Raw genomic sequence first — 72089 nt, 5'->3', positions numbered from 1 at the left:
CAACTATTGCTTTTCCCTTTCTAGCCCTTTCCTCGGCCTCCCTAATCATACCATCCCTTTCTGGAGTTGTCATATTAAAGACGTATATTTTCTAGAAATTCCAAAGCAAAAAGCTTTATATCAGAGAGAAAAATGTGATGCCCACTTCCCTAGTACTTGTTCAAGGCGTTCCAAAGACCCCAAGTCAATAATGTGACTATTGCTTATCATCAGGACCTGAACCCGATGTCTGATCTTCTTCTTTGAATTTGGCAAGGTTAAGATGATTGGAAAGAAGAAGGGGGTGAAAAGACTTTGAAAAGAGAGGGGGGGCTTTAAACTTTAGAGAGGGGTATAAATACTCTGATGAGGTGGGTGGCTTTTTCCAAAGGTTTCTTAACCTTTGGATGACATGGCTTTCACAAAGATTAGAACTCTGTGTGTTTGTGCAGCATGCAGGTCGACGATTGCGTGACGATTTACTACGCAATGATTTGCGCTACCATTTGCAAGCTCCAAGCAATTTCAGCTTTCTCTGCTTTAAATTCCTACTAGTCTTGCAGCTCCTGCTCTCATGATGATGGCCGCATGATAGCCACGGCTCCTTCACGGCGACAGCGATCACGCAACTCCTGGGTACTCCAATTGTTTCGATTTTTGCTTGTTGATGCTTGCAGCAGCGACATTGCTCTACTTCCTTGCAGTCCTGCCAACTGCTTCACCCAGCTCTTTTCTCAAGTCGTCGAGGTATTCACTTAAGATTGACAAGAAGTTGTAGACTTTCTTCTCCAATGACACGCAATATATTACCACGGCTTCAGAGGTTCCTGATTGGGAATCCAAGAATGAATTGTTCTTGGTAATAGTCACGTAGGAAACTTTGTTGAAACCGTTTTGGATGGTAACACAGCACTGTCCAGAGAGAGAGAGAGAGAGAGAGAGAGAGAGAGAGAGAGCGCTCCTGCCTGGCATCTTTGTGAACCTTGTATATAAGGGCAGATTGAACCTATCCTCAAACATCCGGTCGGCCTTTTGTTGGTATGTAGAGCAGGTTCTATGTGGCTATGCGGATTGGGACCTCTACACCTGGTGCATACCTTGTGACATGTGGCATGTTCTGTGGGTGCCAAACATTGGTGAGAGAGCAAGGAATGGCTTGCGGCCTGTTCGGACTACACATGACAACTATCAACGGCAACAGATTGCTCACATGTGTAGGATGTGGTGCCCACGTGTGCATTGATTTGTGATGATTATTCTAAAGGTGACTACTATTGTGGATACAATAAAGATCACACATGCGAGGGGCTAAACTGCTATCGCTCAAACGTTCAGAGCAGACTACTACAAGAATTTTGTTGAAATATGAAGGTGGCTGGTGCAAGACTTGATGGTATGCACATATGACATGTTGGGCTTAACTAAACCTTGGATATAAGAGCAGATTGAACCCCTCCTGAAACATCTCACTACCATTTTGTTGGGATGTAAACAAGGTTCTATGCGGCTATGAGGCAGAGATTGATACCTCGCACCTGGTGCATTGCTTATAACATTAGGCATCCTTTGTGGGTGCCAACACATATGATAGAAGCACAACCGTGCATATATTTTAATACTTGTGCATGATTCATAATAAAAAATAAAAAATTATGCATGTTTTAGCATACAACTGATATTTGAATCAATTAAACTTTGTGTGCACATGGATCTTACTCAGATTAAGTCCTCTACAAAGTATGATACCCATTGGACACACACATATAGTAGAAGCACATTGATGTATATTTTTTATCACATGCATGATGCATGATAAAATACAAGAAAATACACATGTTTTATTGTGAAAATGATATCCGACCCACATGGGACGCACATAAAACTTTGTGAGAACATGAATAGTAGTCAAATTAAGGCCTAGGAAAAGCATCATACCCATCGGACACATACACACATGGTATAAGCATATCGATGCATATTTTTTTAGCACTTATGCATGATGCATGATTAAAAGCAAGGAAATATACATTGCCCAACCATGCAAATGATATCCACGTCACATGAAACTTTGAGAGCATATGCATATTGCTCACACTAAGGCCTCTAAAAATTATAACACCAATTGGACAAATATCCATATGGTAGAAGCACATCGATGCATACTTTGTGACTAAGTAGAGCATGGATTGAAAAACAATAACATTTATTAAAATGTAAGCCTTTTTGGGTCTAAGGGGACCAAAATTTCTAGGGACCAAAGAGCTCAATCAATTGTATGCTGAGTTTCCAGTGGGATCTGAGGAGTATAAATTCAATAGTTCATCAATGTTATTAAAGATGAGTTAGGTTGTGCAGAGTTGGAAAGACTTGATTTGGAGGGATGCTAAAGAGAATCACACCCACGATGGGCTCACAAGGAGGATTGGAAGAAAGCCAATTCTAAGTTCATGAAGATGTCAGACTTGCAACTTGAGGTTGCTACTTGACAAGGGCATAGAAATCGTGTGGCGAGGCTTGATTCAAGGCAAACTACTCCTTTAAAACTTTATTTCTTATGCAAACATAAACAATGATTTAGAATTGCATGCATTTGACCTTTTACAGTGTGTCTACTTTTAGCGTCACGTTATGAATAAGGATTACACATGTTTCCAACGTTGATTTTGACGTTAATGGAATATTTTTCAAGTCATTTAACCTATAAAAAACGGCCAAAATTGGTGAATTGTACTATTGCAAGAATTGAAATAAAAACCCTACAAATCTAGCACTTTACTACTTACCTTGCGGAATACCAAGATTGGCTATACATTCCATACCCCTTCTTACAAAAATTGAGAAATATTTCCATTCAACTCTACAAAATCGATGGTTTAAAAAACCAACTCTAACTATACGGATTATATCTCAACTAGAAATGAGTTAGATTGTAGCAAAAACAATGATATATGATAAAACATTTTCATTGGCCCATAGCCTGCCAAAATCCGTCACGTACATCTTGATTCAAGCGACAATGGCCGTAGATCTAAGACCAACTTACACTTGATGCTAGAACGCTGATCGGGACCATATGGTGAGCCAAGCCCTTGTAGACATAGGGGCCTATCTTCTAGATGGGTGACCAGTGCTTGCACAATGTAGGCTCGGGTGGCTAGCCCCTTCTTGAGCCAATTTTTGTAATATGATCCCCCTCTTTTTTGGCAAGGCTGACCCCCTTTTGTAATATATTCGACATTTTCTTTTATTAAAAAAAACATTTTCATTAATTTTTTTTTTGCATTCATTGAATGCAAAACAAAACGCACACGTTGAATGCAAAAGACAAAAAACTTGAGTACCTTAGCAAAACTTAGCTTCCAAATTTGCCACATGTTATTTTGTGCAACTCAACATTAAATTACACCAAGTCCAATATGGCTCAATAGCCATCAGATATGACCCTTTCACTATTCGAGAAGAAGTTGCGATGCCAAGAATTGCCTAGCGGGATTGTCTACTAATGGAGCCTCTCTAGGTTTTTCTCACTATCTACACACTCAATTCTAGAGGTTTGACACATCGGTCAAGTTTGCACCTCGAGAACTCACCATCATCACCTACTGGAAAGGCAACTTGTCACAATCAAGGATTAATAATTATAAACATTATTTCTCGTAGACGCGCACTTAAGGATTGTCATCATTATTACACTCAAGCCCACAGATCCAATTCACCAACGGTTCGACCTGGGAGATGCATTGTACGATAACACCTTTGACTTGGGAGATGAGTCTAGTTCCTCACGAATCTCTTACACAAAGGCACACCTCGAGAAGAACACACACCGAAGACTCAGCAGGAAGTACTCTACTTCACTCTCCTCATACGGGGGCTTACAGATGGGGAGGTGACCTTTCCAACACTAATACCATCCAATACATTTCTTCATTGGTTCCTATGACGCTATGTATTGCAACAAACGAACTTTAAAGCCTGGTCCTATAGCTTGGGAACAAATCGATATAGCTAAAAAAGAGGTAACATTTGCTCCCTCATCCCTAGTATTCAGGTCTGAGGAAACCAAAGAGCTTTAGCAAAAGCTTTTTAGTATGAATAGTTTGACTTATTTTAGGTCGTCTAATCATGTATCTAAGGCGTGCCATTTCAAGACTCTTTCTTGTTATAGTGAAAAGATCCGTCTTCCTCACTTGGAAAGGCAAAATACGTTCCTCAATCAGGAATAGAAATTACCATCTTCCTCAATCAGAACCAAGAACATTAAGTGCACGTCAGCTCATTGAATACATGACCAGAAACTGTTCAAAGAGGATCAATTAAATCGTTCAAAGGGGACCAATTTACCACAACTCATGTCACGGGTAGAAGACACGAGTTGCAGTATTTGTTTACAAGACTAGGATTCTTTTTTCAACTCAAGAAAATTTATGGTATGATTTCTTTGAGTAGCTAAAGCACTCTGCACTCCTTAAAGCCAAGGATGTAGGTCAGAATATTGAATATAACAAATCAAAGGGTGCTCAAAAGGTAATAATGAAAAACCTTCAAGGACATTGCAAGGGGGATTGTTTTCTATGCTAATGTAGCTTGACCTGCATTTTCTTTTTGACAGCCTTCATACTCTCTTGTTATAGTATCTTGAAATATTTTCTTATATTATTCCCGGGGGAAAATAAACATTACCAGCTTTGCATTTAGCTGCTGCATAATTGAGCACCTTGTCATCACGCGAACGAAAAGTTGTGTACACAATACAATGATCTACCTCAAACAAGGAAAGTCTGCACCATTCATTTCCCTTTTGTATAGCTGTAGATATATTGAAACCACATGAAAATGGCAAGGTTGTACATGCTATGGAAGCAACATATACAAAGATATAAAACATGGATTATCTTATCAAAGCGTATGGGCAAACACATACTTTGATTCAACCTTTTCAGGCTAGTATGTTGACAGGGACCACCACTTTGAAGGGGAAGCAGTACAGAGACAAAAACATGTGAGAATTAATGCCATTAAACCACTAGCCGTTCTTTTGACTTGTGGTAGTGCAAAGAGAGGATGTTGCTTTAGGCAATATAATTAGACTCACATCTACCACCATATTGGTTATTTCCCCTTGAACAATATAATTAGACTCACACCTACCACCACTATTGGTTATTTTCCCTTGAACAAAAGCCATCTCTACATAGTGTAAGATGAATAAACACAACTGCTCAATCACCCTTAATATATCTCCAGCCACCCACCAACTTTTATAGAAGGAAGCTTACTCATGCACACCATATTTTTCCTTCCTTCTGTTGTTATATGACTCACCTACAAGGCTTAACCATCGTCCACACACCTGTGTAGAAGCCAATATGCACTCCTACTTCTCACCACTTTCCTTCACGTCCACATACTCTGCCTCGGTGGCCTTCTGGTCACCTCCAGTGCTGCCCTGGCCTTGGAGGGCTTGTCCAATCTTGAGTGACTCAGCTTGGAGGGAGCTGATCTTGCTCTTGATGTTGTCCACATTTTCGGTATTCAGGGCCTCCTTAACCTCTGCCAGTTTGGCCTGGATACTATCAACAAGTTCACGAGGCAACTTGTCCTTGTACTCATTAAGGCTCTTCTCAGTAGAGTAGATGACAGAGTCAGCCTCGTTCCTAGCATCAATCAGCTCCTTCCTCTCCTTGTCTTTCTGTGCATACAGCTCTGCATCCTTGACCATCCTCTCTATATCACTTTGTGTTAAACCACCAGATGATTGTATGGTGACTGCCTGCTCTTTGCCTGTAGCCTTGTCCTTAGCTGAAACATTGACAATGCCATTGGCATCAATATCAAAGGTCACCTCTATCTGGGGCACCCCTCTGGGAGCTGGGGGGATGCCTACCAAGTCAAACTGCCCAAGCATTTTGTTGTCTGCTGCCATCTCCCTCTCCCCCTGCAAAACCTTGATTCCCACCTGAGTTTGCCCATCTGCAGCAGTGGAGAAGACCTGGCTCTTCTTTGTGGGTATGGTCGTGTTCCTGGTAATGAGCTTGGTAGATACTCCTCCCAGTGTTTCTATGCCCAAAGACAAAGGAGTCACATCCAATAGCAGGATATCCTTCACGTCACCACGTAAAACCCCTCCCTGTATGGCTGCACCCATTGCTACACACTCATCTGGATTCACTCCTTTGCTTGGCTCCTTCCCAAAAATATCCTTTACTGTCTCTTGCACCTTGGGCATCCGCGTCATCCCCCCCACAAGCAGCACTTCTTGTATGTCCTTCGGCGTTATGCCTGCATCCTTTAGGCAGTCCTTGCATGGCTGCTTTGTCCTTTCTATAAGATGATTTACCAAGCTTTCAAACTTGGAACGGGTCGGAATCACATGCATGTGCTTCGGACCAGTTGCATCTGCAGTGATGAAGGGCAAGTTTATCTCGGTCTGCATTGCTGAAGATAACTCTGTTTTCGCTTTCTCAGCAGCTTCCCGCAGCCTTTGCAAGGCCATTTTGTCGTTTGAAAGATCGATTCCATGTTCTTTCTTGAATTCGTCAATCAGATACTGTACCAAGGCCATGTCAAAGTCTTCACCACCCAGAAATGTGTCACCATTGGTGGCCTTCACCTGCACCACATACCACATGGGGCTTACTCTAAGCAACTGTTCATAGGTGGATGCCAAATCTCAAAACAACGTGAAAATTATTAATTTGACAAAATATGTTTGCAGTCAAGCAAAACAACTGGAGTTACCTCAAAAACACCGCCGGAAATCTCAAGAATTGAAATATCAAATGTGCCACCCCCAAGATCAAAGACTGCCACCAAACCTTCTTTCTTATCTACGCCATAAGAAAGGGACGCTGCTGTAGGTTCATTGATGATGCGCATCACTTCAAGCCCACCAATTCTCCCTGCATCTTTTGTGGCTTGACGCTGAGCATCATTAAAATATGCAGGAACAGTAATAACAGCCTTCTCCACAGGTTTGCCCAAGTACGCCTCTGCAGTCTCCTTCATCTTTGCAAGTATAAAACCACCGATCTGACTGGGTGAGTACTGCTTTCCCAATGCCTCTACCCAAGCATCACCATTTGGACCCTTCACAATCTTGTATGGCACCATCTTCATCTCCTTTTGAACCAGGGGATCCTCAAACTTACGCCCGATAAGCCTTTTTGTACCAAATATAGTGTTCTCAGGGTTTGTGACGGCTTGGCGTTTGGCAGGAGTTCCAACAAGGAGCTCCCCCTTTGTTGTGAAAGCTACCACAGAAGGTGTTGTCCGTGAACCCTCAGCATTTTCTATTACCCGAGGACTCTGTTTCAAGTTGAAAATTTTAGTATTTATTGAGAGAACCATGCATGGTCAATATATTATCAAGAAGACTAGGAGAAAAGGCATGAATCACACACCTTTCCCTCCATCACTGCCACACAGGAATTTGTTGTACCCAAATCAATTCCAACAACATCACTAGCTGTAGCTTTGGAGCTGGATATAAAACAAAAAGAAAAGGCAAGTCAAGGTACTTCTGGAAACATATTTTGCAATCGTTTCACTTGCATTAAAAATTAAAGGAAACAGGCAATCTTGGCTCTACTGCAGTAATCAAAGATGCTTTCCAAGTCTCAAAAGTAACTCACATAGAATTTTAAGAAGGAAATGAAAGACTTCATTGAAATATTGAAAGATAAACTGTTTGGGCCTAGTCATCAACATGCCCATTTCATTTCAGAATTTGATCTGAATGATAATGGTCTCAAAGCCACGCAGGCTTACCTGATAAGATGATTGCTGCTCTTCTCTTACCAACTAAGACCCATGCTTTCCTTTATGATGTGTTTGGTCTGGAAGTCACTCCTAAAAAGCACAATCATACTATTTAATCATTCGAGAGGAGGAAAAGGACTGTAACTGGCTAATCTATACGACGGCCCCACCTTGCTGCCGCCTCCTCTTTCAGGACATTTCTTGAGAGGCTGGCCTCTCTTGCTACTAATCTTCTTAGGTGTTTGGTGAGACTATGGATAACCTCTTTTGCAGAAGGGCCTCTGTGTAATGAGGATCAACACTCTGGTTTGTAAGCATGGGCATCTTACGCCATAAGATTTATCCACAAAATTCATCGGTTGAATGCCACTCAATAGAGGAGAACAGAAGATCTGCCTATTACTTCTTAGATTTTCTAGAATAACCGGATGGATTTACTGACATTGATTTTTCCACAGGCATTTAGTAGCCAATGCCCAATTGCATTCTTGGCCAAAGAGGAGTGCAAAGGCATGAAGAAAGAGCATTTACAAGAGCTGACCAGCAAGAATTCCACTGAAAAATGTGAAAAGAAGCACTTCTGTCACGAAGAAATGGGAGTTCTTGGGCTCAAAAGAAGCGTGCTTCAAAGAGGAATGCATTGAGAAGGTTTTGGAGAAGTTTCATCGCCGGAAAGTCCTCCAAAACTGAGAAAAAACAGTCAACCAGCGCATGGGACCACTTGAAATTCAACAGAAAGCTGTAGCTTTGCAAGAGGAGAGGCCCAGAGGCTGTAGAAGCAAAAAGGTCCAGAAAAAGCCACTTTTGAAATTCGACCAGCAAAAGAAGTGTGCTCAGCTCTGCTCGTTCTACCTAACGCACGGAAGGAAAAGCATATCACTGCGAAGGGGAGGCAGAGGGGAATCCAAACGGGTCAAACGGAAGTTGAGGAATCCAAACGGGTAAGGAGTTATGAAGAAAACGGAATTCCGCTGAAGGAGGCCGAAAAACCAGTCTAAAATCTCAACAAAGGGAGAAGATGAGAGAGAAAACCACACATGTGAAGTTTAGAAGGCCCAGGAAGGTCCAGGAATGGCAAAGGAGCATGTAGAAGGCACTAGAGCCACCTAGAACTCTAGGGGGGCCACTGAAGGTACATGGCCCTCTAGGGGGCCCATTAAAAATGCCACATCATCATTTTCCAGCAACCACTCTTTTAATTCCTTGGAATGCCTTTGGGCCTAGGGATTAATTACGCTTATGTGCTAGGTACCATGCTGCGTTTAATTACACATTATTAAGCCCATGCTTGGACTTTTAAAACCAAAGTTGTCACGATCTTCTAGTACATTAAAGTACTTAGAATTTCACGCCCCCGTGACATGCCCTTCTCTTGAAACAACAAACCATAGTTTGCTGCCCCAAAACACAGGAGCGAGCATGAAAGAGTATACAAAAAAGCCGCAGCTATAGTATACAGAGACAGTGAAAGTATGGCTAGAAGAGGCATGCATCCATCCATATACACTGCTCAAAATCTATGTGATCCTCGGCGATCAATAGTCAAGATGCATCAACATCATGAAGTCTCACAGCAGAAATACTGTCAGCTCAGTATCTCGGACTAAACATACAGTGTCATCAAGCGACCTCATGAAATCACGGTGAGCCCGTTTGTACTGAGGAAGTGGAGGTGCTACCCCTCTCTCGAACACCAGGTAATGCTCCAGACGCTCGGTCTGCTGAACTACCTGTAGGAGCCTGGACCGCAGTCGGCTCTAACTGGAAAGCATCAAGGTAAAGCTGCAATATCCCAGGTGAATCTACCAGTTCACCTTCCTCCATCCATGTCGCATCAAGTGATGGGTAATTTTGAAATTTTACCAAGTAGCGACGGATAACTTTACCCTTGAGCTTTCTATCTCTGTGTGCCAGAATCCGCTTTGGGACCAGAAGCTCATCCTGTTCTTCCACTTCAGGCTGTACCTCATCAAGTTAATCCTCGGGAACATCTCCATGATATTGCTTTAACAAGCTCACATGAAAGGCATTATGTATTGAAACCGGCCTTCGATAAACAAAAGGGCAGTGATCTTCTTCTACTCAGTCATAAACTTCATAAATAGCCACAATGCAAGCTTCAATCACTTAAATCACTTAGCACAACTTAGAAATAAGCTTCAATAACAACAAAGGTGAGGCTAGAATGCCCCTGCTCAATGAAAACAGTACACAGTGCACCCACTGGCCCCAAATGCCTTGGCGCCCCTTACGGTATTTATTTAATGCTTCTGAATGGAAATGCTTTACAACAAGGGTTCAACCCTGCACTATTCCTCTCTGCAAATCCTCTACTTGTCTTCACGGCATTGAATCCCAAAGCACCACTAGAATTCCCACTGGCAAGGCATACTCAGGGATTCACTTCTGATCTGTCACAACTTAGAGGCATTCAGGCATCCAAACCACTGGCAAACTGAGCTCAAGGCAGCCTCAAGGCTATCACATGCATCCACACTGTCCTTAGGCCTTCCACAGGATCACCCTTGCCTTTGGGTGCTTCCTAGAACCTGTTGGAGTCCTGAAAGGACTGCACACAACACGCATGCACTGCAAAAAGCTGCAAAGCAAGAAAGAACAAGGAAAAACCGAACCTGGAACCAACTCCCGTTGTCTGTGGCAGAGGGGCGAGCTCCTTCCTCGCACCTATCCTCTGTCCAAGCTCCCCGCAGGGTGTAGGTGTCTTCCAGCAATCAAGAGAAGAGAGAAATGAAGGTAGAGAGCGGAGGGTGAACAAGAAAGAGCTATAGAGGAAAGATGGTTCACAGATCTGCCCCGAAATGATTGCCTCGGGATCTGTGCCTAAGTCCTCCTAAGAGAAGGTGCCAAAAGGAGCAGGGGTTCCTCCTGCAGCCTGCACTGGTCCAAAACAGCTCCAGAAGCCACCACACAGCCAAAAACATGTGCACAAAGGTCCAGCACAGCAAAAGATAACCCCAGGCACCTGCTGGAGGCAATTGAACATGTATGTACGAAAATTTTCAGAAAGTTCGAAAATGAGTTCTGGCACTTTCTAGAAGTGCGTACTAGCCTTGGAACAGTCAAAATAGAGTTAAAATGGCTTAAAACGGCTGAAAATAGGCTTGAACCAACTCAAACAGCTCAAAAATTGCATAAGAACAACTGAAAACGTCCAACACCTCTGGGAGAGTGAGGGGAGAGAGATGGAAGGTGGGGGAAGGGCATGCATACACATGCATGACAAATGGCATCTCCTCCTTGCCATTTGCCCCTAGAGGTGCTACCCTCCTCTTGAGCACCAGACAATGCTCCAGATGTCTGCTCTGTTGAACCTGTAGAAGCATGTACCGTAGTTGGCGCAAGCTGAAACGCGTCGAGGTAGAGCTGCAAAATCTGAGGTGAGTCTGCTAGGTCACCCTCCTCCATCCACCTCGCATCCAATGCAGGATAATTCCTGAACTTCACCAGGTAGCGACGGGAAACTCTACCTTTCGCTTTCTTTCCATATGTGCCAAAATCTGTTCCGGAACCAAGATTTCATCCAACTCTTCCACCTCGGGCTGATCCTCATGCAGCAGGTCAGCAGGCATATCACCTTGGAAAGGCTTCAATAAACTCACATGAAAGGCATTGTGTATGGTCCAAGTGGCAGGTAGCTTCAGCCTATAAGCTACATCATTAATGCATTCAAAAATCTGAAAAGGACCATAATACCGCATCTTCAGCTTTGTGTACACTTTTGTCTTGCCATCTTCCTGAGTCGTGCTTTTTGAAAACGCAGCAGCACCCAATCGCCCTCTTTCAAGAGCAACTCGCGGCGATGCTTATCGGCTGCCCGTTTGTGCTTCTCTTGGCTTTTCTGGAGGGCTGTTTTGACCTTCTGGTAAGCAACATCCAAACTTTCCACAAATCTGTCCGCTTCAAAAATCTTCTCTTTTGTATGCAGAATGGGAGGTACCTTCCATTCTCCTGCCACAATTTCAAAGGGGGCTTTCCCTGTGGATGAGTGTACAGTGTTGTTGTATGCGAACTCAACAAGTGGCAAAAATTGCTCCCATTTCGATTGCTGATCCGAAACATAGCATTTGAGAAGATCAAGGGCAGTGGAATTGGCTTCTTCGGATTGCCCATCAGATTTAGGATGGAAAGAGGATGAGAAATTCAGCATGGTACCCATATTCTCAAGGATACCTCTCCAGAAAAGAATTGTCATCCGCGGGTCTCTATCACTGACAATTGATTGAGGCATCCCGTGATGATTGAACACATGAGACATAAAGAGTCTTGCCATCTGGTCTGCTGTAATTTTCTTTCTGACGGGAATGAAGTGGGCCTGCTTGCTGAATCTGCAAATAATGGTCCATATCCCATTATGTCGAGATGGTGTACGAGGAAGATCAAAGATAAAATCCATGGCAATGCTTTGCCAAGGTCGATCGGGAATAGGTAGAGGCTGCAGCAGTCCGGCCGGCTTCTGCCTGTTATATTTCACCTTTTGGCAGGTGATGCATGTCTTGACATATGCCTCGACATCTTTCCTCAATGATGGCCAAAAGAAATAGTGCTCCATAGCTTTGATGGTGGCATCAATGCCTCTATGTCCTGCATAGGGTGGAGCATGACTCTCTGTCAACACTTTGGGCCTCAACTGTTTCGTGACACACAATCTGCCATGCATCATCAGAAATCCGTCTTTGAGAGTATAGTGCTCATGCCTCTATCCATCAACCAACTGATCATAAATCCGTGAAAAATCAGCATCATTGGCATATTGATCCTTCATGGCATCAAGCTCATCATGATATGCAATGGTCACTACTGAAACTTGTGGCTTAACAGGCACTGCATTCGGAGTGGGCTTGCGTGACAGTGCATCTGCAACAACATTCTTCTTCCCAGGCACATGCACAATCTGAAAATGAAACATAGAAAGAAAATTTGCCCACCTCATATGCTTCTCAGACAACTTTCTCTGAGTGAGGAAGTACCGCAGTGATTGATGATCGATCTGAACATGAAAATCAGCACCCAAAAGATAATGCTTCCAGGTCGAAAGAGCATGTATGACAGCCAACATCTCTTTCTCATAGATGCCAAAATTCATTTCAGCATCCTAGAGCACTCTACTCTCGTATGCCACGACTCTTCCATCCTACATAAGTACCCCTCCTCCGCTGTTCCCACATGCATCTGCTTGGACAGCGAAGGGTTTGCGAAGATCTGGCAAAATAATCACAGGATCTGAGCAGAGTCGCTCCTTCAGTAGGTCAAAAGCTGCAATTTCTTTGGGACCCCATCTGAAAGTGACCCCTTTCTTCTGTAAGGCATGTAAAGGAGACGCAATCTCTGCAAAATACCGAATGAACCTCCTGTAGTACGAGCACAAGCCCAGAAAGCTACGTACTTCATGGATGTTCTTCAGGTGTGGCCAATTCCTGATGGCCTCTACCTTGGCAAGATCCATCCTAACTCCATCCTTGGAAACAATGTGCCCGAGAAAATGGATCTCATGCATGAAGAATTCACTTTTCTTGGCATTGACAAGCAGCTTATGCTTCCGTAGCTCCTCAAGAACAATTGCCAAGTGCTTCCTATGTTCAGCCTCATCCTGAGAGAACACGATGATATCATCGAAGAAAGTGCCAACAAAGGTTCAGTGCTCTCTAAAAATCATGTCCATCATTCTGTTGAAGCTGGCAGGTGCATTAGTTAACCCAAATGGCATGACAAGAAACTCGTACTGACTGGCTGAGTCCCGGACAAGCCATATCTGCATCACACAAAGAACCCATCTCTTCTGCCCTTATTCCTAACTTTCCAGCCAGCTCTGGAGAGATGAAATTGGCCTTGGCTCCTGGATCGAAAAACATCAGAGCTGTCTGGTCTCTTATCTTGCCCCATGCCCGGCATAACTCTGTCGCATCTATATTCTGAACAGGCCCAATCAAGTCTGGCAAAAGACCAGCAGTGGGCTTGGGCCTTTTATTCTTCTGATCAGTCCTCTTTTCCTCCTTGTGCTCACCCTGCTGAGAAGGAGGGAACTTCCGCTTCTTATGTGGGCATTCAAAAGCCCTGTGGCCTTCCTCCTTGCAAATATAACACTTGTTGGCATCATAGAGAATTTGCTTTTCCTCATCAGACATGTGGGTCGGTACTCGCCTCTGTCCTCCAACAAACTTTGCCTTCATGGGCTGCGAAAACTTTCTGAACTTCTTAGGGGATTCTGTCTTGCTGCCCTTTGACCTTGATGTCTCCTGTGAGCTTCCTTTGAGCCCAGAAACTTTCCCTTGCATTAGTGCATAAGCTGTAGTGGCATTTTCAACCAACTGAGACATATTGGAAACCATTGTCTTCGTGCAGTAGTCCGAATCTCCTTTGGCAACCCGCAGCAATATCTTTCAATTTGCTCGAACAGCGGTACATGTCTGTAAGAATTCATTGGCAGTAGGGCTTCCCAAAACTTCTTATTGTAGTCCTCCAAATTTCTGCAATTTGCAGCATCCAACCTGTACCAGGCGGTCATGATATCCACCTCAAAAGTGGTAGTGAGCCATGCTGTTCATAAGACCTGCTTGAATTCGACCCAAGTGGTAGGTGCTTTGCCTTGCAAGAGGAGGTTGGTCCACCATTGGAGCGCATTGCCCTTCAAAAAGGTGGCTGCCTTTCGGACTTTGGAGGATTCTGTGAAGTGTCCACCTGAGTAGGCAGCATCAAACTGTTGCACGAATGTCAAAGCCTTCAATCTATCCTGCATCCCATTGAAAGTCTCAAACTTGACAGTTGCCCCTCCCTCCTTGTAATCTTTCAATTTGCCTTTAGGGGTGAGATTGTCATAAACGGGGGCTTGTAAAAACGGTGGGGGCATCACTGCTCCCGCATTCTGAGCCATTCCAATCGTACCCATGGTGGGGTTTGGCATTCCAGGTCCCACTCCCTGCATCTGTGGCATATTCCAAGTATTGCCCATTGTCCCAGGCATTCCTATCTGCATTCCAGGCTGCATCCCAATGTTTGAGTACATCATATTGGCATTTGCAGGGGGCATTCCACCCATCATATGTTGCTGGATATTCTGCATTCCCGGCTGCGTGCTGCCCATAAAGCTACCTGGCATTCCGGGTGCCTCTGCGGATGGTGCCACCATTGCCTTGAAAACTTATCCCCCTCCAAAATATCCTGGATGCATCGTGGGCTGAGGAAGGGCTTGCTGTCCTTGATTGACTGAATGAAAGTTATTGGCATTGCCCGCTACAGGGGTGATCGAGGGCATCTCTGACGGCTGTCCACCGAAAGAAACATGCCTAGGAGTCTTCTTATGCTTCTTATGTTTCTTGTGAGATGACTTTTTGCTTCCAGGTGAAGCAACCATAGGGGGAGGAGCTTGCATAATCTCCGTGACAGCATGTTCCAACTGCGACAGGGCTCCTACTACACTTTGCATTCGTAGCTGAAAAAGTGCATTGGGATCAAGCTCCTTTGCCTCATCTACCTCATCCTGTGAGTCCTCCCTGGCATGCTTAGGAGAGACTGGATGAGCCCCACTGTCCTGCTGGTCATCACTCCCGCTGGTACTGTGCTCCTCTTCAAAGCTCTTTGATGCTTTGTCTTCGTCCTGCCCCTCCTGCTTCGAAATGGTCAATGACCTCTCACGGTGTGACATGCTTGCTAAGATTGATGGCTATAGCAACAATTGCACTGAAGGTGTCCTTCACCCAACACTACCAGGGCCCACCTGTGTAGGAAGATGGTGACGATCCCGGCAATGGAACCACTAAAACCGGCCTTTGATAAACAAAAGGGCAGTGATCTTCTTCTACTCAGTCATAAACTTCATAAATAGCCACAATGCAAGCTTCAGTCACTTAAATCACTTAGCACAACTTAGAAACAAGCTTCAAGAACAACAAAGGTGAAACTAGAATTCCCCTGCTCAATGAAAATAGTACACAGTGCACCCACTAGCCCCAAATGCCTTGGCGCCCCTTACGGTATTTATTTAATGCTTTTGAATGGAAATGCTTTACAACAAGGGTTCAACCCTGCACTATTCCTCTCTGCAAATCCTCTACTTGTCTTCAAGGCATCTAGATACGCATTCATCTAGAGGATGTGTCCAAGATAGCTTTCAGGACCAGCTTTGGGTTGTATGAGTTCTTAGTTATGCCATTTGGGCTTACGAATGCTCCTGCCACCTTTAATCGGATAATGGATAGAATCTTCCATGAGTGTAGGGCTTTTGTGGGCACTTTCTTTGATGACATGATGTGTACTCAAAAAATGAGACAGAGCACAGGAAGCATCTGGCAATTGTGTTTGCAGAACTCAGCAAGCATAGGCTGATTGTAATTGCAAAGAAAAGTGAATTCTTTATGTGTGAGATTCACTTTCTGGGGCACATTATCTCAAAGGATGGGGTGCGCATGGATCCCGCAAGCATAGGCTGATTGTAAATGCAAGCATAGGCTGATTGTAAATGCAAAGAAAAGTGAATTCCTTATGCCTTCTCATAAATGCCCAGATGTCTCTCATCATCCTGCAAAATTCTACTCTCATAGGCCACTACCCGTCCTCCTTGCATAATGATTGCTCCAAGGCCATTCTTTCCACATGCATTAGCTTGGACGTGAAAAGCTTTCCGAAGATCTGGTAAGATCAATACTAGGTCTGTGGTAAGCTTTTCTTTTAGCATCTCAAATGCTGCAATTTGTTTTTCAGCCCAGACAAAGGATGCTCCCTTCTTCTGCATAGCATAGAATGGTGAAGCAATTTCACCAAAATGGCATATAAATCGCCAGCATAAGCCCAAAAAGCTTCGTACTTCATGCAAATTCTTAAGCTGTGGCCAGTTGTGAATTGCTTCAATCTTCGCGGAATCCATGCGCACTCCATCCTTTGAGATAATGTGTCCTAGAAGGTGTTGTAATTCATGCCCTTGCTACATGGAAGCACTATCTGCTTGGGGCTGATTTCACAGTGCAGACATATCATCAATTTTTGAGATATTTCCTTACACATATCATCAATCTTTGAGAAATTTCCTTACTCAGACGAAGTTATCTAAGAAGCATATGCAATGGGTCAATTTCTTATCCATATTTCACTTTCAGATAGTGCATGTGGAAGGTAAAAAGAATGTGGTGGTCAATGCATTGTCAAGGAAGCCTCAAGTTTCCGCAGTGAGTTGGATGCAATGAAGGACAAGTATGCTCAAGATGAGGATTTCTCAAGGATTTATGACTAGTTGTCTAATGATCAGTAGCATGACCATTATACTCTCAGAGATGGCTTCATTATGATGCTTGGACGCCTTTGTGTCACAAAGCAGCTAAGGTCAAAGGTTATAATAGAAAGTCATGCTCCACCATATGCAGGACATAGAGGCATTGATGCTACGGTTAAAGTAGAGGAACACTTTTTCTATTGGCCAGACGGGATGTGGATGCCTTTGTTAGAACATGCATCATCTGCTAGAAGGTCAAGTTTGAGAGGCAGAAGACACCTGGATTGTTGCAGCCATTGCCAATCCCAGATAGACCGTGGAAGAGCATTGCCATGGATTTTATATTTGATCTTCCTAGGACGCCTATGGAGAATGATGGTCTCTGGACTATTATATGCCGATTCAGTAAGCAGGCACACTTCATTCCAGTAAGGAAGAAAATTACAGCGGATGATATGGAAGTTGTTCATGCAGAACATTTTCAAATACCATGGGATGCCTCAGTCTATCGTAAGTGACAGAGATCCGTGCATGATGAGTCTCTTTTGAAGAGGGCTCTTTGAAAATATGGGCGCTGAGATTTTCATCTTCTTTCCATCCTTAGTCAATTGGACAGCCCGAAGAGGCTAATTTGACTACTCTTGATTTGCTGAAATGCTATGTGTCTGAGCATAAGACACAATGGGAGCAGTTTCTACCCTTAGTAGAATTTGCTTACAACAATACTGTGCATACTTCCACTAGGAAAGCTTCTATCTTGCATACAAAGGATAAGATTTTTGAAGCTGATAGGTATGTTGAAAGCATGGATGTGGCATATAAGAAGGTGAAACAGGCTCCAGAAGACTTAGGCAAAGCAAAAGAAGGCAACCGATTGTCACCGTCGTGAATTAATATTTAATGAAGGTGATTGGGTTCTTTTGCGCTTTGAAAAGGCAAGGCTGAAAAAGAAAAGGGGCAAAGACCGGTTGTTTCCCAAACTCAGCATGAGATATTATGGGCCTTTTCAAGTTTCAGAGAAGCTAATTGATGTAGCTTACAGGTTGAAGCTACCGGATCATTGGAGCATTCACAATGCTTTCCATGTGAGTCTCTTTAAACCTGTCAAGGGCGATGTGCCAGAGGATATGCTTGATGAGATGCAACCAATGGTTGAGGAATTGGATGAGATCCTAGTTCCAGAGCACATTTTGGCACATAAGGAAAGGAAGATCAGAGGTAGAGTTTCCCGCCGCTACTTGGTAAAATTCAGAAATTATTCTCCATTACATGCAAAGTGGTTGGAAGAGGGTGATTTGGCAGATACACATCAGTTATTACAGCTCTATCTAGATGCTTTTCAGCTTGAGCCGACCTTGGTTGTGGCTCCTTTAGGCTTAGCAGAGCGTAGGTCTAGAGCATTGCTTGATGCTCAAGAGAGGGGTAATACCTCAGTCTCTATGTTACAAACAGGCTCAAATATATAGAGGTCGCTTGGTGACATCGTTTCTTTCACCCGAGGTACTTCTTGCTAACAGTATATCTGCCTTGGGACTTCTATGATCAGTGTACTAGTCACTATGAGTTGGTTTTGCAGTTTATATGGATTGTCATCCTAGGTTCTGAACAATCATATATGCTGTCTTCAATGGTAATACATGCTTTTATGATGGTATATTCAAATGTGTTTCAGTTATTGCATATCCTTGTAACATTCAGATGCAATAGTGGACACTTGCCAGGTTTCAAGAGAGGGGCATGAAAGAAAGAAAGAAAGAAACTTTATAGAGGTCTTCGGAAGACCGATGGGTCTATGAGAGTGTGAAAATCCTGATACAACGAGGTGTGGTAGTGGAGCTACTAAACGAGCGTCCATACCAATGCAAAATGCACAAAATGCAAAAAATGCAGAATGGCAGTACTAAGTCCTAAGTACAACATAGTCATGTCGATGGTCGACTATATATCAATCTCAGCATCATCATCATCCCCAGCAACAACAAGATATCAGGATGGATGAGGCAGTGGAGGCATGAAGTCGGCAATAGAGTACTGTCGGCCACTCAGAGGTGCAGCCCTGGCGCGTCTCTTGGTCGCAACTCTGCGTCTAACCAGGGCTACTGTGACCCCCGTCGGTCAGGCTCCAACTCTAAACAAGGAGGGGATGTCTCCAAGTGTGATCTGTGTGTCGACCCTCTGTCTGTGCTGTCGGGTCACGGGCTCACATGTGAGTTTGATGCTCACATGTGGCCTCAACGAGTAATCAAATGGCGAGGTCATAGGATGTGGGTGTGCAAGTTTCCCCTAGGCAATTGTGCCTTGAGGGTAACTGAAAGGTTTAGGGCCAAAAAGAGGCCCAAAAACCTTAATGCTCTCAAGTTGGTCATTGGTAGGCTTTTAAAGACACCCCACTAGAGGGGGCCTAGGGGAAAATGAAGCCCTTAGGGGTAACCCAAGGCATTGGTTGCCACGTGGCAAGCCCATGCATGCCTCTTTTGGAAAGGAAGCCCAAGGAAGGCCTTGGGTAAGAGACTAGACGGAGAAGAATGGCGCGAGGGGTCAGAATCACGTAACGAAGGTCTCACGGAAGTTGGCGTCTCCACACAGAGAATGCACACAGTTCGTTCAACGGTACAGGAGGGGTAATCAATGCATTTATTGCTGTTGGTACAGCGACGTACGGAGTTCCAAGCACCGACTAGTATGGATGGGTACTGAATCCTACGTACGGGCTAGTATGGAGCAGGTACAGAATCCCAAGTTCGCGGGCTGGTACGGGTTGCAAGTACGAGCTAGTACGAGAATGGTACAGATTGCAAGTATGAAGCCTGTGTGCGAGCTGTGTACACTGATTGCCGTACGTACATACGTACGTACGATTGTACAATCGTTGTACGGGTTGTCAGATATGGGCAGCCACACGTGCAGGTTGTCACACAAATGGCTGTGCGTACGGTCTCCATATGGCCTTGGTACGGTTGTAGGAACTCGAAGGAATGGAAGACGTACAACTTGTACGGACGACGTGCGGCCAGTACGGATGCTTCTTGGATGGTCACGGATAGTCCATGGGCTGCTTATAAGAGATATTGATAGGCTGAATTGGCCCCTCTACAAGTGACCATTGGTTATATATATGCATGGGCTCAAGTGGGAGCTACAGAAGAAGAATGCACCCATCCCATCTTGTGTTTGCTCGTGAGCACTGGGTTGGTTTTTAAAGAGACTTGCTTGGCAGAATGGCCAGAATGAATGCTTGCAGTGGTTGTTCGTGTTTCTGAGCACCAGGAGCGGTTCAGTTATGCTTCACCCATTGTTTGGGTATTCCAGTGAGTCAATTGACACTTGTGGTTGTTGGGTAGTGTGTGGTCTTGTTTGGGCTGCAAGTAACAACTCCCATGTTAAATGCAGGTGTTTACACTGAGTATGGATGCCTATGGTCACATGGGTGTGATAGCAGAGGCCCATAGGGCTAATGTGTTGTGATACGGATGTCTTTGAGTGAGGAAAGAGCATTGAATGCGTGTGATTTGGTACTCACTGTGTAATCTCTTTGTGGCACTCTTCAATTAATGGCGATGCTATGGAGCTTTGCAAGGCATGGGGCAAAGTGAGGGATCAGATGACATTAATCTTCTTTGACCTAGGGACTCGTGCAAATTTTCTCTCTCCAAAGTTGGCAGGCAAACATGGAATTTGTGCAGAGAAGATGGGGCCTATGAGTGAGGCAAGTGGAACCAGCCTCAAGGCTAACAAGAGGGTGGTAGAACACTAACCAAACAAAAGCATTCACAAGAAAATACTCAGCGAACACTCCAAAGACAGATAGGGCGAGCTAGAGCGCTCCTGCTCAAATACAAAGACACAGACTTGCCCCAAAGCCTTGGCAGGAGCCGTGGAAGGCATTTTTTATTAGCAGCATACAGACGTGCACACCTTCTTTAGGAGGAGACTAGATGAGCAGTATTAGGTGAATTTCCACCGCAGCACACCTCAAATCACCTTCGTCCCCTCTCATGGTTGCCATACTGAAAGCATGGGCCAGTTTCAGGAGCACTCTTGGGAGGATTCCCCCTTCCCCTCGTGAAGAGATTGATAGGCAACCGATCATGTGGAATGACAGTATATTGGATGATCATGGCAGACCACTTGGTGCCTCACTCTACATGCAGTGGTCCAGGTGGGAGAGGGGACCCGCCTCATCATTGGGGTCATGGAAAGCTTTCCGCAGGCTTTGTGGCTCTCCACCACCTAACTGTGCTTGTGGGCACCTAACTGTGCCTCTAGCACTCACACATAGAAACATAAGGTGTGCCTGAGGCATACACCTTGAGATATCCCAACATCTCATAGGCCCCGTCTCCCTAGGGGGTACGGGTGGGAGCCCGACGGGTGCCGGTCAACAACCTACCATCTCGGACCACGGCCCATTTCCCCTCCTTGCGGGCAACATCCCGCTGCTGCAGAAGAACTCGTCGCTCCTCAATCTGTAGTGGTGTCAAGTCCTCGTCCATGGACAGGGTGGGATGCTCTCGTAGAGAGGCTCGGCGTCGGAGTGTCGCTAGACGAGCATGTGAATCTCTGAAGCGAATGACTAGGGGCTGCTCTCGGTTGGGATCTCTCCCAACACGCCATGCTCCCTCTATGCCATGGTTGGGGACCCCCATGGTGGTGGTCACAAAGGTAATCGCCTCCATGGGCGTCGTAGTGGTGCTGGTGCTGTCTCGCGTGATCCCTCGTATCCGGATGTTGAGGGCCTTCGAAGCCCTCTGCTGCTGTTCCTGTATGGCAGCTGAAACGGTTGCCTTTGCGGGCTCCCGTTTTGCCACATCCACCCATCTAGTCGTCTCTGCTATAGCCGACTGTATCGTGGCTATCTGTGCCTCCATCTCTGTGACTGGGGTCCCTCCAGGCGCTGCTCTGAGGGTCCCGAACTCCTCTCGAAGCTGTGTGATGTCGTGTTTGAGTCCGTGGATAAGGGTGCCCTGCTCGTGTATAATGCGGGCCTGCTCCTGGGTGTATCGGGCCTGCTCCTGGGTGTAATGTGTCAGCTCTGCCTGACGGGCCCGGATGCTGTGTATCTCAGCCAATAGGGAGTCCCAAGCATCTAGCAGGAGCCTAAGATGTCCTGGTCCAGGTGGGAACTGGATCTCGAGAGGGGTTGGAATGAAGGTGGGCTGCTGAGGTTGTACTGAGGGTGGGGACAATATGATCTAGGCGGGGGAGTGATATGTAGGAGTAGCGAGGTCGGACGAGGTGATGAAGGATGGCTAACTGAGAGGTAGAGGTGATACGAAGGGAAAGTACTGTGGAGCCGTGGCTGATGGGGCCAGTGGTGAGGCTACTGGAGAGGAGACCTGTGATGATGATGCAAGAGAAGGGGAGGAGAGAGGTGGCGTAGATGATGAGGCGGATGATGGTGGTGAAATAGTCGTGGTAACCATAGAGGTCGAGGATGTGGTGAGCGGCATGGGCTTTGGGTGGGCCCCTTTCTTCTGGGCCGCGGTGCTATCCACTGTCAAACCGCTCCGGTTGCTGCGTTTGTTGAAGTCCTCCAGATTGAGTTTCTTTTGTGTTTTCGCCTTGTCACCGTTCCCCTTCCCCATCTCCACGCGTATGCAGATTTGGATCGAGGGGTCTCCCGCCTAGTCTCCAGTCCTCATCCCCCTATTCCTTTCATTATGGGGGCAAAGAAGGGACTGCAGGAGGTCGAAGCTGCTTTTTTTTTTTTCCCCTTTTTTTTTTCTTCTCAGGGGGGGGGGAAAGGGGGGGTAGCGAGGGGTTAGCGGAGGGGGTAGCGGGGGGTAGAGAGGGATAGCGGGGGGGGTTAGCGGAGGGAGTAGCGGGGGGTAGAGAGGGGTAGCGGAGGGAGTAGCGAGAGGCGTAGCGGGGGGGGGGGGGGGTAAGCGAGGTAGCGGGAGGGTAGCAAGGTAGCGGGGGGGTTAGCGAGAGGATAACGAGGTAGCGGAGGGGTAGTGAGGTAGCGGGGGGGTTAGCGAGAAAGGTAGCAGGGGGTGGCGAGGTAGCGTGGGGGTTAGCGGAGGGGGTAGGGGGGGGGGTTAGCAGAGGTAGCGGGAGGTAGCAGAGGTAGCGAGGGGGTACGGAGGGGTTAGTGGAGGGGGTAGCATAGGGAGAGAGTAGGGGGTAGCGCAGGGGGAGAGAGGGGGAAGACTCCAGAGGTGGAGAGAGAGAGAGAGAGTTAATTAAAGTCTTCGGAAAACCGATGGGTCTATGAGACTGATAGAAAACTGGTACAACAAGTAGAAAGGGTGGAGCTACTAAACGAGCAACATTACCCATGCTGATGCTAAGTGCTAAGTAGTACATAGTCATATCATCAGTAATGGCATCATCGTCATCATCGTCATCATCATCAAGGCTGGTTGGCTCTGGTCAATGCAATGCGGCCCCACAAGGGTATATGTGTATTAGAGAGGTACTGATGTGTAGCTAGTGATGGAGCGCTGGCGACTGTCTCTAGGTGCTGCCCGTCTCGGTCTCCTGGAAGTGACATTGCTCCTGACCAAGGTTATCGTAAAACCCTGTGGGTCGTGTTCCAGGCGTGAACATGGATGGGAGGTCGATCAATGTGATCTTCATATCCGTCTGCTATCGAGTGCGGCGTGTCTCAAGATCTAGATCTCTGCTACGCCTACTATATTAGTGGCCATGAGGCTCGTGTGGTATGATTGGAAGAACTCTGTGCCATGTGCCTGAAGACTATCTCTACATCCTAAGTGCGTGCTCCCTGTGGCGAACCGCCTCATGGATGAAGGTAGCGAGACATCCCTAGTCCAGGTATGAGAGAAGTCTGGATAGTGGCCCAAAACCGGCCCTAAAAGAGCAATGGTATCGATGTAGTACACAGGGCATCTGAACGCGAAGTGCTCCTTTGACTCCACCTCCTGTCGATCACATAATGTGCATAGGCGACTCTCTCAGCTCATCCGCTCTCGATGCGGAGTTGGTGTGATGAGACTCGAAACTGTCCGGTAGAGATCCTCAGTGAGTGGCAAGTGGATCAGAGTGTACTCTGGTGGGACAATGAAGCCCTCCTCAGAGATGCGCAGGCAGTGGTCTTTGTAGAAACTGAGCTTCACTGGAAGCTCCCTCGGCTCCAACTAGGTCCTAAATGTGTGCAACTGTACTAGATCCTCTCGAATGACCTAGTTGACCACAGTATCCTAGCGGGATAGATGGAGAGATTAGGGGGGAGAGTGTAGGCAGTACGTACGAGGAAGGAAGGAGGGAGTAGATAGGATTAGATGTCACATCAAACGTGTACAATGACTGGTAGATGGAGACTTATATAGTCCCTCCACACTTCCCTCCTAAAACTTAAAAGGCCTCTAAAGTGTTGGAAATATGGACCTTGTTGTGTACACAGGTCCTAACCCCCCTCATGGTGGCACCTTGGATATGTGAATATTAAAGGGGTATTGAGGCCCCTTGATGCGCATGTGACACGTGGAATATTGGGGAGAAATCCCATATGCAAAAAGAATAATGAATGTTCCTTGGTATATAAAGAAGTAATGGGTAGACCCTCCTTTAGTCCTACCGGCCTTTTGTTGGGGGTTGAAGGAGGTTTAGCTTGGCTGGGAGGCGAGGGCATGGGACCCCCCCGTGCTTGGTGCATCCAATAGGAGGCTGCATGTGGTAGCTATCCTACAGTGGTATCAGAGCAAGCGGTTGCCCTGCAGACTGTGTAACAGTGACATGTAGCGACGGCGATGACGACTGTTCGTGGAAAGCTGTGCATGCGCGTGATTCTATGGCAACTGCACACACGGGAATTGTGACCCTCGTGTGCTGTGTGTACATTTGTGATGTGAAGATTGGCGTGCGTCAATGGACTATGCAGTATTGATTGGCGGCATGGGCTCTTAGTGGGCGACCGCATATGATTGGCTGTTTGGGCCTTGAGTGGGTGTGCAGCATCTGTTGACTGGCAGTTCTACATTCGTGGGGTCAAGCCCATGGGGGTTGTTGGAAATATGGGCCTTGTTGTGTGGTCCTAACCCCCCTCATGATGGCAACTTGGATATGTGAATATTAAAGGGGTATTGAGGCCCCTTGATGCGCATGTGACACGTGGAATATTGGGGAGAAATCCCATATGCAAAAAGAATAATGAATGTTCTTTGGTGTATAAGCAAGTAATGGGTAGACCCTCCTTCAGTCCCGCCGGCCTTTTGCTGGGGGTTGGAGGAGGTTAATCGTGGCTAGGAGGTGTGGGCATGGGACCCCCTCGGACTCCCCCCTCGGACTCGGCGTATCCAGTAGGAGGCTGCCATGTGGTAGCCAAGTTATGACAGTTGGCTGCATCCACCCCAAAGGTAGTGGTCAACCAAGTAGCTGAAAACACCTGCTTGAACTGAACCCAACTGGTGGGTGCTCTATTCTAGAGCAGCAAGTTGGTCCACCACTGTAGAGCATTCCCTTTCAGGAAGGTGGCACCCTTTCAGGAAGGTGGCTGCCTTACACATTACAGCATTCCCTTTCAGGAAGGTGGCTGCCTTACACAGACTCAGTGAAGTTTCCCCCTGAAAATGCTGCTTCAAACTGTTGCACAAAAGTTAAAGCCTTCAACTTGTCTTGAGCCCCATTAAAGGTCTCAAACTTCACTACTGCCCCACCCTCTTTGTAATCTTTTACCTTTCCTATGGGTGTCAGATTGTCATACACAGGTGGCTGCAAAAATGAAGGTTGCATTGCATTTGCTCCAGCATGTCTTGCACTGCCACTACCCATTAAAGGGTTTGCCCCCAAGCATACCAAACATACTTGTAGGAGCTCCAAAGGTCCATAACCTTCCACATTACATTCCTGGCTGCATGCCAATATTGCCATACATTATGTTAGGCATTGCGGGCTGCATATCCCCAGATACATTGCCTTGCATCTCTTGCATCCCAAGCTGAAAACCAACAAGGTAATTTCCAAGCATTCCTTGACAATCATTAGCTTGACCAGCCATTGCTTGAAATATTGAATCGCCACCAAAATACCCTGTATGCAAAAAGGGTCGGGGAAAGGCTTGCTGCCCTTGATTTAAATTCTGAAAATCAGTCCCTTGGCCATGCATATCCATAACAGGTTCTTGAAAGGGCTGCTGCACTGGAGCACCTGTACATTTGGCATTAGTGGAGGCTTTCTATCCAATGGCATCATGCCAAGTGACTGCTTTTGGACCCCACTAGGCTCTCTTGCATGAGAATGCTTCTTTTTCTCCTTAGACCTCAAAGGTCCAAGAACCGTGGGTCCTGCATGAGCTGCGTGAGTGTTCCCATAGTGCTCATTAACTATGCCTTAAACATAGCATCAGCATCCTTTGCATCCTCAGCCTCTTCTGACCCTTTTGATTGAGAGGCACTCACACCAAAAGAATTTACAGCTTGCTGTGCCTCAAATTTTTGATCATCCTGGGAGGCTCCCTCATGCACAGATTGTTCTTCTTGCTCATCTTGGGAGGACTGCCCCTCCATATCCCAATCATTATCTGTCAGAGATATTTGTTGAGTTTTGTCTTGCTGTAATCCAATTACAGTAGGCAATACTTCACCAGAGATAATCACAGGCTTGTCTTTTACCGCCCTCTTGCTGGCCTGGAGACCGGTTTCATGATTCCGTTGCAGGGACATCACCATCTTTCTTAAGGAGGTAAAATGCTTTCAATTAAAAATATTCAGCAAACTAAGTTAGACATTGGGAGCTAGAGTGCTCCTGCTCATGAGGAAGGATACAGATTGGACCCAAACACCTGGCGCCCCTTTCAGTATTTCTTTATTGAATAGAGAGCCTTGCAACTATACAATCTCTCCTGCACAAAGGCCATCCAAATCCCATTAGGCTTCAATAGCCAACGCATAACCTCTGCTGTGAGTGACTTTCACAAAAAATGACAAGTGGGCATCCATTTCAGCTCCAAAAGGCCTACACTCAGTCTAGGATTGTTTCTAGCAGCCAAGACTTGGCCACACAATCCCCTACAAATGCCTCAAGTGCCCACTTGTACACCCACCTGCTCACTGTAGTGAGAAAAGGCATAACTGCTCAGCCAGCATCAAAAGAGCTTAGAACAAAGGGATGTCCACCTGCTGAGAAGACCCCAGTCCGTACACAGTCCATGTCCTCTCTGTACAAAGCCTGCACTCACTCAGCCGTACACTGCCACGAGCTCAGTCCAGCCACACAGCTAGCCAACTAGTTCGCCACACCCTCACATGATAACCAGAAACTAGGCCTCTGCTCTCGTACAGAAGTCCCGCTCCAGCCCCCTAGTTCACGCTGCCCTCTGTCTGCCCGTCGACCAGCGCAGGTGGTTCCAAACTCTTCCTTGCTTAATTCATCCACGCAAGGAGGCTGGCCTGGTGAATGCCACGTGGCATGCCCACGTCCCCTTGGTCTTTAATTTGCCCCCAGGCCCTGTGGTCAACTCCAATGACCAATTTAAAGTTCATTTTCCCCTTGCCCTCTCTATGGGAACCAAACCAATGGCCAACTTCTGTGGGTCTGATCAGATAAAACTGCAGCAAGATGTAAGCCTTTTTTATATCTAGAGCCCTAGGAAATTTGGGTATTGCATCCATGCTAGACTATTGATCTGGTTCCCTGACCCAGATCTGCAGACAGGGGTCTGCAGCTGCAATGAAGGAATCAGTCCTCGGCTTCTCATATATCAGATATTTGTGTTGGGCTGCCTCACGTGAATCTGCAGACTCTGCTAAAAGTACAAGATGCCCAGACCCCCGTCTGGTCTCCTATCAGGCCTTTAAGACTGCCTATGCTGCCAGATCCTGGTCTGCTATTCTGAACCAACACTGGGTCTGCCACCCCCAGTCCTACCATTCTGTCCCGCATTGTTACACAGAACCAAAATCCTCTGAATCAGTCTGCTCCAAGTGCCAGCTACGCTCTGGTCTATCCAATCACCCCAGTCTGTTCTTTGCCCCCGCACACATAGTCCAATCATTGGCCAGACTGTGTACACAGTCTGGTCTCTCTCTTTTCTTTTCTTATGTAGGAGGCTGCCACAATTACAGTCCACCACTACAGCAAAGTTCTTCTTCTGCCCTTAATATGGGCCTCAAATAAAACCCTGCCTCAGTCTGTACAATCCATCATTTATTGAGCACCCATCATGGACTCCAGACACAATCAAACTTATAAATTAGCCAGCGCTCAGGTAAACATACATGGAAGAAGCTTTTCCTATTACCACTAACACAATGGAAACCAAAGCTTACTCGTTCTTCCTAAATCATAAAAAACAATCTTAAAGAAAGGCACAGCCACTCACAACTGGAAGGTTCACATGGCAAAGTTCTACTCTGATAGCACTGAGACAACTCTTCCTCAAGTTAGCTACCCTGATCATTTTCATTGAATGAGAAAATTCTAAACTCACCGCCCAACCATAGAGCTCTTCCAGCAGACCCCTGAGCACATAGAGGTCACAGGTAAGGTCTATGTCCTAAACCTATCCCCAAAGACATCCACGTCTTATGCAATGGGCATCCCCTCTACAAGGGAGGCAGTGGACTAGCTTGCCAACCTGCCATTCCTATGGACAAGATCCACAAAGTTCCAGATGCTGATCAATGAATGTCAATGGCTGAAGCCCTGATGCCATTACTTATGACACCGATTTCCCTGGCAGTGTCATAACTACTCCTTGTGGACAATGACACCCCATGCGTAGACTCTTAGGAATCCAAGGTACCACAGTCTTGGTCCTCTTCCATGTCATTCAGCTTGGACCCAACGGCTCCATCGTGCGCTGCTCCATCATGGTAGACCTAGAGACCAGAGCATGGAATTGGATCAACAATTTCTTTTCTGTGCGGCCTTGCGATGGACATAACCAATTTTCAGGCTCCAATTAGAACCTGCATGCAATAACCGTGCACATTTGCAAAAATTTACGTAGGCACATTCTTGATTTATTGCTTAGCATCAGTTATCTACATTAGCCTACTAGCTGGGTGCGCGCCACCTAGTGTATCCATCCACCGCGTACTGTATCCTACAGCACATGAAGTCATTTTGCAAGCGTGAGAATGCACGAGTGCCCTTTTCGACCGTTTTTGGGTTGAGCATAGTTGCCCACCCAGCTTGTCTAAACCCACAAATGTACTATAGGGAATAGAATCATCATTCACACGCTTTTGAACAGAATCATTACTTAGGAAATTTCCATGTGTCTCTATGTCTTACCCAGTGTACGTACTGAATAAAATAGCTATGCATTCGCCCAAAGACTGGGCATCTCAGATTGCATGTGGTTTAACAAAGCGTGAACAATCCCAACTTTCACGACCATGGTGTAAATAACGTCTTGGAAAACCACGATAGATTAGAAGCTGTGCCGTATCTACGGAAACAATCCATTCCGAAAGTTGGAAACAGTGATCATATCGATTTGATTTAACATGGATCCACAAAAGCTTACTCCAGTGCAGGAACCTCTGACTAAAGGAATATAAAAATTAAGGAATCTCAAATCCAATCCAACTATAAATACCTGAAGGCTTTCGGAGAGTTGATATCTGCCGTCCATCTACAAACGAATGAGAAACCAAGCAACGATCCCGTCGACTGGGGTGCAATCTAAATTTGAACTTGCGAGTCAGAATTGTGTGTTAACATACACGGGAAGATGACGGACGTCTAAAGACACGTACTCACAATGAAACAGCTCAGGAAAACTACAAGAGTAAAGAAGCGTCATTACCAAAGAACAAGCTGCCTGCAAAAAACGAGCTTTAGCTCGGGGCGACTGGGATATAATGCCTCGCACCACTGTAAACAACCCGCCCACCGCCATGCTTGAAGCACCAACAAAGTTATCTGTGAAGGGCAAACTAGATATGATCAGAGAAGAGGGAAGCTCCACGACATACGTATGTGAAATCAACGAGAAGCAAAAGCACTCAGCAGACTACAGAGAGGGGTCTGATCAATTCAAGCGAGGCGATAAGAACTTGGACATAAATGCTGAAACAACAGAGCGTCGAAGAAGACGAAAGAACCTGGAGCAAAGGAGGAACATGCAAAGAGAAGATGGGCGAATGGCAAGGATGGGTTGAAGGCTTTCGAGCAAAACGGAGTGGAAGGTGGAAGAAGAAGAAGATGATGATCGACGACAACATAACGCTAAGTGCCCGAGTTCCAGAATGCGCGACCAGCATCTGCCACCCTCGAGCTTTCTAAATCAAGTCATATCAACTCAAAAATTCTTGTCGCTTGGCTGCGCATTGCCAACCTCATGCACACACTCATTGTAACATGCCACGTCCTCCGGTCAGCGTCCTTGCCACATGTCATCATATCGTGAGATTGCCACTCGCTCGATCAATGCTTTCGCTCCATGTGTCACCCCCCAAGAAGAAAGCGTCTCTCTTTGAAATATGCAATCACCCATTCCAAAGATTGGTTCAAACTATGGAAGTCCCCATGCCACAAGCATCTCTAATTGTTTGTGTTTTTCGAGCAGCACTGACAGAACCGCTCCGCAACCATTCTGTAGATTTGAAGGTTTCTGGGAGGTGGGTTGGGCACCCCCTGGGACAGGTTGGGAGCTAGAGATGTGGAATCTCACGCTTTTATTCCAAAAAAAGCAAAGTATTGAATGCATCACGCCAAGTGTGGGAGGAGCCATTGGTGTAGTAGACGACCTCCTCTACAACAATGGACGAATATTTCATCCTTTTGAGTTAATTTTCTCTTTAACCAATGCTTTAGAATAACTACTTTAAGCTAATTTGGTGTTTTGCTACTTTTTCCTTCACCATCACATGAGTGTGGCCAGGGAAAACAATAAGCACAAGGGACAGATCAAAAGGAGTGTTGAGCACTTGTGGGAGATCGATATGGCCGGTTGAAGGATTTGTTCACACCTCAAGAGCCGCTTGTTCGATGATGTCGTCACGAACATCAACCACAACTTCACATTTTTCATTGTTCTAAACTAAAATAGAATGGTTATGCTACCCAATACCGTGCCCATTGATTGTTAGCACGTACCTCACTAGCTCATAGTGCTTTAGTGAAGACTTGAAACTATCTGCCAACATGGCGGGCCTCTTTGTCGTTACTTTCATGTCGTTACTTTCGATGGAACTCGAGTTAGTACCACCAAGCCAAAGATAGCTACCCCAATCAAAGTGAAATTCCAAGATTTTAAAGGAACACACGATGAAGACACAGAGAATCATTTACAGAGTATACTGCTCGTCTCTCAGATCAGCGGTGCCCAGACTAAGGAGTCGTCTATGAAGTACTCCCTCTGCACCCTAGTGAAAAGTGCTCAGAGATGCTACAATCGATTTTGGATTGGCTATTTCCGAGATTGGGAGCACATGATTGACACTTTTTTGAAATGCTCCAGGCAAGGAATCAATGAGGAGGATATTCGCACCAAGCTAAGTGTCTTAAACAAACAGAAGGCGAGTCGATCCAAGGTTTTGTTTTGAGGATGTGGGCTCTCATCAAGGCAAGTCGGATCCAAGGTTTTGTTTTGAGGATTTGGGTTCTCATCAATCTGCTTGGTACAGCCCCGGATGATAAATCATTGTGTGCTTCGCTTTTCTCTGGCTGCACTCAAGTGGACATATAGTCACAGGAAAAGTCAATCCAACTAAAACTTATAAAGACCTATTGAGCCATGAGTTGCCTTGGAAAAGAGTGGTGGAACCAAGTCTAAGAAAAGTATGAGCGATGATGAGACGGCATCTCCAAAGCATGTCAAATTGAAAACTACCCTTGAAAAGGCTATAAAGAAAATGGGTTTTCAAGAGAAACCTGGTTCGAATGAGAGATGGTGCAACAAATGTTCCAAGAGCAGAGATACTGAGGATGAATGTAGGACAAAGTACTACAAAGCATGTATCAAGTATGGTCACGATGAGTTCGAGTGCTCGTATGACAAGAAGCAGACTATATATGTGAACCAAGTGTCGACTGACACCAAGCCTAAAGACATGAGACCACCGAGGCCCAAGAAAAGAAATAATAAGGGGAAGAACCACAATAAAGACAAAGGGCCAATTAGATGTTTTCTCTACGAGATGGAAACCACACTAGGGCCAAGTGCCCATTGTGGCAAGAGCATCTCAAAATGCTAAATGATAACATACAGCGATGGGAAGTAGATCATGTATGCCAAACCATACTCACCGACATGATCAACCCGATAACTATTAGTATAGTTACTTGGTCAAAAGGGGCTATTAATGCATAGAAGGTCATTCATCAGAGGAAGACCTAGAGTGGAAATCGCAGAAGAAGTTCGCATCCAAGTTTATTAAGGAGTTGAAAGGAAAGGTACCTGTGGTTGACTGGCCAATTGAGCCAAGCAAAACTCCATAGCTAACTGAGCAAGTTCATGCTTCTACCAATGAAGCATAGGATGAACCAAGCATAGCTGAGTTTTCTACCCCAAAGGGGAAATCTTCCGTAATATGAAAGTTAGTCTGACAGTCAACTGAACTGCAAAATGTTAGTGCATATTGCAGATAAACTCTTCTTACAACAAATCCAAGCCGAGGATAGGTTGGCCAAAGAGGTTGACTCCTTGGTGATGATCTTGGTCATTGACACCCCGGTGGTAGATGAAGAAGTACTAGTCATTACAATGAAGATAAGGAAGTAGAATGTTTTTGGAGTGATTCTCGATGGTGGATCAAGAGTCAACATCATTTCAAAATAATTTAAGCCATTCGTATTTCAAATGTGTGATCGGTAGATCAACACCCCGTCGAACCCAAAGATATGCTACAAGATGTTATTACCATTGGTGGAATTCATTATACAATTAGTGCGTTGGTTATTCCTATGGAAGAAAATTCCTATCCTATTTTATTGGGTTGATTTTAGCTAAAAAATGCTAATGTTATAAATGATTGGGGATTGGATATGATGACTATTAAGATAGGAGACACTGAAGTACAAATTCCCACCAATCCAATCAAGTAGTTGTCGACCAAAAGACTTGGAAGTCAAATATGATTTCCCACAAGACGTGGAAATCCAACTTATGGAATTACAAATCTTACTTGTCGGTGAAATTGATGTATTTCAAGTTGTTGGTGAGCTTAAGGAAATAATGTTCAAGGAAGAAAAGTTGGCCAAGCAACAACATTATTATCCAAATAATTTCACTGAGGATACACTTGGGAACGTAAATAGGCAGAGCCACCAATGCCAATTACTCGATTGGGCTCCAAGAAATTGATCCTGAAACCAACACAAGAGTTCAACTTGGGAACTGAGGAAGATCCACACACTATTGTAGTCAATACATACCTACTTGGTAGTCAACTCCAAGCTATCATAGAATTTTTTCTACAATACAAGGATGTTTTTGCCTAGAAGTACACAGATTTATGGGGAGTACCGCCATATGTGTGTCAAGCACCAAATTCCTTTGATTCTAGATGCCAACCCAGTTATCGCATAAACCCTGATTATGCCGAATAGGTCAAGGTTGAGCTTGATAAACTAATCCAAGAAGATTTCATTTATGCGATGGGCAGAAGTGATTGGTTGTTTCCTATTATGGTGGTGGTACCTTAAAAAATGGTAAACCTGAGTTAGTGTGGACTATAGGAAGTTGAATGCTTAAGTAGTGTCAGATCCATTCCCAATTCCGTTCACCGATGGAATTGAAGGTCAATGCACAATCAGGCGTAGCCAATCGCGAAACTATTTTAGAGGCAGTTTTGGGCCGCAGCGTGACGCATTGGTGGGTGATATTTTGAATTTCGAATGGACTCGTGCTCTTGCTGAAATTTTTTCCGGTGTAATGAGTGCCTTCTTGGCATAATAATGAGACACAATCTGTCAAAACTTGTTGTTCTGAACACCGCACAGAGCTAAAGACATGCCACTACACAAGCAATTCTTTCCTTATTTGCATAGTTTTTGTGCTGCATCTTAGGGGTAGTTTTGGGCCGTAGCGTGACGCATTGGTGGGTGATATTTTGCATTTCGAGCGGACTCGCGCTCTCGCTGAAATTTTTTTCGGCGTAATGAGTGCCTTCTTGGCATAATAATGAGACACAATTGTCAAAACTTGTTCTAAACACCGCGCAGAGCTAAACACATGCCACTACACAAGCAATTCTTTCCTTATTTGCAAAGTCTTTGTGTTGCATCTTTGTGCATCAGGCTGTCCACAGTCTGTACAATCATCTTCCTGTAGCTCACCACCTATCATCTACGTGTAGCTCTCCCACGCTGATCTAGATTCGTGACCTTGGAGGTGGCATATATATATATATATATATATATAATTTACTTATTTATGGATTTAGATTCATGTTGGAGTCCCACAATTGATCAAATATATGCATCGAGTTTAAAATGAGAGGTTAGAAGTTAATCCTAAACATATTTCTTGGTACAACCAACATGTTGGTTCTATTTCAGTGCAGGTTGTAGTTAATCCTAAACCAAGGAAAACGTATTTCTTTGAAACCACCGCATTGGTTCTATTTTACAATGGTTGCACAAAGTTAAACATTTCCCTTCATGCTATCTTTGAGCTGCATCTTTGTGCATTAGACTATCCACAATCTGTCTTGTCATCTACTCGCAGATCGCCACTTGTCATCTACGCTTACCTTTTTTGTGCTGATTTAGATATGTGACCACCGCGCTGATGTTGTCTTGGTGGTTCTTAGAGTTATTTTAGGTGGCTACTCCTAAATAAAACAAAGAAAATGTATTTATCCTAATTGGCTAGGGTCCCCTTTCATGTCCATATGGCCCTGATGAGTGACAGGTGCCCTTTATGGGCATGAGCCATATAGACATGCCACATATGTCCAGTCGCATGTCACATACGTATATCCTTATCCAACCAAGGAAAATGTTTGTCATAAACTAGGATCGACATAGCAATATGTTTGAGAGATTATCTCTTTTGGTGGAACGTGCTTTTCACCTTCGGTTTGAATGAGTATATAGATTCAATGGTAGCTTGATCTTTAGAATTATCCTCATTTGAAGTATTTTCCCTCTCCATAAATATACTACCTTTTTTCTTATTCCATAATGTTTCTTGCACTTTTTGAACAATGTACGCAAAGGTTATTTAACAGCAAAATACTGGATATAGGACTACAAGCACAACAATCCATGGTAATACACATTATGAGAGGAGGAGCCATGCTTCTAGATGTCTGTTTTTTCCATGCCTCTTTGCATCACGTCTCCTCTTGCAATGTTTGTTTTCATCAATAGTTGTGTTTGCAGTTCTATTCCTAATTTCTTACCATGCAATAATCTTTACGCATGCAATTTGGAATGTGCAAGAGACATCAGGGGATAAACCAAGTGGGGCATATTATGGAGGAAAAGAAGACTTCACAGGAGGACAATTTTGGAGGTCAAACTATGGCCAAATTGGCAAATTCATTCAAACTGAAGGTGAAAAGCACTGTCCAAAAGTGATAATCTTTCAACTACATTGCTAGCTTGATCATGAAATTATCTCCTTCTGCTGTCGTTCACAAATATGGTTTGGCGGGCAAGTTATGTTCTTATAGAGTTTGACAGATAAGTTAATCCTAAACCAAGGAAAATATATTTCCTTCACACCAGAACCAACCCAGAAGTTACACTAAACTAAGTTAACTACTAGTAAACTAAAGTAATTTAACTAAAAGCAAATCATAATAATATAAAATGCTGGAAGTAATATAAAACCCTCTTTCTTTTTAAAAAAAACTAATTTAACTACTTGGAAAGACAACAATTTCAACCACCGGGCTGGTCATCTATAATTTTGGTTGCGAAATATATTTTTGTTTTCAATTTCTATAATTTCTATGATTAGACAATAACAAATATCATTTTAGGACAATCACATTAACCAGTTGAATTTTATATTGTTGTTAAAACCACTTGGCTAGTTTTGGATGATCACAGTCCAAGCCAACCCCAGAAACTAAACTATTAAAGTAATTTGACTACTAGTATACAACCCAAAAATTAAAGTAAACTTATTTAGCTACTCATAAACTAAATTAATTTAACTACTTGGCAAATAACACCACTCAATTGGTCATCAATTACCACCATACTAGCATTCAATAGGTGGGAAATAGAGACTTATAATAATGATGAAGTGGAGAGAAAAACGACGGTCTGATAAGGATTAAGTGGTGGCCCTTGTGGCTCGATTAGGATTAAGTGTGAAATAAGTTTATATGGCCCATTATATCCAAGTTTGAAAGTGTTTTAATGGGACCGAGCTTGGCATCGTACAATAGGACAAGTATTCCTTGCCTTAAATGCTTTTGGCACAATGTGCTGGTCATGCCAATATTTTCTATGAAATTGAATCACCTGTTGAGACCAAGCTTCTTGAAGCTGGGGAGCTCATCTTGCTAAACAAGTTGGTCTAACTATTTCTGTAGAGCCTCTTGCTCACCAAGACGATGTTCTGCAGCAACCCACCATAAACTTGGAACCAAAAACTCTAATGGTACGAGTTCTTCCAAACCAAATGCCATATGAAAAGTAGTAAGATTAATTTAAACCTTTTCAGCTATTCAATAAGCCCATAACATTGCACGTAGCTATCCGAATCACGTTTTGTGTGTACATACTGGTTATTTTAGTGATGATCAGCCTCATAGTTTTATTAGAAGATACAGCCAGACCATTGCACTGAGGGTAATAAGTGGTTGCAACCTAGTGCATCACCATGAACTCCTCAATGATTCATTGGGGAGCTTAATGCATATTATATTTTCAAATATGAAACTGGTAGTACTGCAAGTTGAATTATCGGAAAGAGCCTTGGCTTCAACCCACTTGGTGGCATAATCCATAGCTACTAAGACATACTTATATTGTGTATCTTGTGATGTTTTAAATGGACCCATGAAATCCAATCGCTACCTCTAGAATGCATCCCATGGTAGACTTGGCTATAAAGGAAAATGGTCCTTGGGGAGCAACTGATCTATTCTATGGCACAGGTCACACTCGACCTGCACCAAGCATGAGCATCTTTAAACAAGGTTTCCCACCACAACCTAGCTTGTAAATCCGTTACGGTTGTGAGGTCACCTCTGAAATGACCATCAGAAGGTCCAGTGTGTGCCTCCATGAGTATAACCATCTGCTCCTTGGTGATATAGTTGACCTTTGATTAGAGTGCACTTCCATGATTTTTAGTGCCAATTCCATTCGCTTGTCCTTGGGCATGTGCTCCAAAAATGTGCTTTGAGAGAGATATTGCATTAGGTCATCATACTCTATGTAGAGAATCCAACAGTAAATAGATGTGCATCTAAAAGCTCGATAGACAGTCCCTATTGTATGCCCAAGGAAGGAAATCATGACAAACAATCTATTATGGCATGATATTTTCCTAGTTTATGAATGATTTGAAATCAAACTCCTGCAACAAAAGCATCCATCTAATCGAGCATTCTTGAATGGCTATCGTATTAATTAGATGCAATAATTCTTAGTGGTCCACATAGAAAAAAAAGTGATTACCCAACAAATATTGGTGAAACTTCTGTACACTATATACCATCCCAAGTGCTTCTCGTTTTGGTAGTACAATAGTTGCATTCAATCGTTGTCATCAAACTGCTTGCATAGTAAACCAAGTAATCAAGCTTACTTTCTTGCTGGGGGCAAGATAATCTCAATGGATATCTTGATGCATCGATGTGAACATGGAAAATAAAATCCCACCTCAGTTGTCTTAATATAGGTGTTTCGATGGCCTAGTTTTGAAGTTAATGAAATGCATGTGCCAACTCCTTGGTCCGGGGTAACTTGGCGTCTTTCTTGGTTAGCTCATATAAAGCACCTACAATCTTGGCAAATTCCTCAATAAATCTGTAACCCCACAAAGGACCTTAACTTGTAAGATTATCGGGCTCAGATGTTCTTTCAATGGCTCTGATTTTGCCAAGCTCAATGGGAATGCCTTCTTTAGAAATTACAAGACCAAATAACACACTTACTCGGACACAAAAGACACTCTTTACTGGGTTCAATGATATGCATTCTTGCCTTCATCTATCAGAAACTTTACCCAAGTGTCCAAGATGAAGAGACTCTACCAAATACACATAGAAGTCATCAAGGTAGATGGTGATGAAACAAGTTAGTTTAACCTTCACTAAGAGTTATATCTTTTACTTCAAAATTCAAATGAAAAACTATAAATGTGTACTACAATCTATGAATATTGCAAAACAAAAAAACGAGCTTTATAAACTTTTGCAAAAGATCTATATTAATATATAAGCAGAGCTTTGATAAAAACATCCATGACCATGAGTCTTTGAAAGATTGACGGTGCATTCCACAAACCAAACGGTATGACCTTGGTAGCATATACGCACCATTCTATCATAAATTTTGTCTTGGATTGATCTTCAAGAGCGATAGATATCTGATTATAATCATTGTATCCATCCATCATTTTGTGACTAGCTACTTGGTCCTAAAGGGTCAATGTTTGCTTGGGTGTAGCCATTTTTGGTGAGGTTCAAGGCATTGTTTGCATATGGATATCTTGCTTGATCCATACCTTATGCATCACTCAACAGAATTAGACAAACTTTGTCTTCAAGTTGTAGCACACATTCCAATATTGAACATGAGACCAAAAACATATGGAATAAAGATTTGGAACAAGGCTATTAAAACATTACAAGTGCTAATGATGCAACTGCAACAACAACAATAATGGCATAAGACACTTTGGTAAATTGAAAATGCCAAAGTACAATGGACGAGGGGATCTTGTCAAATATCTTCAACTCTTCGTAGCATGTTGTGCTAGAGGCAATCAATCAAATGAAGCCAAAGCATCTGGTTTCTGATGGCCTTAATCAATGAGGTCTCAAAATAGGACCTCGACCTTCTCGTAGAAGAAAGAACCACATGGGCACTGCTATCCGAGTAGTTCAGAAGAATGTTCCAAATAGAAAGACTACAAGATGACCCCCCACTTCAATTGGGATGTATGGAAATGTGTGAGAAAGAAAAGGTCAGAACATACTTAGGAAGAATGAAAGGATAAATAACAAAGTGTGTTCCTCATTTGGATGACAAGTACCTCATAGCATGGTTCATCTTTCGGCTGAAAAAATCCATTCACAAGGACATGAAAAAAGTTAGTGGCTACATTGCACATTTCAACAATGCTCATGAAGTTGCAATTGACATTGAGGATGACATGACCGATTCTAATAGCGATTGTGATGACTATAAATCAAGTCATCGCCGATAAGAAATATTTGAAGAAGGGAATCACTTCCACCAAGGACTGCACCATTGAGGACAGAGTGGAAGCCATGGCTCTAAGAGTAAAAGATGAAATGATGCAGGCCATAGAGTAAAAGTTGTGCATCTCTCATCCACCATAGTACCCATGAAGAGAGAATATCTAATGCCCACACTGTATGGCCAACCACACGGCCAATGAGTGCCCAATATTTAAGGAACATAATCAACCCACTAAAAGTCCCAAGGTTATTGTGCCCCATTTGCAATGTTGCAGGCCATGATGTAAATACCTATTTCTACAATATGAGGGTAGCACAACCCCGATCCCAATAGTACCAAGAGCCGCTAGGCTTGCCTGGGTAGGGGATACGCTTCATTAGGTAGGCTAGAGAGACAGTGCTTCCGCTCGCACTTTCAGGATCCACGGCCAAGGGGCTACGCTTTGACTCCTTGGTCTACCCAGCGGGGATGTATGGGAGCCCCCTTGTTAGATTCACATGCTTGTGGACAATGATAGCACTCATATCCACAATGATAGCACTCATAGTTTCATCAATTCTAAGACCTTACAGAAGGTGGGACTGATTGCTACTAAGACTGATCATGGGATGAGAGTAGAGGTGGAAAATGGATAGCATTTGGTTAGTAAATTTTGTTGCCAAGATGCAAGGATCAAGCTCTCTGACGATTATGAATTTGTTGGGGATCTCTTAGCACTAGATATGGGCCCAATAGATGCTACCATGGGCTGCAATTGGTTGAAATCTTTGGGTAAAATCAGCATGGATTTAAATGCACTATCAATCAACTTTGTCCACAAGGGTAGAACTGTAACATTTTATGGCATTGCTACTCCTAAATTGCAAGTCATTTCAACAAGGCAGTTAGCCAGAGAGCTCAGGAAGGAACATGTCCTCTATGCATTGAATGTGTCGATATCTCAAGGGGGTAGCATTCCCCGTGTCGAGGATTGTGATATGCAACAGTTGCTATCGAAGTTTGCTGATGTTTTTTCTGATATGCCATCCCAATTGATGTCGATGGTCACATTGCAATTTTCCAAATTTGGAGTTTTCAATTTGCAATATCATTGATTCACTATGACATGGGTTATGGGTTGCCTCTTGCATTACCTTTTGCAAGGCTCAACACCATGCTTGGCTCATCCATTCATTTTGATTCATTCTTTACTTTTTTAATTATCGCATTTATGCTTTTTGTTTCATATTTGTTCGTTTAGATTTTCTAGTTTGTAAAACTCTGGATTCACTTTGATGTGGTCATAGATAGCATCTCGTATTATGTTCTACAAGGATTGGCATCAAGCTTAACTTCATGCATTGTCATTTCTTTTTATCCCTTTTTTTAAAACGTTGTCACATTTGTAGCTTCCCAATTTTGGATTTTCTAGTTTGCAACATTCTATATTCACTTGAATGTAGGTTACAAACAACATCTTGGGTTATAGGCTTGGGTGCAACTTTATCCATCACACCATTACTTTTGATTTGGTTTTTGATTTATATGCTATCGCATTTGTAAAAATTTTGGTTTTAGGCTTTTTGGTTTCAAATTTTCTAATCAATGTTGAGCTTGGCTTCATGCATCGCCATTTCTTTCAAATTTGTTTTTGATTTGTTTGTTGTTACATTTTGTTCACTTAAATGTGGTTTTATGGATATCATCTTGCATTACATGGGTTATAGGTAGCATCTAGGATTACATATTGCAAGCCTCAGTGGCTCAACATCATGCATCACCCTTGATTTTGACCAACTTTGGATTCTTTTACTCTTGCATGTGCAAATTTTCAATCTCTTATTTTTTAGTTTAAAATATTGTAGGTACACTTCGATGTGGATAACATATATCATCTTGAATTAAATTCTACAGGCTTGGTATCGAGCTTGGTAGTATCTAGCTTGGCTTCATGCACCATCATTGCTTAGCTTGATTCCTCTAATATTGCATTTTGTTGTTTGAAATTTTCAGCTTGAATTTTCTAACTTGTAACATTTCTGGTTAACTTTCATGTGGATCACCAAAAGCACCTTTCAACACATTATACAAGGCCTATCCATGTTGACTCATGGTTGACACAAGAACTCGAGAGGCATCGAACAAAAAACTACCTGGTTGGCTTAATTGGTAGCCAAGCACCAAGCGACAGAGTTCTGGGGAACAAGGACAAACAGCGTGGTGATACTAAAGTGGTCCAATACTACATAGTAGTTGAATGAGGTTCCTTGTTAGAAATTAGCAAGTCAGTTGCTAGAACCACGTAGTAAATGGAACCAGTCTATAAGTTGTTGTTTGTAATTGAGAACAAGCGACTTTTAGCTATAGAGTTTTGTATGAGAGACAAGTCCAATTGATTCTTGAGTCTTGTGAGGTTGAGTGGTTCACCTTGAGTCGACTTACTATGCGGCCTCTAGCTATTTGTATTGGTTGAGTGCCTTGATAATACAAGTATTGCATTTCAATCATACATTTCTTTTTGTAATTGAAGCAGACCCCATTAGTACATGAGGCAATTTTTCAACCAAGCACCGGAAGGAACAAGATCCATTCACTAAGGAGTGAAAGAGGCACTAGGCACCCTAAGAGCCAAGAGAGTTGAAGCGTCAACAATCCACTTCGTGCATCACCATTGCTTTGGATTCAACTTTTCTCAGGTGTTGAGTTTGTATTTATTTATTTTTTGGATTTTTTGTTTAAAATTTTCAATTTTCAATTTTCTTATCTCAACATGATGTGGATTAGGGATAAAATCTTGCATCACATTCTTAAAGGCTCAAAGTTGAGCTTGGTGCATCAATTGTTTATTTCTCTCTTGTTGCATTTGTACTTTTTTAGTTATAGATTTTCCAGCTTGCAACATTATTTTTAACTTCAATGTGCATCACAAATAACACCTTGCACAACATTCTACAAGGCTTGGCACCAATCTTGGCTTCATGCATTTCCAATGGTTTTTTTAATTTCCCTATAGTGCCACATTTACAATTTTCCAATTTTAAAATTTTTAAATTTAGAAAGTTTGGTCTATATTTTTGAATTTGATGTAGCTTTTGGATAGCATCTTGCATTAGATTTAACCAAGCATGAATTCATGCATTTCCATTGCTTTCAATTTGATTTTAGATTTCTCATCTATTTCATTTATAATTTTTTTAGTTTCGATTTTTTGGTTTGCAGCGATCAGGGGGGCTAACTTCATTGTGGCCTATGAATAGCATCTGTATTACATTTTGTAAGTCTTAGGGTCAAGCTCACCTTTGTCCATTTTCATCACTTTTAATCCACTTTTCAATATCTCTATTGTCATTTTTGTAACTATTTGGTTCACATTTTGCAGTTCTCAACATTCTAGGTTCACCTTGATGTGGGTTATGGGTATAACTTGCATTTCATTATGCATGGCTTGTTGCCAAGCTTGGTTTCTCTACTATTGCATTTGTAATTTTTGGTTTTGGATATTGCAATTTTATGGGTTACAGAGATAATAGCTTTCATTACTCTCTTCAAGGCTCAATGCTAAGCTTTGCTATATGCATCACCATTGCTTTCAATCTAGTTTTGGATTTCTCTTGTAAATTTCTAATTTTGGAGTTTTCAATTTGTAACATCTTTAATTCATTTCAATGTGGGTTATGGATATCATCTTGCATTACATTCTGCAAGGTTCAACATTGGTCTTGGCTCATGATTCATTTTTTACTTTTTCTACTATGCATTTATACTTTTTGGTTTTTGTACTTTGGTATAAATTTTCTCATTTTGTCATTTTTTAAATCCCTTTTTCTTTTGGGTTGCTGTATTTGTATTTTTCCAACATTTGATTTTCTAGTTTACGACACTCTAGATTTACTTGGATGTGGGTTACAAAAAGCATCTTGCATTACATTCTACAAGTCTTGGGTGTAATTTCATAAAATCACCACTACTTTTGATTTGATTTTCTTGTGATCGAATTTTGTGAATTTTAGGTTTTTCAAATTTTCAAATTTAAATTTTGTAGTTCGCACCTTTTTGGATAGCATCTTGCATTACATTCTACAAGGCTAAATGCTGAGCATGGTTCATGTATCACCATTGCTTTCAATATAGGTTTTGATTTCTTTCCTGCTACATTTATAGTTTTTTGGTTTTGGAGGTTCTTGTTTGGATGTTTTGGTTGGGTTATGGATATCATCTTGCATTACATTCTACATGGCTTGGCAATGAGTTTACCTTCATGCATTCCCATTGCTTTTGATTTAGTTTTCAATTTCTTTGATAATGCATTTGTAAAATATTTGAATTTTCTAGTTTGGATTTTACCATTCAATGTGGGTTATAGATGGCATCTTACATTACATTCTACAAGGCTTAGTGCCATGCTCTACTTCATGCATTGCCAGTTCTTTGGATTTGGATTTGTACTTCTATGTTGTCACATTGAAATTTATTAGTTTCATATTTTCCTATTTGCAACATTTTAGGTTTAGTTTGAAGCGGTGCATCTGGCCATGTATATTATCAATAGAACACCCTTCGATGCCATACATGGGTTGACACATTTTGAAAAGCTTTATGGGTACAAGCCAACCTTGGCTTATTTGAAGGTGTTTGGATGTATTTTTTATGTGCATGTGCCAAGTGAGATAAGGAAGAAGTTGGAGCCAAGGGCTTAATGTTTTTGGCATACCCGGGTGAGAGAAAGGGATATAAATGCTATGATCCCATCACTAGCCAAGTATATGAAAGTCGAGCTGTGAAATTTAGTGAGCTTGAAGCATGGTATCAACCCAAACCATGGCATTACAGCAAGTTGGACCCTCCAGTAAAGTGATGTCACGGCCATCACAACATAGTGTGAGCCCATGGAGTAGTAGATTGAGGGGGAGCAAGTGTGTGAACAAAGGCAAGAAAAAAGTTGAAGTGGAAGAGAGTGTTAAAGATGCAAGTAGTGTGATAAAAGTGATTTACAACTTGTAAAGGCTCAAGAGACTAAGCATGCTTCAAAGTATGTTCCACCGCATGCTATAAAGCCAATGGTAAGTACACATCCCCTAAGAAGATTAGAAAGGGTGAGACACCCTGTGGATAGATTGACTTATAATGGATATATAAGGATGCACTACGCATACATGGTTAGCAAAGTGCAACATGTTGAGCCCTCAAGTTTTGAGGAGGCTGTAAAAAATTTAGATTGCACGGATGCCATGGATCAAGAAATGGATGGCTTGGATATAAACAACACTTAGACACTTGTCAAACTCACAAAAGGGAAGAAAGCTATTGGCTGCAAATGGGTTAATAAAGTGTAGTGCAAATTGGATGGAAGTGTGGAGAGATACAAGGCAAGGTTAGTTGCAAAATGGTATGCCCAAACATATGGGCTGGACTATGATGAAACATTTAGCCGGGTGGCAAAGATGACCACCATACGAATTGTAATTGCTTTGGCAAGCATGCATGGGTTAAAGTTATATCAGATGGATGTCAAAAATGCTTTCTTGAATGGTACACTTCATGAGGAAGTTTATATGCATCAACCCAAGGGGTACATACATCCCAATTATCATATGCATGTGTGCAAGTTAAGGAAAGCCTTGTATGAGCTGAAGTAAGCTCAAAGAGCTTGGTGTGAGAGAATGAGTAAACCCTCGCTAAATATGCACTTCAAACAATCTAAAACTGATAGATCACTATAAGTGAAGAAAGAGGGAGCAAAAATGGTGATTGTGATCATATATGTGGATGATTTAACTGTGGGGGGTAAAGGTCACTGTGCCTTTACCTCGGTTATGTACAATACTCAAACACATATATAAATGAATGAAAAAGAAGATTAGGGTGGTTCTGCACCCACCAAAACTTGTGGCTCTCTGTCTCTCTCTCTCTCTCCCTCTTCCGTTCTTGCTTCCGTTGAGAGCACTCTCAACTGGTATCAGAGCCCGGGTGATCTAGCTGAGTGTGCATGAATGCTTGAAGCTCAGCAGCTCTGTGGGAGGAAGGAGAAGCTCTGTGGGAAGCTTTGTGGGCGACTTTACTTGCATCCGAGTGTGCAGAGACCTTGGAGGAACCTTTGGAAAAGTCACTTTGGCTTTGCGAAGTGGTTTTGAGAGCCTGTTAAGTGTTTTCAAAGAAAAAGTCGTTTTTTGAGCTTTTCCTTGTTTCGTTTGATGACAGAGACTCCGTATTAACTTGTAGAGGCAACTATTACTTGCTTTTGGTGTACACATTACTTCAGGAGCCTGGAAACACCTTCATTCTTGAATCTGGGATCATTTTATTGGATTTCTAACTCACTGTGTCAGTTTCTATGTTTTTTGCCCGGGTGTTGGAACTCAAGTTTGGAGCAACCATTTGCAGATCTGTCAGTTCCGGTGGACTTAGGAGTCCTAAAACTTCTATGTTGCTCATCATTCGCACTCCGATGGAGTTTACAAATAGCTCTATTTCCAAAAACGTTTTTCAGTCCGTGTGTTGGACCCAGTGATTGAGACCACGGTTTCCAAAACCGTCTGTCCCATTGCATTCCGGACGCCCAAAAACCCCTACCTATCAGTTCTTGCACGATTCGGTGGAGGATTTTCAGAGTTATAGATCTCTGTGTATTCGATTTCGTCTCTCTGTTATGCATTTTTCATTCTAAGGTTTTGAAACCTTAGATTTATGCCACATGGTAGTGGATGAGTGTTGACTCCCATTTCTCACTCATCGGTTGGGATTTTGGAGTTTTGGCAGAAGAGAGATATTTGTATATTTTCTTGCTGAGTTCGATTATGCAATGGCGCCCATGTTTTGAGGCATGTCACGTTCTATTTTCAGTAGCGCTCATTACCGTGGGACTATGATTTCTTGAGCATACCTTATGCAGATCACTCTGGTTGCAGTTTGAGCATTGTGCGCTCATTCGTGGTATGCATTGGGTTGCAGTGGATGATTTATAGGCCATTTGGATGCATTACGGTCCTTATTGGATGCGCTGATAGGCCCAAATTACCTTGTGGGATGCTATTTTTATGGACACTTTGCACACGGATGCTTTTTTATGCTGAGGGATAGCTTTGACACATTGCAGGTGATGCACTGATAGTGCTATGCTCTCTTGGATGAGATATTATTGATGCATATGCCAGTGGACGGTGTTTATGCTTGAGTCATTTGGCACTTATTGGCATTTTCTTTTGGGCTAGATTTGCTCATATGGATGCATAGTATATGCACATGAGTCAGATGCATCTTTTGATACTTTGAGCTTTGAATTTTGGTGATATTTCACTCTATTGTGGCAAACACATTTGGGTGCACCTGGTATTTGGTGTGATTCTCTCTTGCAGGTACTAGCATTTGGGACTTTGTTTCATTCGCATCATGGCGTCCTCTTCCATGTCTGAAAAGGAGTTTTTTAACATTAAAAAGTTTGATGGGACAAACTTTTCTTTGTGGAAAGAACAGATAAGGGATGTGCTTATTCAAAAGAAGCAGATTAAACCCTTGGCAAGGATTGAAGCTAAGCCTGCAAATATGTCTGAATGAGTTGGATGCATTAGCAAAGTCTACTATTAGACTTCATCTTGCAGAGTTAGTTTATTTCACAGTAGTAAATGAGTAGACTACGGAAGATTTGTGGAAGAAACTGTGTGCCACTTATGAGAAGGAAACTGCCTCTAATAAAGTTTACCTCATGAAGAGGTTGTTTGAGCTACAGATGAAGGAAGGGGTCTCCATTGCTTCTCACTTGAATGAATTCAATATTATTTTCAGCCAGCTTCAGGCTCAGAAAATGAATTTTGATGCAGAGACTAAGGCAATATTTCTCTTATGTTCATTGCCATCCTCATGGGATACCTTCCGTATAGCTGTCAATAACTCTGCACCTGGTGGAGTACTGAAATTTGATGATGTTGTGGGTAGCTTGTTGGCCGAGGAGATTAAACGGAAGTCTATGGATGGCAACAAGCAGGATGCAGCCTTAAATGTGCAAAGGGGTAGATCACAGTTCAAGGGGAAGTCCCAAGAAAGAGGGAAGTCTCGTAGCAAATCCAGGGCATGGAACATTGAGTGTTACCATTGTGGCAAGAAGGGCCATATGAAAAAGGATTGCTACAAGCTGAAAAGAGAGCAAAAGTATAAGAAAAAGAATGCAAATTGGGGTGCAAATCAAAAGGAAGAGAGTCCAAGGGAGGACAAAGGAAAAGTGAAGATCGAGGAGATCAATGCAGTCACACATGATAGTGACAATGATGTTCTTTTCATGTCTAGTTTCTGCAGAGTTGCTTACCACTTCAGATGATGCATATTCCCAGGATTGGATTTTGGATTCTAGTGCTTCATTCCATGTTACTCCCCATAGGGAATGGCTCTCCACTTATGACAGTGGAAAGACAGGTTGTGTGCATCTTGGAAATGACTATGCATGTGACATAGTGGGAGCAGGTGACATAAAGTTTTCTTTTGCAAATGGGTCTGCATTTGTTTTAAAACATGTGAGACATGTGCCTAAACTGACCAAGAGTCTTATTTCAGTGGGTCAGCTAGATGATGCTGGTTTTCACACCACTTTTGGCTTTCAGAGTTGGAAAATTCAGAAGGGCTCTATGCTTTTGGCCAGGGGTGCCAAGTGTGGGACTTTATATCCCTTACATGTATCAGGGGTATTTGATCATGTTGTTGCAATAACTGAGCAGCCAAGCACTTCTTTGTGGCATTGCAGGTTGGGGCACATGAGTCAGAATGGAATGAAACTCTTATGCCGTTTGGGTTATGTACCGCATTTGAGTTTCTCTGATTTTGAATTTTGTGAGCACTGTCTCTATGGAAAGCATACTAAATCAGCCCATAAAAGAAGGGGAAAGAAAGAGTTTGAAAAGCTTGATTTGGTGCATTCAGACGTATGTGGTCCCATGCCTACACGGTCATTAGGTGGGGCTGAATACTATGTGACATTCATTGATGATGCAACTAGGAAAGTGTGGGCTTATGCTATAGCTCGAAAGAGTGATGTGTTCCAGGTATTTCAGAAATGGCTGGCCTTGGTTGAGAATCAGTCAGGTAGAATGCTTAAATGCCTACGGACTGACAATGGTGGAGAGTATCTCTCTCATGACTTTCAGCATTTCTATGATACACATGGGATTAAGAGGGAGCTCACATCCCCTCGTACTCCAGAGCAAAATCCAGTTGCAGAAAATATGAACCGTACCATTCAAGAAAGGTTGGAATGCATGCTTTCCAATGCAAGTCTTTCTGGTGGTTTTTGGGCTGAGGCAATGAAGACTGCAGTGCATGTGATCAATAGATCACCTAGTAAGAGTTTGGATGGTGGTATTCCTGAAGAGGCATGGAGTGGCAAGAAGCCCTCTTACTCTCATTTGCATATATTTGGGTGTGAGGCATATGCACATGTGCCAAAAGAGCTTCGAAAGAAGCTAGATCCTAAGTCTAGAAAATGCATCTTTCTGGGTTATGGTGAAAGTGGAGAGAGGGGCTATCGTCTCTGGGATCCAGAAGCAAAGAAGATCATACGTAGCCATGATGTGGTCTTCAATGAGAAGAAGATGCATAAGGCACCCATGAGGGATGTGGAAATGAGGAGAATCACTTTCCAGGATGTGAATCCACCTGCATATGTTGATAGACAGCAAGCTGTCCATGCACCAAATGTGCAAGAAATGGTACCACCAAGTACTCCCACAAGTACACAATCAAGGGTAGATGATGAATCATCTATTGGTGGAAATAATGAGCCAAATGTGGCTGATATGCAAATGGGACAGCAAGCTGAAATGCCTTTGAGAAGATCATCTAGAGTGTCTAGACCACCTGATAGGTTTGTTCTAGGGGTAGACTATGTGATGCTTACTGATTGCGGGGAGCCTTCTTGCTACAGAGAGGCTATGATGCGTGAGGATCAACGCAAGTGGGAGTATGCTATGCAATCAGAGATGAGTTCACTTATGAAGAATAAGACTTGGGACTTAGTTTCTTTGCCACATGGAAAGAAAGCATTGCCATGTAAATGGGTCTACAAAATGAAGGTCACAGGTGATGATGTGCCTAGGTACAAGGCCCGTTTGGTTGCTAAAGGGTTCAAGCAAGAGAAGGGTGTGGACTTTGATGAGATATTCTCTCCCGTTGTGAAGATGATCACACTTAGATGCATGCTTGGACTAGTGGCAGTAGAGGATATGGAGCTTATGCAGATGGATGTCAAGACAGCTTTCTTGCATGGGGATTTGCATGAGGAAATTTACATGGTGCAGCCGGAAGGCTTTGAAGAAAAGGGCAAAGAGCATTTAGTTTGCAAGCTGAAGAAGAGTCTCTATGGTCTTAAGCAAGCGCCTAGAGAATGGTATCAGAAGTTTGATGCTTTCATTTGGTCCCAGGGTTTTAGAAGGAGTGAAATTGATCACTGCCTCTACACTAAAAGGGCTAAGGATAACCTGATAATCCTGGCACTATATGTGGATGATATGCTATTGGCTAGCAAGAATACTTATGAGCTAGATGCATTAAAGGCCAAGTTGCATGAGGCCTTTGATATGAAGGATTTGGGACTTGCAGGTCATATTCTTGGTATGCGCATCACGCATGATCGGAGTAGGAAACTCCTTTGGCTTTCACAAAAAGAGTATGTTACAAAAGTATTGCAGCGTTTCAATATGGAGGGGAGGAAGGCAGTGAGTACTCCATTGCCTCCATATGTGAAACTGAGTCATACAGATAGTCACAAATCAGATGAGGAGAGGGCCATGATGGCCAAGGTTCCTTATGCATCAACAGTTGGGAGTCTTATGTATGCTATGATAGCTACTAGACCAGACATTGCATTTGCAGTGGGAGTTGTTAGCCAGTATATGGCTAATCTAGGAAAGAGGCATTGGGAGGCAGTTAAGTGCATCATGAGGTACATGAAGGGTACCAAGGAGATGTGCATCTGCTTTGGTAAAGGAGACATGTGTGTACTTGGGTACAAAGATTCAGACTATGCAGGGCATGTGGATAGTAGGAGATCCACTTCTGGTTATGTGTTCACCTTTGCAGGTGGTGCAGCGTCGTGGATGTCTCGCGCACAGAAGTGCGTTGCTTTGTCTACCACAGAGGCTGAGTATGTTGCAACCGCAGAGGGTTGCAAGGAGGCTATATGGCTTGATCGGCTAGTGAGAGATTTGGGGATTCATACAGGTGTACCGACATTGCATAGTGATTCCATGAGTGCTATAGCTAGCACGGAATCCGGTCTTTCATGCAAAGACTAAACACATTGAGGTCAGGTACCATTTCATCAGGGAGGTACTTGAGGACAAGCGCATAGAGCTTGTCAAGGTTCATACAGATGATAACCCTGCAGATATGCTGACGAAGAGTCTACCTAGTCAGCGGTTTGAGTATTGTCGTGTATTGATGGGCATTGGATAGTATGCTCACTAGCTGTTCTCCCTTAAAGGCACATTGTCCTTTAAGTGGGAGGTTGTGGGGGTTAAAGTTCACTGTGCCTTTACCTCGGTTATGTGCAATACTCAAACACATATATAAATGAATGAAAAAGAAGATTAGGGTGGTTCTGCACCCACCAAAACTTGTGGCTCTCTGTCTCTCTCTCTCTCCCTCTTCCGTTCTTGCTTCCGTTGAGAGCACTCTCATTAATCATCACGAGGAGTCTCAATGTAGAAATTATAGCAAATTACAACAACTAAGGAGAGACTATCATGTGAATTTGGCATGAAGGACCTTGGACAGCTAAGATACTTCTTTAGGATTGAGGTAATTGACTCACCACATTGTAGTTGGATATGCTACAAATGAAATATGCTTTGGACATGCTGGGAAATAATGGTATGACAGCATGCAAACCAATTGAAGCACCACTTGAGCAAATGCTAAGATGGTTGATGGATGGGTACTACTTGTTGCAAGATGTGACTATGTTCCAGAATATGGTTGGAAGTCTCATATATCTTACCATCACTAAACCATACTTGAGTTATTCTTTGGGTTTGGTGAGTCATATACCTCTAACTCCCTGGCAATGGCACATTTGTGTAGTCTCTGGCGGTGACTCACGTGTCGTGGGGATCTTGGAAGAATGTTGCTGGATCCTCCTACTCTAATCTTTTTCTTGTGGGAGCGATGCAAGCATGAATGGTCCACATGTGTCACCCAAGTGGCTCCCAAAGTTATTACCATGGTGAATCCACAACAGAATAAGCAAGAGAAGGAATAGGAGAGAAGAGAGGAAGAGGGGGAGTGGAGGGGAGTTAAGAGCCAAGAGAAGGGGAAGGGGAATGAGTGGCATTCACTAAAGGAAAGAGCATGAAGAACATAAGACAACTCTTGTTGTATTCCCCAAACTTGCATACAACAACTAAAGATCAAAGTCAAACTTTTGGCCTTTAGATACATAGCCCCTTTTGAAAGGAGAGTTAACCCTATGCTTTACTTCTCTTCCTACCTTCTCTATTCTATTATTCCTAGCTTTGATGATTTCTTGGGCTGATATGGCTCCAAGGAAATTCCTAATAAAATCCTAAAAGTGATGAAATTCAATTTCCTACATGGATTTCGTGTGTTGGATCTCCATATCCAGGCCACCATTTGCAGTTCAGACACTCCTAGTGGATTCAGAGTAGTCCAAAACTTCTACTTGTGAAGCTACTTCCGATTCCATGAAGTTTCGAAGCTGTAGTGAAGCTCTATATACTCCAACATCTTCATTCCATCATTTATTGTGTGAGTGGAAACTCAACATCCGGGCCTCCATTTGTAGAGTTGTTTGTCCCGTTGGATCTGGGACTTCTTGAAACATATGTTTACAAAGGTGCGAGAGTTGTGATTCTCTATGTTTTTCCGTTGTTTCTTTGAAGGAAATTTCTCAAAGTTTATAAGACCTTCTCATTGATTGCCATGTGGCATTTTGGCTAAGGTTAAGTTTCCTAAGGTTCATTTTTGCAAGTAAATGCAAGGGTTGACTGGCTCTTACTCCATCCTTGGATGAGATTTTGGAGTTGTGGCAAAAGAGAGATATTTGCACATTGTCTTGCTAAGTTTGATTATGTAGTGCGCCCATGTTTTGAGACATCCCATGTTCTGTTTACACTAGCGATCATTGCCGTGGGGCCGTGGTTTCTTGGATATACCTTATGCAGATCACTTTGGTTGCAATCTAAGTCATGTGCGATCATTTTTTGTTTACATTGGGTTGTGGTGGATGCTTTACAGGCCATTTGGATGCATTGTGATCCTTGTTGGATGCGCTGATAGGCCCAGATTACCTTGTGGGATGCTTTATTAATGGACGTTTAGCACACATATGCTATTTTATGATGAGGGACAACTTTGACATATTGCAGTGGTGGATGCACAGGTTGTGCTATGATCTCTTGGATGAGACATTATTGATGCTTATGCCGATGGACAGTGTTTATGCTTGAGGCATTTGACTCTTGTTTTGTCATTGTCGGTTGACATTTTCTTTTGGGCCATATTTGCTCATATGGATGCATAGTATATGCACATGAGTCAGAGGCATTTTGATGCTTTGAGCCTTGACTTTTGGTGGCACTAACCTTCATTAAGGAAAACATATTGGCTGTACCTAGTATTTGGTGTGATTTCTCTCTTGTTGGTACTAGCATTTGGAATTTTGTTTCATTTGCATCATGGCATCCTCTTCCATGTCTGAAAAGGAGTTTTTCACCATTAAAAATTTTAATGGGACAAACTTTTCTTTGTGGAAAGAATAGATAAGGGATGTGCTTATTCAAAAAAAGCAAATTAAACCCTTGGCAGGGGTTGAAGCTAAGCCTATAGATATGTTTGAGGATGATTGGATTGAGTTGGATGCATTAGCAAAGTCTACTATTATACTTCATCTTGCAGAGTCAATTTGTTTCACAATAATAAATGAGTAGACTATGGAAGTTTTATGGAAGAAATTATGTGCCAGCTATTATGAGAAGGAAACTGCCTCTGATAAAGTTTACCTCATGAAGAGGTTGTTTGAGCTGCAAATGAAGAAATGGGTCTCCATTGCTTCTCACTTGAATGAATTTAATATTGTTTTCAGCCAGTTTCACGCTCAGAAGATGAATTTTGATGCAATTTAATATTGTTTTCAGCCAGTTTCACGCTCAGAAGATGAATTTTGATGCGGAGACTAAGGCAATATTTCTCTTATGTTCATTGCCATCCTCATGGGATACCTTCCGTACAGTTGCCAGTAACTCTGCATCTGGTGGAGTATTGAAGTTTGATGATGTTGTGGGTAGCTTGTTGGCTGAGGAGATTAGACCGAAGTTTATGGATGGTAACAAGTAGGATGCATCCTTAAATGTGCAAATGGCCAAATCACAGTTTAGGGGGAAGTCCCAAGAAACAGGAGGGCATGGAACATTAAGTATTACCACTGTGGCAAGAAGGGCCACATGAAAAGGAATTTCTACAAGCTGAAAAGAGAGCAAAAGGATAAGAAGATGATGCAAATTGGGGTGCAAATAAGAAGGAAGAGAGTCCAACGGAAGACAAATGAAAGATGAAGATCGAGGAGATTAATGCAGTCACTGATGATAGTGATAATGACATTCTCTTCATGTCTAATCTACCTGTAGACTTGCTTACCACTTCAGATGATGCATGTTCCCAGGATTGGATTTTGAATTCTGGTGCTTCATTCCATGTTAGTCCCCGTAGGGAATGGTTCTCCATTTATGACAGTGGAAAGACAGGTGGTGTGCATCTTGGAAATAACCATGCATGTGACATAGTGGGAGCAGGTAACATAATTTTTTCTTTTGCAAATGGATCTACATTTGTTTTGAAAAATGTGAGACATGTGCCCAAGCTGACCAAGAGTCTTATTTTAGCGGGTCAGCTAGATGATGCTAGTTTTTAGACCACGTTTGGCTTTCAGAGTTGGAAAATTCAAAAGGGCTCTATGGTTTTGGCAAGGGGTGCCAAGTGTGGGACATTGTATCCCTTACATGTATTAGGGGTGTCTGATCATGTTGTTGCAATAACTGAGCAACCAAGTACTTCTTTGTGGCATTGCCGGTTGGGGCACATGAGCCGTTTGGGTTATGTACCGCATTTGAGTTTTTCTGATTTTGAATTTTGTGAGAACTGTCTCTATGGGAAGCAGACTAAATCAGCCCATAAAAGAAGGGGAAAGAAAGAGCTTGAAAAGCTTGATTTGGTGCATTTAGACGTATGTGGTCCCATGCCTACATGGTCATTAGGCGGGGCTGAATACTATGTGACATTCATTGATGATGCAACTAGGAAAGTGTGGGCTTATGCTATAGCTCGGAAGAGCGATGTGTTCCAAGTATTTCAAAAATGGTTGGCTTTGGCTGAAAATCAGTTAGATAGAACGCTTAAATGACTACATACTGATAATGGTGGAGAGTATATCTCTCATGACATTTAGCATTTCTATGATACACGTAGGATTAAGAGGGAGCTCATGTCCCCTCGTACTCCAGAGCAGAATCCAGTTGCAGAACAGATGAAGCATACCATTCAGGAAAGGTTGCAATGTATGCTTTCCAATGCAAGTCTTTCTAGTGGCTTTTGGGATTTGGCAATGAAGACTGCAGTGCATGTGATCAAAAGATCACCTAGTAGGAGTTTGGATGGTGGTATTCCGGAAGAGGCATGGAGTGGCAAGAAGCCCTCTTACTCTCATTTGCATTTTTTTAGGTGTGAGGCATATGCACATGTGCCAAAAGAACTTCGGAAGAAGCTAGATCCTAACTCTAGGAAATGCATCTTTCTGGGTTATGGTGAAAGTGGAGAGATGGGCTATTGTCTCTAGGATCTAGAAGCAAAGAAAATCATATAAAGCCATGATGTGGTCTTCAATGAGAAGAATATGCATAAGATGCCCATAAGGGATGTGGAAATGAGGAGAATCACTTTCCAAGATGTGAATCCACCAGCATATGTTGATAGACAACAAGCTATCCATGCAACGAATGTGCAGGAAATGGTGCCACCAAGTACTCCCACATGTACACAATCAAGGGCAGATGATGGATCATCTATTGGTGGCAATGATGAGCCAAATGTGGTTGATATGTTGGCGGGACAGCAAGCTGAAATGCCCTTGAGAAGAACATCTAAAGTGTCTAGACTACCTAAGAGATTTGTTCCAGAGGTAGACTATGTGATGCTTACTGATTGTGAGGAGCCTTCTTACTACAGAGAGGCTATGATGCACGAGGATCAGTGCAAGTGGGAGTATGCTATGCAATTAGAGATGAGTTCACTAATAAAGAATAAGACTTGGGACTTGGTTTCTTTGCCACATGGAAAGAAAGCATTGCCATGTAAATGGGTCTACAAGATGGTCACAGGTGATGATGTGCTTAAGTACAAGGGTCGTTTGGTTGCTAAAGGGTTCAAGCAAGAGAAGGGTGTCGACTTTGATGAGATATTCTCTCCGGTTGTGAAGATGACCACACATGGATGTGTACTTGGACTTGTGGCAATAGAAGATATGGAGCTTATGCAGATGGATGTCAAGATAGCTTTCTTGTATGGGGATTTGCATGGTACAGCCGGAAGGCTTTGAAGAAAAGGGCAAAGAGCATTTGGTTTGCAAGATGAGATAGAGTCTCTATGGCCTTAAGCAAGTGCCTAGAGAATGGTATCACAAGTTTGATGCTTTCATTCGGTACTAAGGTTTTTGAAGAAGTGAGATTGAGTGACTGCCTCTACAAAACAAGGGCTAAGGATAATAGCATGATACTCCTGGTACTTTATGTGTATGATATGTTATTGGCTAGCAAGAACATTTATGAGCTTGATGCATTGAAGGCCAAGTTGCATGAGGTCTTTGACATGAAGGATTTGGGACCTATAGGTCATATTCTTGGTATGCGCATCACGTGTGACCAGAGTAGGAAACTCCTTTGGCTTTCAGAAAAGGAGTATGTTACAAAAGTGTTGAAGTGTTTCAATATGGAGGGGGGGAAGGTAGTAAGTACTCCATTGCCTCCATATGTGAAACTGAGTCAGGCAGGTAGTCCCATGTCAGATGAGGAGAGGGCCATGATGGCCAAGGTTCCTTATGCATCAGCAGTTGGGAGTCTTATGAATGCTATGATAGCTACTAGACCGGACATTGCATTTGTAGTGGGAGTTGTTAGCCGACATATGGCTAATCTAGGAAAGAGGCATTAGGAGGTAGTTAAGTGCATCATGAGGTACATGAAGGATACGAAGGAGGTGTGTATCTACTTTGGCAAAGGAGAGATGCATATATTTGGGTACACAGATTCAAACTATGTAGGGCACGTGGATAGCAAGAGATCCACTTCTGGTTATGTGTTCACCTTTGTAGGTTGTGCAGTGTCGTGGATGTCTCGCGCACAGAAGTGCGTTGCTTTGTCTACCATAGAGGCCGAGTATGTTGCAGACACAGAGGGTTGCAAGGAGGCTATACGACTTGATCGACTAGTGAGAGATTTGGGGATTCATACAAGTGTACTGACATTGCATAGTGATTCCATGAGTGCTATTCAGTTAGCACGGAATTTGGTCTTTCATGCAAAGACCAATCACATTGAGGTCAGGTACCATTTTATCAGGGAGGTACTTAAGGACATAGAGCTTGTCAAGGTTCACACAGATGATAACCCTGCAGATATGCTGACAAAGAATCTACCTAGCCAACGGTTTGAGAAATTTCATGTATTGATGGGCATTGGATAGTATGCTCAGTGGTTGTTCTCCCTTAAAGGCACATTGGCCTTTAAATGGGAGGTTGTGGTGGTTAAAGGCCACTGTACCTTAACCTCAGTTATGTACAATACTCAAATACATATATATATGGATGACATAGAAGATTAGGGTGTTCTGCACCTACCAAAACTTATGTGACTCTCTCTTCTCGCTCTCCCTCTCTTTCACACCTTCTTCCATTCCGCTTCCGTTGTTGAGATCTCTCACAATATTTTCACATTGCAAAATGAAACTCCTCTTCACTTGACAAGGATAACTTTGTTTTCCACTTGAGACTCTGGAATAATTTCCTGTGAATTTTAAGAGTATGGAGAAAGATGTCATGTATGTCTCCTTCTGTGCAAATATAACTAATTAATTTGTTCTGATGTTCGCCTTATGGGACAAGAGATTTTCAAGCTTCGGTGGTTTTGCTTCCAAACCTATGAGTGGCAGTTCGTTGAAAGTAAATGATTGTTACTCTCTATTTGAACATTGTGAAATGCTTGCATTCACTTCTTTCAAATCTACAATGACATGGGCTAGGTGAAAACATATATCCTCCCAAAAAATTTCAATGTCTTTAAATGTTTGCTTTATGCTACTTGCATTGGAAAAAGAACAAAATAGCACTCATCTAATCACCCTAACCCAACTAGGGCCTATGGAATTAGGTGTAATTCAACTTAACACTATATCAATCAGTCCCATTTAACTGAGGGGGCTACTTTGAGGGACTCTATTTCAAGAGGGAGTGATCTTGCACTATAGATTGTAGGAGTGCAGCAAACATTTTTTGTTGTAGATTTGTGTCATACCAGAGTTTTTTGACAAGAATTTATGGCTAAAAATCAACTTTGCATAGAGGTCACTGTCAAGATGATCAGCAGGTGGGAATGAGATTGGGACGCATTGAAAACACATGTCCTCCCAAGAGATTTCAATGTCTTTCAATGTTTGCTTTATGCTTCTTGCATTGGAAAATGTTCTCCGTAAACTAGATTCATGTGGAAGATGACATTTTAGCATTTTTAGAAATGAGATACATGTTGGACTATGAACAACAGCAGACTACAAACAACATCTAAAAACAAATGTGTTTGCAATGCTCACACAATTGGGAGCTCTAACCTTTTTCGTAACTTTCTCTCGACAGTTGAGAAACTATGGGAACCTCTAGTGAATTGCTTGAATCAATTGCATGACAAATTCCCATGTGACAAAAAAACTTCAAAACCCAAGAATATAATGGGCTTGATTCATTTGGATCTGGTAACGACAACTCGGTATTATGTGCATAGATTCCAAGCAATAAAGAAATTACTCAAAAGCGATGAGAGAATACTAGGCCAGATAAACGACGACTTCTTTGTCATTGAATTTCAAAATAGAGGGAGCCAACATGACCACGGATTAATGTGGACTGAAAATGCTCCTATCTATGATCATTCAAAAGATAATGAAATCGAGGAATTCATTAATCAATACATAACGTGTGACAGTACCACATTGGAAGAAAAACAACTGCATGTCACATAAACATCGTAAAACATGTACGAAGAAAAGAAAATCATGAATATTTGGCTTTCCTAGACCACCCATGAGAACAACAATATTGACACCTTTACCAAGCTCTACTGATGCGAGGCAATACAAGACTGCATACAAAGACATTTACAGTTTTTTATCCAATCAATCGACGATGCAACTTTCTTTTGATGAGTTCTTTGGAAACATAAGAATCACTGAGGAAGAATATGTAATGGCGATATGAAGCAATGACACAACCATCTGTCTTCTTGCAATGCAACCCTAGGGATGTCTACACGAACAACTTCAATGAAACTATTACCACCTAGAGAAGTATGACCTAGCAGTTGATATGAATATTAATTACAAGCAAGGACAAAGTAACAATGCTCCTCGCTACCACATTGACATCATATCAAATGATGTCTTCTATGCACAATTCATACAACTTAACAAAGAACAAAGGCTAATCATGGACGACATTATGCTTCAAAAGAGATGCAATCCCAAAAAAAATTTTACCTCTTCCTATCCTAGAACACAGGCACAGGAAAGGCTTACAAACTAATGCTTATTGTACAGGCACTACTTCGATCATACTTCCATTGAGAAACAACAAACATAGACAACCCAAGGGTACTGCTACTAGCACATACTGGAAAAGCAACTCGCCAGATAGGAGGAACGATAATACATGGAACATTGCACCTACCACTACTAACATCTACATACACGACACTATTGGCCGAGAAATTGTAGGAGCTTGCAATATTGTACAAAGACATCCAGCTAATAGTCAGAGATGAGGTCTCCCTTGTGGGCTTGAACACGTTCATTGCAGCTGATATGCAAATGCATGAAATAAAACATAATCACATACAACCTTTCAGAGGAGTAGATGTGCTCCTGTGCGGCAACCTCTGCCAAGCAAGCCCCACTAAAGACTCGTGGATATTCCTTAAGCAAACAACATCTTCGGGGATGAGTTCATCATTTTGGGAGAACTAAGTAGTGTACTATGAACTAAGAGAACCAATGTGACAAGAAAACAAAAATTTAATTGCTCTACTCAACAAAATTAGAGTAGGTGAATAGAACGATGACGACCTCAATACAATAAACAACTTATACTTACGTCAACCACAAAACAAGCACACGATACCACATTTTTTTGTACATGAATGCTTCAAAAGACATGCATAACGAATATGTCTTTCGTACTATAACAACACAACCACACATCCTCAGAGCAAAAGACATACGACATAGAACTCGTAGTAAGACAGTGAGCATCCCATAGATCCAAAAAGCATAGGCAGCCTACACATGGAGCTACGGTTAAAGCCAAGAATGGTCATTAAAATATGCTCTAGAAACTTGGACATAACAGAAGGGATCGTTAACCGAGCAAATGGAATATTCACAGGGCCAACATGATAAAAGAGCCACAAATTGTTTGGATAGAATTCAACAAAAAAATTTCACGTGCTTGCACAAGATCACAAAATAGGTTTATATACGAGGATGGCATTCCACATTATTGGACACCAATCTACCAAATTACCAGAGAATTCCAAATCAAGAGAAATCAACTAAACACAATTTGTAGGAAACAAATCCCCGTACAACTAGCGACAGCAAAGACTATACATAGAGCATAAGGAATTTTGTTGGAGTCACTCGCATTCGACTCATCTAAAATTAAGAGTCATAGATTGGTTTACATTGCTTTATCAAGGATCCGTGTCCCTTCAAATGTTTACTTACTATCAAAACTTAAACAAAAACATATCAAAGTAGATGCAATGGTGATACGACAAATTAATCGACTAAGGTCTGTAGCAAAATGGGAAACTAAGCAAAATCAATTCGAAGATCTGGATCAGCAGTCGTTGAACATACAATCATTGAATACAAGGTCAACAAAGGCGTATAAAGAAGACTTGAGATGTTGCCCAAGCGTGCAAAAAGCAACTATTGTGTGCATTCAAGAAACACAATTGCAATTATCAAAACAAATGAACATACCAAACTTTGACAACATCAACACTTGCACAGGTGTTGGCATCACAACATACTACAAAAAAGGCATCATCATCAACAACAATGAAGACATGTTCCATGAAGGATCACGGTCACTACTTACAATCTTCAAGTCAAATAAAGGGAATAACATTGCAGTTGTAAACACATACAAACATCCCAAAGCAAGCACAACATTGCTATTACAAGTTATAGACAAAAGTCTACAAATCAATAAAGACACAACAACTTACATCGTGGGGGACTTAAACATTAAATTCAACAAGGAAACACACTCAAAACATCAACTTCAAGAGTACATGTCATCGAAAAACATATACCAAACAATTAACGAACCAACCACAATTCATGGATCAACAATTGATCACATATGGACAAACAACTACCACTACAACTGGCACCAACTACGCTTACTGGTCTAATCACTCGATATTATATGTTACAAGTAATGCATAGAACATTGAACATCAAGTACAATCAAGCGATTTTCTGTCCTTTCAGACTATTAAATGCCTCAATGAATACTTCTGAAATGGTTTGGAAGGTGTTGCAATCATTTTCAAACTGTTTGGAAGATGTTGCAGTCAAATTGAAGTGTTGTTATATCAGTAATTCAACACTTATTATGTGTCACTTTCACTGTTTCAGTTCCACGCAGTTATCTATAAATTCACTTAGTGTGGTATAGAATATTTGACAGTTATTGGTGCCGACACACTTTAACAACAGTTGCAGAGGCCTTGGTTCTGCGGAATGAAACATGAACACCTGCATATGTTGAGATGAAACAGTACTCATGTCTGTCCAGGAATATGCACTGATAAACAACTTGAACCACATTACTTTGTTTTTTCTTGGAACTGAATCTCTTTTTGCATTAGTGATAATGCTTATGACACATTGTTTCAATCAAAAAAGATCTCCACCTTAAAAAGGAGTGCTCAATCTAATGTTTGTGGTCTTCACCTATAGAATCTATGTTCCTCTAATTTTGTTTTTATAAGAAACATTACAATATTGGAGGACAAAGTAGTGATTGTACCACTCGAACCTTTGCAATAGTGAATTGCTCGCATTCATTGTACCATGGACATAGACAAATCACTAAGTCACTTATAATCTATAACGGAACATTCACTTTGAAAATCAACATCCCAAATAATGTTTGAAAGAGTTTTATCCCAATCATGACTGTAATTCATTGCTTCATGCATTGTATAACGACATTGTTACTTCAATGAATGTAGTATGGCAGAAGGTCATCACACAAAACAAAGACTTGCAAAGGGGAATACTAGAGAAGCATGCACTTAATGCTCTGATGCAAAGTGTTGCGAGCTCATGAGCATTACTTTTTGATTGTTTGGAAAGATTATCAAACATGTTCATAAACTCCTTCGCTGTTTTGTTGAATAGAGAAGGAAGCATACAAGAAATTTTCAATTTACAACACCAGAGTGCACAAAGTACTCATAACATCCTAATAGCAGAATTTTTTCCTCACCACAATTCACCCTTTACTTCCAAAGCAGCAAAAGCGTAAGTACACCGCATGATCAATGGACGAAGAATATATTTGGCAAGGCTTGATTAGAAGCAGACAAGGCCTCTCTGCAAAGAAGTTGGCTATACTTTACAACGAACAACATGGCAATCCAAGGCATAGCATGCAAGAAAAATGTAACAAAATATATAAGTTATGAGCGAAAGCACCCCAAGAAGAATCAACAACATTGCTTCCAAGCACATCGGACATGATTGAGAAGAAGCAATTACACATGTACCAAAACGGATCACATGCCCTACTAACAGTCTTTAGATCAAAAAAAAGGGAATAACATTGTAGTTGTTGTAAACACATAAAAACATCACATAGCAAGCACGACCTCAATACTACAAGTTATAGACCGGAGCCTACAAAACATAAATGAAGACACAATAGCTTACATTGTCAGGGCCTTTAACATTGAATTTAATGAGGACACAAAATCAAGAAAATAAACTACAGTAGTACATGTCATCAAAACAAATGTACCAATTAATCAAACAACCAACAACAATTCATGGATCAACAATTGATCATATATGGACAAACAAGCCTTCAACTATCACTACAAGAGGCAAAAACTATGCTTACTAGTCACTACAAGACTAATGAATAAGACATTCACTACAAGATATTTCATTAACTTTTGGGGCAGGCCTAATGAATTATATTCATCTTGTTTGAATAGGAAAGCTAGTCTCCCAAAGCGAAATTGGAAAGGGCAAAGGAAATGTGGCAGCAGCATCATAGCTGCAAGTAGCTAGAACCGTGGCAAGAAAGACTCAAGTAGTAGATGCTATTATATGGCTGATCCACAGTGAAGGATCAACAAGAACGCGAACTAGGAAGAGGCATGAGCAAGCACATGCAAGACAGAGACTCGGTGAACGGTAGGCTAATAAGAAGATGAAGGGAAGCTGAGCGAAGAAGATGCAGGGAACATGAACCGGGCCTTGGAAACCCAGTCTAAATCCCACATCCAACAACCTCTCCAAAAAGTAACTGCAAATGACAGCGGAGCCAGCGAAATACACTGCACTTTTGCCGAGGCAGTTGCAAATGGGGACCCAAGAGCTAATCCTGTCGAGCTCGTATGCCTTGAACATGACGTATAGCGTATCAACCTCAGGAAGCTGATGGTTCTGTGCCGTGAATATTCCCGTTTGCTACGCATACCTACGAAAGAGGAATTTCCAAGGTGATTTCAGTCGGCGGATCAAGGGAATGCTAGTTTGGTCGACTTTCAGTTTGTTGGACGAGGCTTTCTTTCAAGAAACAATCCTCCAGAGGATTTCAAATTGGAACTACCAAATGGATGGAATATCTTTCGCTGAAGTTCGGTTTGGCATCTTCTCGGATGCATGTTACTTCTGTAAAAGAAGTTGACACTTTGCCCATGAATGTCTCGACAAGGAGGCATTTGAGGGATTAGCGGTCTGCATTATTATCCACCACTAGATCTAATCAAGATCTAACGGTGCATGATTGCTCTCGAATAAGAACCATCAGATCTTGCTTGATCCAACGGCTCGCGATATTATGGCCCTTAGATCAAGCTCTTGATCTCTCGGTGTACAAGAGTTACAACCTTAATGGCACACGACGGCTATTATCCACCATCAGATCAACGTCGATCCAACGGCCAACACGCCGCCTCCTCCCACGGCGACGGCCGAAAATCCTCTCCGGTAGCCATTGTCGGTCGAAAACCAGCCATTGTCGGTTGGAAACCGGCGAAATTGGCTCCCGTTCGGTCGCCATTTTCGCGCTTTTCCTCCCGGGAATGGCTACTCGAGAGGATTTCCCAGTTTTTAATCCTCGCAAGCTGACAGGAAAAGAGCCACGCAGGAAGCTCCATGCTAGAAGCAACAGAATCATGCCTGCCATCGTCAAGCTCAACACATGAAGCTTCCTCTCGTCCCCAATCCCAAGTGCCCTTTTCGAAAATAAGGAGTCAGAAATCCCATGCGGTGTCTGTGAGCGCTGTTTCAAACGCCTGCGCAAAGTCTTTGATGGAGGCGCTGCGTTCTCAGAGCTGCCTAGGCACGTGGGATCATCCCCGAAAGTACACTGGCAAATGGAATACTGCATGAACGAGGCTTGCAAGTCCAAAGGGCGTTCAGACCCACAGGATAGAAGAGGTTCTTGTTGAGGAGGACGAGGGGGGAGCAACTGAGGAGGAGGAAGTTGGGGTGGCCGGGGTTGGCTCTGTAGCATGGGTGGCTTTGCGGAGGTAGTAGAGAAGTGGGAGGAGGACAAAGAAGGAAGCAGCGATGGCAGGCCAAGCTTCCAGGGCTGTGTAGGAGCTGCAGGAGAGGTGTGAAAGCTTACAAGGGTAGACAGTGCAAGCTAAGCGATGACGATGGAGGCGCAGCACAAAAAACATCAAAACCCAAAGGCTAGGACGACTAATTCGGAACATGTACCTTAATTAATATAAAATAATCCAAATTTAATTCATATTCACACCATTAGATCTTTATAAAGATCAACGTTTATAATTGTGACACTTTGTTTAATGAGGGCTCACAAAAGGAAAACTTTGCTGTCGGCTGCCGATCGTAAAAGTGTTGGCTTTGGTATCATGTGGTTATTGAAAGTTACAGATTTTAGAAAAAAGTAGACCCAACATTTTTTGTCTTGTAAGCGTGCAGCAAACTAGAGATCTACTGTCGGCAACTTCAGCGTGCACCAGAACTCTCAAGATGAGGCCATCATTCGCCGTTCCTTGGCTTGAGCCTTCATATTCGCTCCTTCAAGTCTTGCCTGCGGAGGTGAGGTTTTTAACGGAGAGGAAGTGGAGCTTTAGTCCACTGGGACACGAGGTTTGTGATCCTGAAACCAGTGAGCAGCAGCGAAAAAGTCAAATGGTGATGGATTCCTATGCTAGCCCTTTTCAACAGTCAAGAATGATTTCTAGTTCAGGTTACTGGTGGAGGGATCTTCTGTTCTTTTTATTCATCAAATTTATGTTTGAGCATCGTTATACCGGTTTCAGATACAGTTCTGGGACAACAAAAGCAAAGTCTGTGACCAATGGATCTGAACGGCATGTGTTGTTCGACAAAAGTGTGGTCTCACATCAAAGGCTCGCTTTCCGGCATAAACGCACAAAGAAGGTGCTGTGGATATTGGCACAACCCACGTACATGCTTGAGAGGGCCAAGGAACTGACGTAGCATCTGGTCAGCAGATCAAGAAAAGGCATCAAAGGGTGGAGAGGGTGCCTTGGGGGACTGAACTAGCATTCTACATAGAGGGCAGTGTTTGACAAATGCTGAGGCTAGAGGAGACACTCGTTATTTTAGACCGGAGAGCTGAGCTGCCTTTGGTTGAGAACTTTATCCACATCTTGCAGAGATGTAGGAAAGAAAAAATTCTATGGTATGCCAAGCGTGTGCATGCGCACATTCGGAACAATGGGCTGGAAGCTCATATAGCTGTTGGAAACTACGTTGTGCCAATGTTTACGGAGTGTGCAAGTGTATGTGATGCTCAGCAAGTTTTCAGCAGGTTGGCTCATAGAAATGAGTATTCTTGGACTTCTCTCATATCAGGCCATATTCAATGTGGGCGAACACAGCATGCTTTCAACCTCTATCAGAAAATGCAAGATGATATGCTACAGCCTAGCAGGTATACAGTAACGGTGCTATTGAAAGCTTGTGCTAGGTTGAAAGCTGTGGAAAGAGGCCGAGAGATTCATGCTAAGATCGCTCTAAGAGGATTTGAAGGAGATTCTTTTATTGGCAATAGTTTGGTGGATATGTATGCCAAATGTGGCTTGCTTGCAGAGGCACAAGAGGTTTTTGATAATTTGCCATTTCAAGATGTTGTGTCTTGGAATGCACTAATCTCAGGACACGCTGAACATGGAGCTTGTCTGGAAGTGCTGAAGTGTTTTGAACAAATGGAATATCAGGGCATCTCTCCAAATGCTGTTACTTTTGTTTGCATCTTGAAAGCTTGTGGCAGCACAGGGGCCCTAGGCAAGGGCCAACTTATACATATGCAGATTACACACAAGGGATTTGAAGGAGATGTTTTTGTTGGCAACACTCTCGTTGACATGTATGCCAAGTGTGGGGCACTTTTAGATGCATGGGTAGTCTTTGATATGCTGCCAGTTCAAAATGTTGTGTCATGGAACGCACTAATTGCCAGATATGCTGAACATGGACCTGGCCAGGAAGCACTAAACTGTCTTGAACAGATGCAACTGGACGGCGTCTCCCCGGATGCTGTCACATTTGTTTGTGTCTTAAAAGCTTGTAGCACCGTAGGAGTTACAGGCAAGGGCCGAGATTTACATGCTGAGATCTCACGAAAGGGATTTGAAAGATATGTTTTTGTCCACAATGCTTTGGTCGACATGTATGCCAAATGTGGTTCACTTACGGAGGCACGGGAAGTCTTTGACAAGTTACCAGTTCGAGATGTTGTGTCATGGAATGCATTAATTGCAGGATATGCTGAACATGGACCTTGTCAGGAAGCAGTGAAGTGTCTGGAGCAGATGCAGCTAGAGGGCATCTCTCCAGTTGCCATTACATTCGTTGGCATCTTGAAAGCTTGTGGCAACATAGGAGCCATAGGCAAGGGCCAAGAAGTACGTACGGAGATCACATGGAGGGGAGTTGAAACAGATCTTTTTGTTGGCAACACTTTGGTTGACATGTATACCAAATGTGGCTCAATGTCAGAGGCACAGGAAGTCTTTGACAAGTTGCCAGTTCAGACTTGTGTGTCATGGAATGCACTAATATCAGGATATGCTGATCATGGACCTAGTCATAAAGCACTTCAATGTTTAGGGAAGATGCGACTGACAGGCATCTCTCCGGACGCTATCACTTTTGTTTGCATCTTGAAGGCCTGTGGCAGTATGAGAGCCATAGGCCAAGGTCAAGAACTGCACATGGAGATCACGCAGAAGGGATTTGAAGGAGATCCTTCAGTTGGCAACTGTTTGGTGAACATGTACGCCAAATGTGGTTCATTATCAGAGGCACAGGAAGTTTTTGACAAGCTGCCAGTTCGGAATATTGTGTCATGGGCTGCATTAATTGCAGGATATGCTGAACTTGGACTTGGTCCAAAAGCGCTGATATGTTTTGAACAGATGCAGCTGGAGGGCCTTCCTCCAGACGCCATCACCTGTGTATGCGCCTTGAAGGCTTGTGGCAGCATAGGAATGATAGGCAAGGGCCGGGAAATACATTCCGAGATTGCACAGAAGGGATTTGAAAGAGATCTTTTTGTTGGCAACTCTCTGGTTGACATGTATGCCAAATGTCGCTCAATTTCAGAGGCACAGGAAGCCTTCAACAATCTGCAAGTTCGGAACATTGTGTCATGGAACGCGCTTATTGCAGGCCATTCTGAAGTTGGATCCAATCACGAAGCACTGAAATGTTTTGAGCAGGTGCAACTGGAGGGCATCTCTCCAGACCCTGTCACATTCGTTTGTGTTTTAACAGCCTGTGGCAACATAGGAGCCATAGGCAAGGGCTCTGAAATACATGCTGAGGTTGTGAAAGAGGGATGTGAAAGTGATTTTTTCATTGGCAGCACTTTGGTTGACATGTATGCCAAATGTGGCGCACTTTCAGAAGCACAGCAAGTCTTTAACAAGCTGCCTGCCCGAAATGTTAAGGCATGGAACACACTAATTGCAGGGTATGCCAAACATGGACTCTGTCAGGAAGTGTTGAAATATTTTGAACAGATGCAATCAGAGGGTGTCTCTCCAGAAGCTGCTACATTTGCTTGTGCCTTAAGAGCTTGTGGCAGCATAGGGTCCATAGACAAGGGGCGAACAATCCACACAGACATTGCAGAAAAGGGATTTGAAAGAGATCTTTTTACTGGCAGCAGTTTGGTTGACATGTATGCCAAATGTGGCTCACTTTCAGAGGCGCAAGAAGTCTTTGACAAGTTGCCAATTCGAGACATTATAGTGTGGAACACGATGCTCAATGCATATGGCAGGAACCATGATGGTGACATGGCTGTACAATGTTTTGAGAGCATGCAAAAACAGCATGTGAAGCCAGATGCTATTACATTTACATGTCTTCTTGCTGCATGCAGCCATACTAGCCTGGTATTCGAGGGTCAGCAGTATTTCCGGGTAATGAGAGACAAGTATGGCATTGCCCCAACGATAGATCACTACAGTTGCATGGTTGATCTTCTTGCTCGATCAGGACATCTGTATGAGGCAGAAAAAGTGCTTGAAACTATGCTAGCGCCTCCATCTGAAGGAACATGGAAAGCTTTGCTTAGTGCCTGCAAAACTTATGGGGAAGCAGAATTAGGATTGAGATGCTTCAAGCAGATTGTCCAGATGAATCCAGAATCTGCTCCTTCATATGTGCTCTTGGGAAACATCTACGTGAGTGTTAGCAGATGGGATGATGCACATACAATAGAGGAGTTGAGGAAACATGCAGGGGCAAAGAAAAAGCCTGCGAGTGCTGTAATAGAGGTAAACAAGATGGTGCATGAATTTGTGGTGGGTTGCAACCAAAGTAAGGGAGTTTCAGCAATCCTAGAACTCTTGAGTTTACGCATGAAGGAGGAGGGGCATGTACCAAAGCTAGATCTGGTTTTGAGACCAAGTAGTTATGAAGAGAACAAAAACAGTCTCATGTGAGCATTCAGAGGAGTTGGGAATAGCTTTACGTGCTGGCTACATCATTAGATCAAGTGTTTTTGTGGGATATGTGGTTATGAATGCCAAACTGCCGTTTGGGATAAACATAATGTATCTCAAATCCTGTTGACTGGTTGAAGTGAAATGAAGGTTCATATAAGGAACACGGACATTCATTTTCCTACAAAGCTGAGAGAAAAAGAAATAACAGAGCCATGATGTGAAATGAAGGTTCATATAAGGAACACGGACATTCATTTTCCTACAAAGCTGAGAGAAAAAGAAATAACAGAGCCATGAAGAATAAGGTTTATCTCATGACCTGAACCATAAACATGATATTATCAGGTATTGAAAGATGCGATTTAAACAGTCAGTTGATTGAAAATTGAGCTGTACAATACTTGTCTCATTGGCCTGAATCCTGGAAGCACAGACCCTAGTTGCCCTGCTGGCACCTTAGTTGCCAGGAAGTTCATTTCATTGGTTTCTTCCCCTTACATTGCAGTCCCTACATAACAGATCATCCATCTGTGGCACAAGGATTACTAGCCGTATTCCTTCTTCTATGAGGATGCATTGCAGACCTGTGACCCCAGTGCTCACTGTCGCTTTAGCAGCATCTAGAGCAGCAGCAAAATCTACATCAGCACCTTCTTCTTTGTATCAATTCCTCTTCTATTTCTTTTGGAGAAGGGTGCAGGCAAGGTGGAGAGGATGAGCATGCTTGGTTGTTATCAGTTGACTCTCCAGCTATTATGGGCAGGGATATTCGTGTTCTTTAACTAAACATCTACTTTCCTATTTAGTGTTCTCAAAACTTAGTATGTAATCCTTTGTTATGATGTTTGTGCAGTGGACTTGTGACTCTTATCATGATTTGGCTTTTAGACTTTTGTAGAGTGTCCACTTGAACTTAACTTGAGAAGTTGAGCTCATACTACTTTTGTATTTCATGTACTATTGTCATTGTTCAGAGTCTTTTTGTCTTTGACTGTGGCACGTGCCTTGTTATGTACCTGGATGCTAATCCTTGGATTAGTGGACTTAATCCAGCAGGGTTAGGGGTCTTGGGATTAAGGGAAGCAGGCTAACGTGGGGCTAGAGGGCTTAGAACAAGGGCAAAGGGCCATTTGGCTAGATTTAGAAAGGGCCATTTGGCTAGATTAGTTAGGATGCTTTCTAGAAAGCGGGATGCTCTTCTATATAAGAGTGGCCAAGGCTATTGGGATGGCATTCAATGCGTTGACACCATTGGAAGATCTGGTTTGGATCACAAGCCTAGACTCTTGCCTCTGCATGGCGGTTCACAACATACTATGTTGAAGGTTCCTAGTGGACGAGATACTATGGCGGTTCACGAGATACCATGTTGAAGGTTCCTAGTGAATGGTTTCGGTGTTATGGGACACTGGAGCTAGGGCATAGCCTTGTGGGAATCTGATCTCTATCCGGCGTCCTCGGGGGTGGCTGGGAGTTGAGTCACCTGCTGATCTCTATTTGGATTTGCTAACCAGGTTTTGACTGTGTGTAGGGTTAGATCCTAGTGGGGATGTTTTAGTTGGTACCAGAGCAAGCTCTCTACACAGTTGAAGTTTGTGAGGTATGCAGTTCGAAATGGTGCCACGTATTTAGGGAAGGGTTTCTGCATGTTGCTGAAGTGTTTCGAGGTTGGAATCTGAGCAAATTCATGTAGTATGATGCTGGGCACTGTTTGCAATAACCTCTACGAAGCCCTTCTCTCCCTCTCTTTTCTCAGCAGCTACCTCTGCGCAGAAAGCCGGACTGCTCTCTCTCTCTCTCTCTCTCCCTCCCTCTCTTTCCCTCATCTACTTGCTGAATTCATTCTTTCTGTGCTCCCCTCATCTGTATGGCTGAAGAAACTCCTGCACGTGAGGAGGCTACAAGCAGTGTACCTCAACTTGCCGGTCGGACTATTCCTGTGTCGCCTTCTTTTACCCCAAAACATTCACAGGTAAGGAGGAATGCACTCTAGAGTGCATGTCATGATATGAGAACCCAGCATTACCCAACTAATCAATGGGATCAGTTATGGTTCAGATGGCTCTAAAAGTTGGAGCCATATTGACTGAGACAAAAGAAGAAATAGGGTATGTTATGCTATAGGTCATTGCGTAGGGGTGAAAAGGGATTATAATAATTAAAGCATAGCCAGAAGGGTCAAGGAACCTTAGAAACTCTTGTACCCACCGTCTAAGGATTAGAGCCTCAAGTCTTAGGGAGAAAAGAAAGGGCACATCTAATGAGTCGTGTTGTCACATCCCATCTTCCACCCCTTCTATTAGAGGGAGGCTCCTCTCTCATATGACGAGCACATAGGACAGGTCCCACGCACATATGACAAGTAGCACCCAACTTAACCGTTAGGATCTTATCACCTAACATTGTAACCATTCTCCTACTTAGCATTCCAAGGCACGTTCAAACATATGGAAGATATGTTGATAGAACACAATTGACAGAATGCCAAGTTGGGTCAAGGAAAGGATTTTCTTGCAAGATTACTTTGCAGGTTTTTGCTTTACAGGTTCTTCTCTTTGCAGAGAAATTGGGGCTTTTGAGATCTTTGCAGGCACATTGTATTTTTTGGAGTGCTCTTGTGCAATTTTTTGGCAGACATTGCAAAGAAGAGCAATTTGGGAGCTTTGCAGGTTTTTTGGACTCAGTTTGAGTCACATTTGAACACTTGGGAATTTTCATTTGGACACATTGGCAGTAGAATTTACTACTCTTGCAAATAAATTGTGAATTGGGGCTTTCACTCAATTTGCCCCTTTTTGAGTTGCAATTTCTTGCAAAAATTTGGGGCTTTTTGCTTTGCACAGCAATTTCTTGCATTTTTGGGGCTTTCAGGCAATTTGCCCTCTTTTGGATGCAATTTTCCTGAAGAAATTGGGGCTTTTGGCATTCTGATGCAATTTGGCAGTGTACAAGCATTTTGGGACTGTTACAGGCAATTTTGGACTCATTTTGAGTGACATTGCAGACATTGGAGAGCATTTGCAAGATAATTCAAGTGCATTCTGAGCCTTTGACAGGCTGTGACAGTATTTGTCACTGTGGGCATATTTTTCTTTGGAGATTTTACTTGTGCATTTTATATCCCAGGAAAGGATTTCACTTGGTCAGTCTGCTGTATTTTTTGAGATTATCTAGTGAAAATGGCTCAGAACAACTCAAATGAGGTGTTAGGGGTTCTCACACAAGAGGATAAGTTGGATGGCACCAACTACTCCTTGTGGAGTTTCATGGTTCGCAATATCTTGGTTGCAGACATCTTTGGGATTATGTCAATGGAAATGAAGCAAGACCAGATACAGCGACTACACCTGTCACTCCTACAGCTGGAGGCAGGGGTAGAGGTA

General features: G+C 42.9%; 3 protein-coding genes and 1 pseudogene across 3 annotated transcripts; 2 read left to right on the top strand and 2 right to left on the bottom strand.

Moving 5' to 3' along the window:
* Positions 1-5268: 5268 nt before the first annotated feature.
* Positions 5269-8064, bottom strand: LOC147884360 (heat shock 70 kDa protein, mitochondrial-like). The gene is made up of 4 exons (XM_087398186.1): positions 8003-8064; positions 7383-7461; positions 6721-7287; positions 5269-6592 (listed from the first exon to the last, which is right to left on the bottom strand). The coding sequence occupies exons 1-4, from the start codon at positions 8062-8064 to the stop codon at positions 5357-5359; spliced, it is 1944 nt and encodes a 647-aa protein (XP_087254312.1). The 3' UTR covers positions 5269-5356.
* A 1314-nt stretch (positions 8065-9378) lies between these two features.
* LOC147884359 (uncharacterized) lies at positions 9379-16618 on the bottom strand (annotated as a pseudogene).
* A 674-nt stretch (positions 16619-17292) lies between these two features.
* Positions 17293-18426, top strand: LOC147884358 (uncharacterized). The gene is made up of 2 exons (XM_087398184.1): positions 17293-17388; positions 17812-18426. The coding sequence occupies exons 1-2, from the start codon at positions 17293-17295 to the stop codon at positions 18424-18426; spliced, it is 711 nt and encodes a 236-aa protein (XP_087254310.1).
* A 45341-nt stretch (positions 18427-63767) lies between these two features.
* LOC147884357 (pentatricopeptide repeat-containing protein At5g27110-like) lies at positions 63768-69465 on the top strand. Its single transcript, XM_087398471.1, has one exon. It carries the CDS (start codon positions 65320-65322, stop codon positions 68701-68703), a length of 3384 nt encoding a protein of 1127 aa, XP_087254597.1. The 5' UTR covers positions 63768-65319; the 3' UTR covers positions 68704-69465.
* Positions 69466-72089: the final 2624 nt, after the last annotated feature.

Source organism: Dipteris shenzhenensis, chromosome 27 (genome assembly GCF_047967505.1).
Source record: "Dipteris shenzhenensis isolate YYH24624 ecotype China chromosome 27, Dip_SZ_1.0, whole genome shotgun sequence".
Classification (NCBI taxonomy): Eukaryota; Viridiplantae; Streptophyta; class Polypodiopsida; order Gleicheniales; family Dipteridaceae; genus Dipteris; species Dipteris shenzhenensis.
Note: the sequence above shows the minus strand (reverse complement) of the source record. Positions and strands in the feature narration are given on the sequence as shown.

What these genes read in the sequence shown, in the direction of transcription:
- LOC147884360 (XM_087398186.1), bottom strand. Translation starts at nt 8,064, where the DNA reads ATGCCCATGCTTACAAACCAGAGTGTTGATCCTCATTACACAGAGGCC. An exon ending in TGGCAGTGATGGAGGGAAAG is followed by an intron (nt 7,288 to 7,382) that starts GTGTGTGATTCA and finishes AACTTGAAACAG; the next exon opens with AGTCCTCGGGTAATAGAAAA. An exon ending in TTTCCGGCGGTGTTTTTGAG is followed by an intron (nt 6,593 to 6,720) that starts GTAACTCCAGTT and finishes TATGTGGTGCAG; the next exon opens with GTGAAGGCCACCAATGGTGA.
- LOC147884358 (XM_087398184.1), top strand. Translation starts at nt 17,293, where the DNA reads ATGGATTTTATATTTGATCTTCCTAGGACGCCTATGGAGAATGATGGT. An exon ending in AGCAGGCACACTTCATTCCA is followed by an intron (nt 17,389 to 17,811) that starts GTAAGGAAGAAA and finishes CAGAAGACTTAG; the next exon opens with GCAAAGCAAAAGAAGGCAAC.
- LOC147884357 (XM_087398471.1), top strand. Translation starts at nt 65,320, where the DNA reads ATGCTGAGGCTAGAGGAGACACTCGTTATTTTAGACCGGAGAGCTGAG.